At 37.5% G+C, this 72,089-nt stretch overlaps 1 protein-coding gene across 1 annotated transcript; it reads left to right on the forward strand.

The window, feature by feature from the left end:
- The first annotated feature begins 12,964 nt into the window (after positions 1-12,964).
- LOC149822515 (uncharacterized) lies at positions 12,965-54,531 on the forward strand. The gene is made up of 4 exons (XM_089981087.1): positions 12,965-13,080; positions 13,854-14,091; positions 14,184-14,288; positions 53,306-54,531. The coding sequence occupies exons 2-4, from the start codon at positions 13,866-13,868 to the stop codon at positions 54,079-54,081; spliced, it is 1,107 nt and encodes a 368-aa protein (XP_089837213.1). The 5' UTR covers positions 12,965-13,080; positions 13,854-13,865; the 3' UTR covers positions 54,082-54,531.
- Positions 54,532-72,089: the final 17,558 nt, after the last annotated feature.

Here is a 72,089-nt window from a genome sequence, read left to right on the forward strand (position 1 = left end):
CGTTGTAATGTTTGGCCTTTATAAGAACAAATCGTGTTAACTGTTTTTCGATGCCCAGAAGGTGGATAGGTACAAATTGATTTGTTTCAGTATGAAAACAGGTGTTATTTATCATGAATAGTACAACCAGTTGTAAGATTTAGCATTCAGATTTACAAATCGATTTGTTTACATAACGAAACCTTACATAAAACTCACTGAAATGACAGAAGTTTTGGTAATCCGACAGTAGAGGAGAAACACCCAGAAGGTAAATGTAGTTGATGGTGGCAACAATGCTTCCACTGCGCAGACGACTGCAAATGGTGCTTTGGCAACAACAAACGACGATAAAGGGTGCTTCGACGACAGCAGACGACGGCAAAGGGTGCACCGTCAAAGGGTGATCCGGCGGCAACATAGGAGTTAACTGCTTTGGGTGAGAACACAGCGTTTGGACTTTGAAGAATTATGATCATCCTCCCTTTTCTGGATGGAGGATATTTTTATCCTTTTCTCAAATCATCGTTTTATGGTGGGAATGGTGGGAAAGGGTACTTAATTCTTTGCAATCGCACCGGACTCTAACGCTAAGTGATGCCGACACACATGGGGATACGAGCCCCACGTGCCTATATATGTGGCACTCATTCAAACCCCCAAACATGCACCTGCATGTTCGGGGGGGGGGGGGCATATAACCTGCTTCGTAATAATACAGGTGCTATCTGACAATCTCAACAACATTTTCAGGTTATCAGAAAAAATTAAAAGGATATAACTAGTGCATTTGAAGTTACTTTTACTCATTTGGATACATACCTGAATCTGACTTTAAGGTGTTGGTACAAGGTCTAGATCTGCGTTTGACCAAACATACTATAGAAAAAACCATACCTGGTCATATAAGGTTTACACAAACCAGTCTAGGCCCATACTCTGTAAAATCATATTTTGATGTCTTCTACATTGAAAAAGTGTGGATTTTAATCAGAACTTGAATCAAACCCGAGTCTACTATGGAATTTATGGAGACATACCCAACTCCATTTACTAGTCGAATATTATAGGTCTGACCCAAATTTTTAATTGGATCACCTTTTATAATAAGGCATGAATATATCAGATATGGTATAGGTTAGGATTGAATCATATCCGACCCATTGACACCCCCATTTGAAATTGCTTGGAGCTGTCCAAAATGAAAAAAAAAAGGTTAAATAGTTCACCTTTTCTCAAAAGTGAAAGAGAAGCCTTCTATTGAACAATTAAAAAATTAGTATACTAGAAAAGATCTTAATATTTTAGTGAAAATAAAGTAACAAAAATACTATTTGGATTTTTTCTTGGTCTTGATTATGCTGTCTTAATATTTGGAATTTGGATTACCCTCAAAGAGAGAGAGTTTTGGGCATGATGTTGCCCTCTAGATTAATTCCTAATTAGATCCTAACAGCTGGGTTCCACCCCCGTCCAAGTTGGATTCCTTTCCAATAAGCAGAAATGGCCTTCACCCATGTTTGATAGACAGGTGCATGTTTTCAACCATAGTCATAGATCCTGTTATCGAGATTTTTTTGGCAAAGAAAAGTCTTCAGGCTAAGAACGAAGAATCCTTTAATGGTACAAGTTATTTGTGGAGAGCCTAAATTTAGCCTAGGCCTAATTATGAATTATGAAGACTCAATGATTGAAGACCCATATCCATTGCCCTCGACTACTTGATGTGGATCCAATTATTAAAGACCCATATCCATTGCCACGTGCACTTGATGTGGATCCAATTATTAAAGACCCAGATCCATTTCCACGAGCACTTGATGCGGATCTAATTGTTGAAGACCCAAATCCAAATCAATTGGCCCAAGTCCTTGAACTTGTGAGACCCAACCAGGAGGCACCATCTCAGTATATTATTAAAGAACAAGTGGGGCCCATGCTTGGGACATCCCCTCCAGAAATAGAACAAGGTACCTCAGTGGGACCCACCTCTTTGGCGTCATAAACCAATCCTAAATACTCTAAGAAAGTCATGTAGCCCTCTTGAAGGTTCTCTCTAAAAATAGTCTAGGATCGTCCAAGTAAGAGAACTATTTTTGGTGTAAAAATTTCATCTTTATGAAGCCTTCTTGGCTTATATATAGAGGCACTTGTATTTGGCTGAAAATATGAATAAAAATCTGGAATTGCAACTCTCTCAAATTCGTCCCTCTCTAGCTAGCTTGTGTCCCTCTCTCTCTCTCTTGACTCGATTCTCTCTCTCTCTCTCTTCTAACAAGTTCCTACCTCCTTGACTCATTTATCTCTCTAAGGGATAGTCCCTTCTCTCAAGTGGGTGCCTAAATTTGTAGTGGATCTGATTCACTTAGTGGACCAAGGTGCAGCCAAGGCCTGCATCGATTCAACGTGGTTAACTCCATCACTTCAACAATCTCGACTTTTTCAAGCCCAACTCGCAGAACCTTGACCTTCCCTAGCTTAGTCATCACTTTAGCAAACCTTTACCTACTTATTCCAACCTTTGTAAGTCATTAAACTCATTCCCTTAGCCAATTTCAAGTTGAAACTTCACCTAAACTTATTATGCCTAAAACCAGTTTTTTAGATTTTGTTAGACTTTGCATCATCGCTCATCTAAAACAATAGAGCTTCTGAGTCTAAAATTTTGACTCAACCTACTTTAGGATATTTAGATTCAACTCACATAAATTCACAATTTATTGGTTTCTCAATTCTGAGAATCTGATGTTTCAATCTGGGTCTCCCTGAACCAAAACACGGTCGAACCTGCATTAACCCTAATTCTACTCTCAACTTTCTGAATTTAGTTCTCTCAAAATATTAGTCCTCTAACCCTCAAATTTGGTCAGAAGATAGTACTAGGTGTCTAGATTAATTTCTTAATTTTTAAAATTTTTCTGTAATATTGTTTGGGCGTACTAAATTTTGTATCAAAACCCGTCAGAAAAACAAAACCTTATCTACTTGAATTTGACTTTGACCGAACCCTTAACCTAACCAAGCCCACCTAAACCCCCTAAACCTATCCTTAAACCAGTCAAACATCATTTTTATACTAAGAGGACTAGAGCATGGGAGAGCACCTTCTCCCAATTCCAAAAGTTAACCTACCTATATGTGATAAGGAATAGCAATGGCAAACAAAACTCAGTATCCTAGGCATGTTGGTGAAGCATGTGAAAAGATTACGATAGTGATGATAAATGATAAGACTCACTCAAAAACGATAGTAGAGAAACCTGCTTTTCGCTCACACACTTTCATGAGTGCAAGGTTTTATTATATATATTGAGTTATGCAGAGATTACACATAGCTAACACACGATCCTCAAATGTCGACATTTAAGGGATGAGACTATATCATGATAGAATATCGACATTTGAGGAGTCTGTTGGATAAAACTACATCACGATAGATACACAATGCTCAAATGTTGATATTTGAGGGATAACACTATATCACAACATAATATTGACATTTGAGGAATCGGTTGCACCATCTTAGGAACGACAACTGGACTTGATGAGTTGGCCTTCAATAGAGGAGATTGTTGCTATATTTGTGGAATCTCCAACTACATTAAAGGAGTCAATACCGCGATGTCATCTTGGAGGATTTTCACATGCCATTATCGGTTGAGGGTTGGTAACGCTTGGCTTATCACGCCCCCGCAAGCTTAGCGGTGGTGCACGCACATTGAGCTTGTGATGAAGATCGATGAATTGCACAAGCAGTAGCGGTTTGGTGAGTTCATCGGCTAGTTGATCATGAGAAGAAATAAACTGAACTTGGAGGTGGCCCTTGCGAACGTGATCACGAACAAAATGAAAGTCAATTTCAACGTGCTTGGTCCAAGCATGAAAAACATGATTGGCAGCGAGGTAAAGTGCCCCAAGATTATCACACCATATTACAAGGGGTGCATTGGGAGGAAACCTGAGTTCACATAGGAGAGAATATAACCAAAGGATGCTAGGAATTTGTATTAAGCCTTGGTACTAGAACGAGCTATGGTCTTCTGCTTGCGGGATGACCAGGAGATCACATTGGGTCCAAAAACAACAACAAAGCCAATAGTAGACTTATGATCATCTGGATTGCCAGCCTAATTTGCATCTGAGTTGGCACTAAGTCGAAGAGAGGACGAGGATTGAAGGTGTAGGCCATGATGCAAAGTCTTCATTAAGTAGCATAAGATTCTTTTGAGAGTCGTCCAGTGAGCATTTGTCGGTTGATGCATATATTGATATACCTTGTTGACCGCAAAGGCGATGTCGGGATGAGTAAGAGAGAGGTATTGTAGGCCACCAATGATGCTGCGATAGAGTGTAGGATCTTGAAAAAGTGGCAAGTTATCTTTGAAGATCTTGGAGGAGGAGCTCATAGGGGTAGAAACGGGTTTGGCATCAGCCATGTGGGCCCACTGGAGTAAAGTTAGTGTATATAGTCGCTAGGAGAGGGTCACGCCCGCAGGAGAATAGAACATTTCAATGCCAAGAAAATAACTCAGTCGCCTGAGACCCTTGATAGAGAAAGCCACACTAAGACACAAAATAAGGCAAGAGATTTCGACTGATGAGTTGTTTGTGATGACGATGTTATCCACATATACTAAAATCTAAATGATAAGACTGCCCTGCTAAAAAATAAAAAGTGAAGCATCTGATTGAGAGATAATAAAACCATGAGAAACCAAGTAGGAGCTGAGGCATTGGTACTAGGCTCGCGGAGCCTGCTTGAGACCATAGATAGCATGGTTAAGTTTACAAACATGATGAGGAAACTAGGGATGCACGAAGCCAGTCGGTTGGCTCATATACACATTTTCATCCAATAACCCATTAAGAAAGGCATTGTTGAAATCCAGTTAATGAATATGTCACTTGAAGGAGACTACAATGGATAGAACTACGTGAATGGTGGTTGGGAGGCTATGTGGCACTTCTCATCAACACCAAATTGACTGACATTATCTATATCCAATAGTTCAATCTTTGTTTGTCTCGTCCATCTTCACATTAAATATGACTCAGGTATTTCTTGTATCTTCTCATGATTAAGTGCCTTTAATGCATAACAACATAAAATACCTTTGAATTCATATATTTTGCACGTACATTCAACAATTTTATTGTCAACATTATACGCAACATGTGCTTATTACCTTTTTGGATGCTCTTCGCCCTCCCATACAATATGGTATTTGTGCATATTCTCAGTTTGCATGTGTCGTTCTATGTTGTAATTCATGACCTGTATAACATCCTTCTTAATCCATTCAAATACAGATAGTGTATACAGATCTGCAGATCACATCAATATTTTCATGCCCAAAGTTACAAGGCATGTATTAAAGCATTTCACATCTTGTTCAAGCTCATTCTATCTAAGACTGTCTACAAATAATTCATATTGTTCCATGAAGTGAAACATTGTTAAACATAAATACAGGGTTTTCTTCAGTATGACATGCATAGATTCAGCTCTTTGTGTGTTTATCATACATGCACAAAAGTATTGTCTTTCATATGCCAATATCCACTTCTCTTTTTCAGTATATAAATTTTGTAACCACACACAGTCTTCAAGGTCGTATATTTGAATCATTTCCTCCCAATCAGACATAAAGGTGACCTCGTCTGGGCTCTCAAGTACACACCTTATAAACTTTTTATCAAACCCTGTATTCTGATTAAATATGTCTCCTATGTTCTTTGCTATATTTTGAAAGATATGCCACAAACATAGGCGATGATGTGCATTTTTTCATACATGAGACATTGCAACCACAATTGCATGATCACTATTTATAAGTACAGCTTTAGGTTGTTTTCCATTCATTGCCTGTGTAAATATTCTGAACAACCACTCAAAGCTTTCCTTAGTCTGGTCATACAAAAAAGTGTCGCCTAATATACACATCTGTGAGTGATGGTTCACTCTGACAAACTGCGCAAATGGCCATTGTTCAGTATTAATCTTCATTACTGTATAAAAAATAAGCACATCATTGAAGCATTCATAATCTACTCTTGACTTTGAATCTGCCCAAAACATATTCACAACATATACATCTTCATTCAGTTGCATTGCACTAAAGAAACCAGGGTCAATGCTTGATTTCTTCTGTAAGTAATCAACCAAAGAATATATTTCTCTATTCTTCATGTTATTTGTCATCTTCTTTCGCAAGTGGTTTCTTAGATCCATATGTGTGAATGGCACATTCTCGCAACCACCATCTATGTGCGGGCACAAATTGTATGTCTTCCTTGGTGCAATATCGATGCTATAAGCTATTTCAGCAATTGTATCATGCACATCAGTTACTTTACGATGTGACCTTAACATAGGAGTCATAAATGAAGCTGCTATATCATGGTTATGATCACTGATTAAAGTACGAACTACATATTTCCCATTCGAAAGTCTTCTTAGCATCATTCTTACTGAACATCCACATCTTGAATCTGGCTTGCTCTTTGTTGGATTTTCACTTGACTTCTTCCAACCTTCCTTAGAACAAACATATGTCTTTCTCACTACGACACCCTGTGCATTTTTTTACCAAGAATACCTTCTAACACTGAAGCCAAGTTTTAAGGCATAATCATTGTAAAATTTATATGCAACTTTCTTATTATTAAACTGCATTCCTTCTACGGGAATAGAGTCAAGTGTACTATCATGTACATTCTCATTGTCTGCACCTTTATCAAGTGTACTGTCATGACCGTCTACCTTATTATTGAATTGCATTTCTTTTGCTCGAACATTCAAGTCAAGAGTGAATCCAATGCCTGAACCCTTCTTATCATGTGCATCATTAGTGCACATGTTCACTTCTTCAGGTGCATCATTAATACAAATGTTCACTTCTCCATAACTTTCCAATGATTGAGATAGATCATCTTCATTGCAACCAGATGATAAGCTCACTACTGTCATAAGCAAGATATCAATTTGTGTTAGCCAGTGCATACGTTTACTATGATTTATTCAAGATGCATATAACAACGGATACTGATAAGGTTATGCAAGTCAAAGAAACGATTGAATGAATCACAGTATAAAAGCAATAATGATTTGTTATTTGCTTATATTATGCATTTAGTTGTTATTTATCATACTAATAAAAGAAACGATTTGTCATATATGTGTGTTGACGATAGTGATTTAATTATATCTACGACGTTGTGAAGCGATTTCAATAGAAATCGCTAAATGAGCAGCGATTTCAATACGAAAATTGCCACCACAAGGACACGACAATGTATTTTTGCACGCACACATTTTAAAATTCTTTCTACAAATATCTTATAAATCGATACTAGAAAACACATAATATCTTACAAATCGATATACATATCACATAATATATTACAAATCGATACAATAATTCAAGATAATAGCTTACAAATCGACACTACAAAACATATAATATCTTACAAATCGATATATATCATAAAATATATTACAAATCGATAAAAAAATTTAGCATAATAGTTTACAAATCGATATTAACAAACAAAACAATATCTTACAAATCGGTAGTATGTTACTACAACTGCGATTTGCGTTACATTGCATATACTGAGTAAATAGACGATACCAGATGGGGTAGAGGCCCTTCTTCACATTTGTAAACAAGCATTCTTGTCAACAGGTCCCAGCGTCTTACAAATATCTATAATTTTCAAACCGTCGAAAAGACAAGATCCACCTGCAATAGCAAAACAACGCCTTAATGACACTCACAACGACATATGTTCTTCAACAATAGCATGATGACATGGAAAGGTACTCACGACACCTTAATGACACTTTTTGGAATATTTGTGCATCATTGCTTTTTTTCATACTACCTAACGAAAACGAAGAAGAAGAAAAGACTGTAAAAAGAGATGGCCGACAAATGTCCCTATGACGCCCACCAATGATCAAACCAGTCGATCAATTTATAGTTATATCCATGAGGTAGGAACGAACCCGGGAATGTTTTGTAACACATGGCAAGAATGAGAAGGCGGCAATGTGTTGTAACACAAGCTAAAAACCAAGGCGGGAACCTGGACTCGAGATGACGACAAAGGGTGCTCCGGCAGCAGCAGACAATGGTAATGGGTGCATCGTCAAAGGGAGCTCCTATTACAACAGATGGTGCAAACTGAATGTTTGGACTTTGAAAAGTTAACATCATCCTCGACTTTTTGGATGGAGGACATTTATGTCTTTTCTCGAACTGTCATTTTCCTTTTTTGGATAGAGGACATTTTTGTCCTTTTCTCGAACCGTCGTTTCATGGCGAGAATGGCAGAAAAGGGTACTTAAGTCTTTGCAACCACACCGGACTCCGCTTCTAAGTGATGTCGACACACACGGGAATACGAGCCCATGTGCTTATATATGTGGTGCTCATTCAGACCCCCAAACACGCACTGTAGCAAACACACATTGGGGATGCACGAAGCCAGCCAGTTGGCTCATATACACATTTTTATCTAGAAACCCATTAAGAAAGACATTGTTGAAATCTAGTTGATGAATATGCCACTTGAAAGAGACTACAATAAATAAAACTACGCGAATGGTGGTTGGCTTAACGACAGGACTGTAGGTTTCGAAGAAATCAACACCTTTGGCAACAAGATGAGCCTTATAACAAGCAATAAAATCATTAACATGCCTTTTGATACGATAGACCCACTTAGAGCCTACTACATTCAATTGTGCTTGTGGTGGAACAAGACGCCAGGTGCGATTTTACAAGAGAGTTGCATATTCATCTTCCATAGCAGAATGCCAATGTAGATGCTTTATAGCTTGGTTGTAGCTGGTGGGCTCGGGCTCAAGAAGGTGTGCACTAAAGGCCCAGGGAGCAATAGGGTACAAAGACGTAGAGAAAGACTTGGGTTTAAGTGAGCCTATCATTGAGCGTGTGACCATGGGATGAACATGATCAGTAAGACGGGCAATGGGCTGGGCAGAGACGAACAATACTATCACTAGAGAATCGGCCACAGGGTCAGGAGAAGCGAAATCAACTAGGTTGAAATCTGATGGACAGGTCGCAGGGAGAGAGGAGAGATCAAGCGGGTCAGAAGTGAATGAAGAAAGTGGGGAATCAGAAGAGAGTGAGGGATTGACTAACACCACTATGGGGGAAACACCCCAGTGAGAAAGACTAGATGGAGAGACGGGAGAAGAAAGATTGGGAGGGGCAAATTGAGACTCATCAAAGATCACATGATGCGAGATAAAAATACGAGAGGTAGATGGATGAAGACAAATATAACCCTTATGACGAGGAGGATAACAAAAAAAGATGCAGGATTTTGTCTTCAGATGAAACTTGGTGGAGTTGTAGGGGGTGACAAGAGGATATCATACACATCAAAAACCATGAAGGTGATGATATTTAGGGAACCAGTTTAGGAGATATTCAAAGGGTGTTCGACGATGAAGTACTTGAGTGGGTAAATGGTTGATAAGATAGACCACAATGCGAAAGACATTAGTTCAGAAGAATAGGGTAGGGATGCATGGCTTAAGAGATTAAGACCTGTTTCCACAACATGCCGTTGCTTTTGCTCAACCAATCTGTTTTATTTAGGCATGTGAGGACAGGAGAAGCGATGAAAAATACCATTCCTTTGTAGATATGTTTCAAACTCTCTACTTGTGAACTCGCCACCATTGTCAGATTAAAAGGATTTGATGGAAAACCCAACTTGACTTTCGACAATAGATTTGAAACCTTTGAAATAGTCAAATACTTGAGATTTGGTTGTTAAGGAAAAGAGACATGAAAATCGGGTAAAATCATCCATAATTAACAAGTAGAAGCAAAACCCTCCATGTGAGCCAATCAGAGTGGGGCCCCAGACATCGACATGTAAGAGTTCAAGAGGTTGTGAGCTCTCCGACAGAGAATAACCAAATGAAAGTTTTTTTGCTTTTTCAACAAGACAGTGTTCACAAACTGAAGTGGTTTTATTATTGAAAGAAATAACATTATTGGATTTAAAAAAAGAGATAATCTTCTTATTTGCATACCCGAGACATTGATGCCACAGATCAAACGATGCTGAAGGTCTTGCATATGCTGCCATCATCGAGGTTTCACTCACCTTAATTGGGTAGAGTCCCGTGTTGGTTTTTTGTCCCTAAAGAAGAATCTTGCTTATCTACTGATCCTTTACAAGAAATTCAAAAGGAGTGAATCAAAAAATACAATCATTATTCTTCATGAACTTTCCCACAGATAATAGATTTTTTGCAATTTTGGGCACGTGAAGAACATTCTTTAAATCAAACATAGAGCCTTGAGATGATAAAACCAAATTACCAATCTGAGATATAGATAACGTCTTACCATTCTCGATCATAATGTAATCGTTGCCCTGATAGGGGGATTTGTTTGCAAGTTGTTGGTCATCCATAGTTAGATGATTGGTGGCACCAATATCAGGATACCAATGGTCATTTGTTGCTTGGTGTAAGGACATGGCAAAAGAAGCTTTGGGAATATCTCAACAGTTTTTCGCAACATGACCGTGTTTACCACAATACTGACAGGTGATCGGGCCCCGTTGATGTTGAGGGTTATTGAATGGTGGATTAAAGTTAACAGAGGGACCCCTACCTCGACCACGATTTGAGTTCCAACAACCCTTATAGGAATCACGCGACCTCTTCCCCGAGAGACCTTAAAGGCAGTTTAAGAAGTCTCTTGATTTTATGATTGTTTAGGATGAAGCATAATAACTCCCCTTTCTTAATTAATCAGAAGATCATACAGGTTAACAAACGACAGGTGGCTCCGGTGGTGATGGAGGTGACAAAGCTCTCATACTCGATGGGGAGTCCGTTAAGAGTGATTTGCACAAGTCAGTGTCGTCAATGAGACTATTTGTAGCAACAAGGGAATCAACCAAAAACTTAATTTTGTTTAGATATGTGTCAATGTCCATGCTTTCTTTCTTAATAAAGGTAAGATCCTTCTTTAAAAGCGTGATTATCAGCGGTGATTGAGATCCATGGAATTTTTCTAGCATGACTCAGGCTTCTCGTGCAATTTTGGTTCTCATGATTTGGCTAAGTACAGACTCATAAACTAAGGCAAGTTGATCAGACTTACGCCAGACATAGAAATGAGGATTAACCTCTTATTTTTTGCCTTCTGAGAGGATGAACTCAGAGGGTTCAGAAGAAGAGACATCTACAAATCTGAGAAGATCTTGACTCAACATTATTGACTCAAGTTGAGATCGCCAAAGAAGGTAGTTTTCTCTGTTCAACTTGATTGATATAAGACTTGCTATAACATTCCATTGGGTTGCAGCAATGTTGGGAGTCATTAAAGCACTTGAATGAGCTTGAGGCTCATGATACCATGAAAAGATTACGATAGTGACGATAAACGATAAGACTCACTCAATAATGACAATGGAGAAACCTACTTTTCACTCACACACTTTCGTGAGTGCAAGGTTTTATTATTTATATTTAGTTATACAAAGATTACACACAATCCTCAAATGTCGACATTTAAGGGATGACACTATATCACGATAAAATATCGACATTTGAGGAGTCGGTTGGATAATGCTATATCACGATATATACATGATCCTCAAATGTCGATATTTGAGGGATAACACTATATCATGACAAAATATCGACATTTGAGGAATCAGTTGTACCATCTTAGGAACGACAGTTGGACTTGATGAGTTGACCTTCAATAGAGGAGATTACTGCTACATTTGTGGAATCTCCAATTATATTGAAGGGGTCGATAGTGCGATGTCATCCTGAAGGATCTTCACGTGTCATTATCAGTTGAGGGTTGGTAACACTTGGCTTATCAACATGCATAGGTGCAAAATCAACTCGTTGTTTGTGGGTCATAGGCGTTCAACAAACAAAGGAGGTTGATGCAAATGTTTTGAGTGTGGTAACAAGGACTTATCCCCGTGCTCAACTGAATTCATAAATTTTTTTTTTTTTTGCAAACAGTTTGGGTTGGTCAAATATTTGACTGAAATCCATACTCTCTACATTCCCACTTGAATATCCAATGTCTCAAACCCACATATGGGATCTCACATATTTAAGGATCTAAGGCAAAGAAACTAAGGGTGTCAACGGGTTGAGTTTGGTTCAGACCTAGGTGAAACCAGACTTGGACCAGATTTTTGGGTATGCTATCAGGTCAAGACCCAGGTTTAATCGGGTCTACTATAAGAGAAACTATACCGGACCCGATGAGAACTACATGAGCTAGACCCAGATCATACTCGGTAAAATAATATTTTTTTATCATTTTTACATTAAAAATTTGTGGGTCTTAATTGAAACTCCGGTCAGAACCAAGTCTGGTATAAATTTTCACAATCTATACTTGGGTCCATGTATTAATTGAACCTTAGAGTATGAGCCCGGGTCTTGATCGGGACTTCTTATTTGTCACCGTACCCAAGTTTGGTCTGGGTCGGGTCCTGATAAACCCGACTCGTTGACCCCTATAGATACACTGAATCAAATTTCCCAAAACCGCATCAGAAGTTTATGTTTCAAATAGAGATTCGTGAATATCTGACCATTAAGAGAGTTGACCGCAAGAGATATGCATATCTCTAACGTTACGATCTCAAATCATCCGATCATGGTGCATTTTGAATACCTCGGATCTCGCATCTCTAGAGACACATGTTTCTCTAAAACTTTACACTTCCTACAAATTTATGATTTGAAAAAATGAAAGGTCTCCAAGTGATTCCCCCCACTGTTGCTTTTTTTTTTTTCAAAGGGACCACAGCGTGCGCGCACGCCACGCTCACCTCTTCACCACAGCCCCCTCTCTCTCTCTCTCCACCCCCCCTCCCTCTCTGTCTCTCTTGGCACGTGGCAGTACCTTTCGAAATCCCGCGAACGAAGCCGCCAATTCCCAAAAGTTGGGTCTCTCTCTCCATTTCTCTTTTTCTCATACAATGCCTTACCTACTGTTACAAAGGGAACGCCATTACCATCATCGCCACCATTTCCTTCCTCTCAAGTGGGTCAAAAATTGGTGGGTGAGTCCTTTCTCTGCCCTCATTTCCTCCTACCCCAACTTATCACTTGTGCCTTGTGCTTCCATTTCATTTTGTTGGTTTTAATGTACTTCCTGCTTTGGTTGTTCTGTATCCTTTTTGGGGATTCATTGAATGCTATTTTTCTTTTAATTCCTATAATGGGTTTTATTTATTTTTTCGTTCTTGGTGCTCGCATCGTCTGATTATCGGCTTGTGGGTTTTACTCCTATTGTTGGCGTTCGGTGTGAAATGAATGTGACCACCATTGTGGTTTTGTTGTTTCCGGTGGTGATATCACCTGATTTTCCGTAATGACCATCTGGGGTTTTCTTGGTTGATTGCTTCTCATTGGCGTCTGTGCTACTTTCTTCATTTTGCTCATTTTTTTCAGTTGATGAGATGAAGTTTCTCAACTATTTCCCTTCTTTTGGAGGGGATGATTGTAGCTGTAGTTTTAATGCTTTTTCTATGTACTAAAAGCTTTAGCTCAAATTGCCCACATAATATTGAGCATTTTATGTGCGGATACAGTTTTTGTTGAAGATTTTGGGTACTGGGTATGTTAATGAGAGGTAGGTACTTGTATCCGTTCAATTTGCATCTGCAATTTATTGTGATGTTCCATTTTCTTTTTTTTTTGGCGTAGGACTACCATAACGATATTTTCAGGCACACTGTGGGTGTTCTATTTTTCATCTGTTGATTGCTGTGATAATGTAGTTTTATGTTGTTCGTGAACATATCTGATATGATCGAGTCTTTTTTCTGGGTAGATCAATAGCTAGATGGTTGAGCTTTTTGTGCAACGAGTTCTGGGTCCTGCTGAGATGAACTCCAAATCGGATTGGAAGTTTTCAAAAACACAGAAAACTACTGTTGTGCACGGAGGGCCGAACTGGGTTCTTATAGCCGGTGGTGCTTTGTTGAGCACTTTGACGATTAGGCTCGGGTACAAGTTAAGAAACATTTTTGTGGATAAACAAACAGCTGACACTAGTAACACGTCAAAAGGTCTGCTTGATTTGGACTTTTTAGGTCCTTGTCTTTGTGCCCATTGCTTTTCTGTTGTTAGTGTTGTGTTAACTTTTGATGTTCTGCACTAGGGCATGGAAAAAGCAGCAACAAAAGGAGGCCCATAGCTTGCACGTTGCATTCCAATGTATACTGTTTTACACACAATGAAGATGAATGTTGCCATTGTCTCTCAGGTTCGATTGCGATATGTGATCATTGTGTTTTAGCATTTTAGCCATGTCCACTAGTAGTTCATATCATGTGCTTCATCAATAACAAAATTTCCACTGTGCTTGGGACCAGGATTCATAGTGATTTGTTTGTTGATATTGCATGTACTTGCTTGGAAATCTTATATGTACATGAGGGAAAAAAAATAGTATGGTTGTATGATGTACAGAATCTCAACATCATGCATTTCAAAGTATTGTGGCATATATGTCTTACAAAACAAATTTAATGAATGTATTGAGATGAAGATAAGAAAATCCATCCTTTATGATAAGAGTGCTATTCGCCAACCAGTGATAGCAGGTTCAACTTAACTGCCACTTCGTTCAAGGGGCAAAAGGGTGGAAGTGAAATTCATTTAAAATAAAGTGGCTGACATTCATAAAGGGATATTGCAAAGTTTACTGGAGATGATATGCTTATGATGTTTGTCAATTTTACATTCTGTTGCAATATTCTTTGACAGGGATTAATCTTTATCTTATATACAACTACTTTATAAAACCCTAGTAAGGTTTACTTCAATTAAATATGGAAATCCAATAGTACTTGTGTTAAAGAGAACTGTTGGCGGTTACAGCTATATCTCCTCTCCTTTATTCTTCTTTGATCTTTCTCTTCAATGTGTTATTTTTCAGTATTTTGACCTCTCTCCAAAAAGATATAGCGTTCTAAATGCAACTAAATAGTTGTAGCCTCTCGTTGTTCATAGATCATCTTCATCTTATGAAAATACATACCATTTGCAACCTTGCAGCACTAACATTATTGTAATTCAAGGTTTTTGTATTAATTTCCTCAAAGCTTGACCTTTCAAAGTGCAATTTTTTTGTCACATCTCTTGATTGCAAAAGATATTATGGACTTGAGCAGACCTATCTTGAGATAGTGTTTCATTTGTGTTCAATATTCAAGCAAAGAACTGTTTCAAATTTACAAGTAGATGCTTGAGATCTCAGCCTTGTTGTTTCCTTGGTTTATGCTTGTTCTACTATTGACAAAAATGAGGAATAGATCCACTAATGCAGTCTATAAGATGTTGCCTTCAAATGATGAGACAATCTGACACATGTAAAATGAAGTTAAGAGTCATGCTTGATGAAGATGGTATGAGATTGAGTTTGGAGAATGAAGTTTACAAACAATGGATGGAAAACTTGAGGTCTTTCCAAGAAAAGCATCTAAATTAACCACATGTAGTAAACAACAGTAAATATTTTTTTGAAAAAAAAAAGAGAATATGAAGTAGGGGGGAATAATAGGAAAAAAAATTTAAACCATAGTTACTGAAAGCTTTTAAGAACCCTTGGAAACACACTTCCTTGGTGCTTCAGAAACGTGAATCCACCTACTTCATGCCTCTGAAAATTTATGAGAAGCTGGCTTCTGAGAATGAAAATCTTACTAAATACTCCATGCTCCACAAGTTAAAGCACTTCTTAAACACTCGCTTCTTTATTTCACTCTTGGTGCATCTCTCCTCATGCCCACTTTTATGGTAACTATGGCTTAAACAATTAGCTTCCTTGTTTATTTTGAGAGAGAGAGAGAGAGAGAGAGAGAGAGAGAGAGAGAGAGAGAGAGAGAGAGAGAGAGAGAGAGAGAGAGAGAGGACTGGTTTTATAGGGCTAGAAGGTTGAAAATGAAGAAAGAAAGTGGGTTGGATGGGTAAACATCAACTTATACCCTATGTCACACGGACTCTTCTAATAGGGCACCCGCATCGCACCCGCACCCAGGCGGGTGCGACACTTGGATACAACTTCCTTTGTGTTAGGTGAAGTCAACCACACTGAGGTCAATTTCTATCCAAAAGTAGATTCAGTTAACCTTAATCAAGTCCATTTTTATCTATATTATATATATACATAAATGCACACAAATACACATAGTGTTAACTTAAAACTGTTAATATATATCCTCCCCACACCCCCGCACCCAAGTTTTTTTAAAGTGCCATATCGCCGCATCCGCATCCGCATCCGCACCCGCACCCGCACCTATGTGACATAGCTTATACCTTAACATGAGTTTTACTTCCTTGAAATTCATTCTTGTTCTAATACCATAAGAAACGTGGAAGAGTATTAGAAAGGAAATGAGATAGGTGGTGCCCCAGGATATTCAAACTAGTGTTGTAAGTATCGTACGATATGGTACGATGCATATCATTACTTTGGGGAAAAATGATACGATACACATCCGTATCTCGATACGGGTGGTATTGTATCCGGTGTATCATACCATATCGTACGGTACAATACGATACTTTTTTTTTGAATCGTATTTCATAAACTTAGTTATTTTGTTAATGTTTATGTAATATGAAAGTATGAGTCTTGTGACATTGTTCTTGTGAGATATGCATGCAATATTATATATGATTCAATATTAATTGATGTTTGATGATGTCTTATTATAGCTCATAGAGACATAAATATGATTTTATGGTTGTATTTTGTGCAATTCATAATTTTTCATATGTAATGTTTTTTTTAGAATTATTATTATTTTTTTTATTTTCTTGATTTTTTAGATTTTTGAAAATTTTTTATTAAAAATTTATGATACAATACAATATGATACGATACAGTGTTACTTTAGGCTCGACTTATACGGGTAACGATATGATACTTACAACCTTGATTCAAGCAATTTAGCCTAACGTTGTTAAAAACACTCCTCAAGGTGCAAAAAGCGTGCCTCACCCCAAGGAGAAGACCCTTGTTCCTTGAGGCGTGTGTAAATTACGTATATGCCGTAAGGTGTACGCCTTATACGCTATGAGGCGTACGCCTTATATGCTATGAGGCGTACGCCTTATACGCTATGAGGCATACACCTTATACGCTATGAGGCGTGCCTCAACTTGAGATGTACGCTATTTCAGTATCTGATCAAATGGGTGTCAAATCCCTCATTTGACCCAAAATAAGGGGAAAAGAGAGGGAGGCCTTGACCCTAATTAGGGTTGGGGCCTCCCTCTTTTTTCTCTTGTCTCTCACTCTCCTTGCTCTCCCTCTCGTTGTCTCTCTCGTCTCTCATCTCTTGTCTCCCTCTCTCTCTGCCGAAAGAAAGAAGAAGAAGACGAAGGCACAAGTACTCTCTCGTCTCTCTCTTTCTGTTTGTATCTCATCTCTCTCTCTCTCTCTCTGTCTCATCTCTCTCGATGTTGCTTGGTCTATTATGTGTGTGCATACAAAAATGTGTGTGCCAATGCTTTTGATTTTGTGTTAGGTGAAGGGAAATGGATTTTAGGGCTTTAAATTAGGGGTTTGTTAATATTCTTGCATTCCTTTGTGTTTGTTAATTTTTTGGCATTATATTGCGTATATACATGCAAAAATGTGTTGGCTGACCTTTTGATATACTGGTAGGTGAAGATAAATAGAGTTTAGGGCTTTTAATTAGGGGCTTTTGTGTGTTTGTTAATATTCTTGCATTATTTTGTGTGGTTGTTAATTTTTTGGTATTTTATTGCGTATATACATGCAAAAATGTGTTGGCTGACCCTTTTGATATAGTGTTTGGTGAAGATAAATGGATTTGACATTTCTTTTATTTATTTGTATTTTTAGATATTTTTTTTTTAAGTTTTCAATTTTTTTTAGGCTTACACTTTACGCCTCAATTCTTTTCACAACATTGGTTTAGCCTTAGTTGAAAAAAAATGCAGACATTGAAGTTCCATTTTCACAAGTAAATGAATATTAAATAACCCCAAATAATCTTGTATTAAAGTGGGGCTTTCGATTGACAACATCATGGATATCTCATGGTTACATTTGATATTGGTGTTATCATGCTGGTATGGCATAAGTAGCTCACTCCTTATGGTGCTTGTTGTTATCTTATGAATAAGAGCTTTTCAAACGGCCTTGGACAGTGGGAGGGTGTCCTTAGTAGATGAAGAAAAAACAATGTGCGACTTTCGAACTACGTAGGGAAGCGACCATTTTAAATGGGAAGCGCGCTTCCCATTTATGGGGAAGCACACTTCCCATTTATGGGGAAGCACACTTTCCATTATTGGGAAGCTCGCTTCCCAATACCAGGAAGTGAGTTTTCTTTCTTTTTTGGTCTTGGAGCTTTTAACAAATTTTTTTGCCCAATATCAGGAAAACTCGAATCCTAGGTTGCATCCCTCTTCATTTCCTCTTCGCTTATGGTTCACTTTCAAGACGATTTTCGGTTCGCTTCCAAGTCTTTTCGCTTCCTAAATTTTAGAAATGCTTCGCTTCCCGCTTTCATATCCTAAATCGCCGCTTCCCGCTCTCGCTTCCTCGACAGACAACTCTAGAAAAAAACTGTGAGGGACATGATCTTGGAGCTTAAGAGGTGTGAAGAATCCCTATGGCACGAGACATCTAGAAGCAAATGGATTCACGAAGGTAACCAGAACGCCTCCTTTCTTGCTAAGCTCCATAGCAATGTCATGTAGAACAACATCAAATTTCTTAGAAGAGAGTGGCAACAAAGTTCGTGAGGTGGAGCACATCATGGAGGAAGCTACCTGTTTTTATCAAAAACTATTCTATCGAGAGGAGGTGGATGATGGGGACTTCGGGGGTCGGCCCAACCCGAAAGTCAGCACTGAAGACAACTTGAGCCTAGCGGCTCTTGTGGTGGCTGAGGAAGTTAAGCAGGCAGTGTTCAAGCTCAAGCGGGATAGTGCACCCAGCCTTGACGACTTCTCAGGTATTTTTTTTTATACTTATTGGGATATTATTGGCAGCGATGTGTGTAAAGCGGTGATTAATTTTTTTGAGTCGAGTAAGATGCTCAATAAAATTAATGCCACCAACATCATTTTGATTCCCAAGACCCCTGAATCCTCTAAGCTTACTGATTTTAGGCCTATAAGTTTGTATAAATATATTTATAAGGTCATCTTAAAGGTGATTGTCAATAGTATGAGGCCTATTTTACATACCATTATTTCCTGCAATCGGAGAGCTTTCCTCAAGGGCCATAATATTCAAGAAAGCATCCTGATTGCTCATGAGGTGGTTGATATTATGTCTAACAACAAAGTGCCCACCTTCCTGTTCAAAACCGATTTGGTCAAGGCATATGACAGAGTCAGTTGGGATTTTTTGGAGAAATCACTATTAATTTGTGTTTAATGAGGTTTGGGTACAACGGATAATGACATGTATTAGAACTCCAAAATTTGCAATGATGATTAATGGTATTCCTGGGACGGAGTTTGTCAGCTCTAAGGGTATAAGACAGGGGATCCACTATCCCCTTGCCTTTTTTCGGTGGTGTTGGAACGCCTAACCAGAAGACTCCATATAGAAAAGGTGAAAGCAACTATTATTCCTTGTAGTGTGCGTACATTTTACTGGAGTCATACTCTGTAATCTGTATGCAGATGATGCTTTACTTTTTCTTAAAGATAAAGGAAATTCTATTGTCAACTTTCGAATTATGAAGGATTTTGAAGCTAAATCAAGTTTATTGGTGAGTGGAGAAGTCTATATTGATTCCTTTCCAAGTGCATCTTGATAGTGGCCCAGGTGACCAGTTTTTGCCAGTGGAGGGTGGACAAATTGCCTATCAAATATTTAGGCCTTCAGGCGTCTCAAGAAAGGGATGTGTAACACATTGATAATCAAGTCTTAGAAACAATTGAAAGGATGGAATGAACATTTGTTGTCTATGGCAGGGCGTGTAATGCTTATTAAAGCAGTGCTTACTTCCTTTCCCACTTATTGGTGTTAAAATACTGTATATATATACCTGACTGATATATGTATATTTATACAATATATGTATATCAGGGGTATTTTGGTCATTTTATAAGATGTATTTAATACAGTCCATTATGGACTGAAAAGTCCTTTTATCTTTTATTTTTTTTATATAAAGTGTAATATGACTGTTGGGAGACGGTCCAATGAGTCGTTGGACTGCATCCTGTTAGAACTTGAGTTTTCACCAAACCTGATCTGCAATAGGAGGAAAAAAGTGAGAAGAAAAAGGTAGAAAGAAGAAGACGCTGAGTCGTTTTGGGGCTGCACAGGTTCACATTTTTCATAATACATACGTGACCTGATTCTTCATATTTATGTTTTAGGTTACAAAGTAATTTGATTATGGACATGACTGTCCTACAACAAACATAATATTCCAAGCGTGCCTTAGTAAGCACGTCAATCACGCAATCCCAGTTTGGGTCTGGATCAGACCCAAACTGGTCCAGCCCATTTCACGACACTTAATACCCTCCCTCAAGTTGTGCATGGTCTTTTACCATGGACAACTTGTTCTTCAAGAACCAGAATCTGTTTTTCGTCAAACCCTTTGTAAATAAATCTGCCACCTGGTCTTCTGTAGGGATGAAATGAGGCTCAATCTCTTTGTCTTCAACCTTCTGTCGAATGAAGTGCTGATCTATGTCAATATGTTTTGTCTTACTGTGGAAAATAGGATTAAAAGATATTTTAATGGCACTTTGATTATCAACAATAAGATAGATTTCGAGATCCGCTCCTTCAATTCATTCAATAAATGCCTTGTCCAAGTTGCTTCAGCAGTTGCAACAACCATTGATCGATATTCAACCTTAGTACTTGATCTAACTATTGCCTTTTGTTTTCTACTGCTCTAGGATACTAAGTTTTCCCCAAGAAAGACGCAATACCCGAAAACCGACCTCCTTTCATCAGGATCTCCTGCCCAGTCCGCATCACTATAGACCGTGACATCATGCATGCCTCCTTTTTTTCAACTTTTCTTATATACCAACCCATCTCCAATGGTACCTTTTAAATACCTCAACACTCTCTTGACTGCATCCATGTGTCCTGTTTGAGGGTCATGCATGAACTGCGATACTTGATTAACAAAATAAACAATGTCAGGGCGAGTAAAGGTAAGATATTGAAGCATACCGACTACACTTCGATATCTTGTAGGATCTGGGTACAAATCTCCATCCTGTGAACTAAGCTTTTGATGTAAGACACTCGGTGTAGACAAAGGCTTGCAATCTTGCATACCAAATTTCTTCAACAAATCTAGTGTGTATTTATGTTGTGTCAATGTCAGGCAACCATCCTTCCTGTCTACCTCGACTCCAAGGAAATAACGCAAATCTCTTAAGTCTTTCATCTTAAACCTTTGACTTAAGAGTCTCTTTATTTCTTCAATGTGGCTCATCTAGTTCCCCGTAACAATAATATCATCAACATATATCAACAACAGGGTGGTGATGCCTTTACTCTTGAATATAAACAATGAGTGGTCCAAGAGAGATCGACAGAACCCATGTTTCTGTATTTCTAAGGAGAAACTTTCAAATCACGCGCGTGAGGCCTGCTTCAAACCATATATGGCTCTTTTTAGTCTGCATACATGTGTGCTTGGGTCTCCCTCAGCATATCCTGGAGGTTTTTCCATGTAAACTTCTTCCTTCAAGTCTCTATGAAAGAATGTATTTTTGACATCTAACTGACTTAATGTCCATTCATGTTTGACAACTAAAGACAATATAATTCTTATTGTCCCCATTTTGACCACGACACTAAAAGTCTCATCATAATCCTGGCCATATTCTTGTGTAAACCCCTTTGCAACAAGTCTTGCTTTGTATCATTCTATGGTGCCATCAAGTTTGTACTTAATTTTATAAACCCACTTGGAATCAATAACATTTTTGTTAGGAGGTCTGGAAACAATTTCCGACGTCTGACATTCATGAAGCACTTCCACTTCTTCATTCATGGCCTCAATCCATTTGTTTGATTTCACGGCTTGATAAAACCCCACAGGTTCATCATGTTTATCAACTTGAGATAAAAAGCGTTGAAGATCCATAGAAAAATTGTTGTAGTTGACCCACCTGTCAATAGGGTGTCTGATTCTATTTGAACTCCTCAGGTTTCCAACAGGCACATAAGTGTCCTCTTCAATGTGAGGAACAGGAGGAAAACCTTTTTCTCTTCGCACATACACATACCCTTTAAATTTATCAATAGGATAAGGTTGTGGATCTGCCCCTTCTTCAACATATGAAGCTCCACTAGACTGAGGTAAGTATGCTTGGCCTGAGTCAATGTCATCTTGGTCAGCCGATTGTGTTTCCTAAGTACACTGAGGTGAGCAATCACCATAAACACTTGCAAATAATTCTGCACTCATCCATGGGTGATAAACCTCTTCTGTGGGAATTCTTGGACATGTATTAAACGATACATCTCCAAGATTATTCTCATCAAACACAACATTCTTGAAAATTTTAACACGTTTAGTCATAAGGTCATAACACCGCTAACCTTTGTAATCATCGGCATATCCCACGAATCTACACTTGAAAGCCTTTGGTTGGAATTTATTCCTGAGAGAATCATCAATATGAACATAGGAAGTGCATCCAAACCAGAGTTACCGGAAGCGCCTAGGTAAGTGGGGAAGCGCGCTTCTCCGAAGCATGCTTTGGAAGCACGGAACGTCGCGCTTCTGAAACGCGCGGGGAAGCACCCTTTTTAAATGGGAAGCGCGCTTCCCTTCTATGGGAAGCACACTTCCCATCACACTTCTATTTTTTCAAAATTTTTTGTATTTTTTTTTTATTTTTTTTCGCTTCCCCCTCACTTCCTAGGTCGCTTCCTGTTCGCTTTCGAGACGATTCCCGATTCACTCCTAAGTGGTCCCACGCTTCCCGCTTCCTAAAATTTTGAAATTACCTCGCTTCCTGCTCCCGCTTCCCGTATCGCTTCCTGATCCCACTTCCTCAACTGGCAACCATGATCCAAACACACGCAGATCATCATAATCAGGCTGAATGCCGAAAAGAGAAAAATATGGTGAACTATTTTGTAAAACTGTCATAGGCAGACGATTTATAATATAGACTGCTGAATGGAATGCTTCTGTTCACAGATTAATGGAAAGATTACTATCATGCATCATGCTCATGGCCGTTTCAACAATATGCCTATGCTTTCTCTCAACAATGCCATTTTGTTGTGGCGTATGTGGACAAGACACTCTACGCTTTATTCCATTACTTTGGAGAAAATCAATAAAATCCTTCGATGTATACTCATCACCTCCATCATAATGAAAATGCAGAATATTGGTAGAGAAATGGTTTTGAACAAAGGCATGAAAGTTGCGAAATATGTGAAAAGTTTCAGACTTATGCTTCATAAAGAATATCCAAGTATAACGAGAATAACTGTCAATAAAGATGAGATGATATCTTCTGCCAGAAGAAGAACAGACGGGCGCAAGACCCCAAACATCTGAATAAACAATTTCAAAAGGTCTTGAAGTTCTTTTATTTCTAGAATCAAAAGGAAGAACATGACTCTTACACATTTGACAACTGGAGCACTTTTTATTATTTTCCTCGAGAGTTAAACTTGATTTAGGAATTAATTTACTTGATACAAGTTTCTCAAGAAAAGAATAATTGCAGTCACCAAGACGATCATGCCAAAGACTTGGCTTATTACATTTAGAAAGGCTAAAAACAGACTCATGACCTGACATAGATAACACAGACTGAAAAGACTTAGACTTCAATAAAGGCTTCAAGACGGAACTAGTATGCGCAAATAGATCTTCCTTGAAGATGTACATATTTCCTTTTCGCTCCCCTTCAGTGAATGTCTCCCTCGTTTGAAGATCCTTGACATACATAAAAGAGGGAGTGAATTCAACATAAGAATGTGTATCATCAACAAGTTTGGACATAGAAATAATGTTTTTTTCTATGTTAGGAGCATGAATGACATTTGACAAATTAAGAGATGATTTTGACAAAGTAATGATTGCATCACCAATGTGAGAAATATGATGGTGAGATCCATCTCCAGTAACAATACTATTTTTACCAAAGTAAGGAACCGAGCTCGAGAGCTTACCAACATCCCCCGTAACATGGGTCACTGCTCCTGAATCAACATACCATAATCCTTGATCATTCTACTTCAAGTGCAACCCAGACAATGCTGTCTGCAAAAGTTGTTTCACCTCTCCATCAGTTTTGGTAACATTATCTTCCTTCTTGCTCTCAGTGTTTTGCAACTTTCCTTTATTTTGAGGATTAAACCAGCAATTTGCCTTAATATGTCATTTTTTATTGCACAGGTAACATGTCGGAACAACTCTTTAATTTTGGTTCTTCGCATTGGAGTTGAACGACATATTGGGTGTGGGAAGCAAACCTGGACCTGCAAATCTACCATGACCTCTTCCTCCTCTGAAGCTATTTCCTCCACGACCACGACTGAAGGAGAACCCAGTAGCTAAAACATCTTGGGAATCAGATTGAGCACTAGAATCTTCAGCAATGCCTTTCAACGACATTTTGTATTGTAGAAGTTTTGCCCGAAGGTCCTCAAATGTGGGAAGCATGGGCAAGCACAACAATGATGTCACCAATACATGATAATCTGGGCCCAAACCATTTAATGTTTGTTGCACTTTATCCTTGTTCGACACTTCACATCCAATAATGGCAAGTTGATCTATGTCTGGGTCAACCTGTTCCACAATTCCATCACTATGCAGTCGTCAGGAATAGCGACTAGTACTTCTTGAGACAAGGTAGATGTGATGTAGGCAATTAATGCCTGATCTTTTCTCATCCAAGAGACATAATTCAAGTTTCGAACAAGCTTAGTCGATGCAACCCCTTCTGCGTCTATTTCTTCCTTTACGATGAACTCTCGTGGGGTTAGAATTGATCCATCCAGATGACCAAAGAGATCTTGGCTCCTGATAAAATGAACTATCTGTCTTTTCCAAGTCACAAAATTGGAATTATTTAATTTCTTAGAGACAAGTTGGCTAAGGAAGTTTGATGACAAACCGGACTCGGTTGAAGAAGGATCCATGATTATGAGATACTTGAAAATAAAGTGGAAAATACTCTAGGAAAGGAGCAATCAAATGACTAATCAAACTTCAAAATAATGTGACTGTTTAAATTCAGTCCAGAAGTGAACTGGTTATAACAGAATTTAGATCTGCTGTCTTTTTTTTTTTTTGAATAGATATCAGATCACGTGAATATTAAAATTATCAATTCAATGTTCATGAATCAAGCCACCTGAACATGCCGTGTTCGATTAGCATTAATAGACTAAAAAAAAATTGTTATACCAAGATCACGATGTGTTTTCAGATTAATCAAGGATCAGTTTTCAGATGAGAGAATAAGAAAACAGATTCTAGGATAAAAAATCACGAGTTTTGCTTGGAATATAGTAGCGATTCAAGAAGGTGGGTCACGATGAGAATTTAAACAAAGAATTCACGAGTTTCAAGATGTGAATGCAATAGGTAACAAACTTTTAAGAAGAAAAGACGTGTTTCAGATGAAAATACGAAAGTACTTTCAAGATAGGATGGAGACGGGAAGAAGAAATTGTATTTTTTTGGAGAAAATACGATAACACAGATTACAGAAGAGAAGAAAGATCAAGAAACAGAGAGAAGAATATTTTCTTGACCGAAGGCAGATATTCTCTATGGTCATACCTTTTGGAAGCAATACCGAGCCCTAGATCCAACCTTGCTCTGATACCATGTTAGAACTTGAGTTTTCACCAAACCTGATCTGCAATAGGAGGAAAAAAGTGAGAAGAAAAGGTAGAAGAAGAAGAAGACGCCGAGTCGTTTTGGGGCTGCACAGGTTCACGTTTTTCATAATACATACGTGACCTGATTCTTCATATTTATGTATTAGGTTACAAAGTAATTTGATTATGGACATGACTGTCCTACAACAAACATAATATTCCAATCTTGCCCTAGTAAGCACGTCAATCACGCAATCCCAGTTTGGGTCTGGATCAGACCCAAATTGGTCCAGCCCATTTCACGACACTTAATACCTCCCTCACTACAAGTGAGGCTCTATAAATAGAGCCTCACTCTCCCCTTGTAATACATGCTTTTAAGAAACATTTGTGTGAACTATATAAAATCCCTTTTATTTTATGTTTTTTTAGGCTTTGTGCCTTTGTGTTATTGTGAAGTTCATCTTTTTTATCTCTGTTATGAGAGTGTGATCGGTCCATTAGAGACCACGTTATTGTTGTGCACTTGTGTAGCCCTTTGTTGGCTTGGCTCTTGAAGAAGTGAAAGCTATCTTGGGATTATTCTACTTGTGGTGGTGCTCTTAACTCTTAGCCCTCTTCTAATTCCTCTACTCAAAAATTCTTGTAATCATTGTGGGAGAAAGAGATTCTACCTCCATCATCTCCTATAAGCTCAATGAAAACAATTATTTAATGTGGGTGACGACAATGGAGAATCACATCAAGGGTAAAAAATTATGTGGTTTTGTTAGTGGTACCACTAATGAACCGTAACTCAAATTGACAAGAATATAAAGAGATCAAGTCAAAGCTTTGTTTGAAGAAGAAAAGGAGAAAGCTTTGCAAGAATATTAAAACAAGTTTGAGGATTGGGAAGCTAGCAATGCTCAAATTCTTTCATGGTTTATGAATACCATGTAGTTAAAATCACCACCAACATCATCAATTTTAAAAAGACATGTGATGCATGGATTTTTCTAAAGAGTACCTTCATCCAAAAAGATATGGCTAGGCTATATTATCTTCAAGACAAGGAGATAAAAGTGTAACAGACTTTTATGATATTTTATCTCCTATTTGGGATGAACTAGCCATGTTAGAACCAAAATGGGAAGGTTCGGCTATTGAAATAAAAAGATCTCAAATAGAAAGATAAAATCTTTTTTCTTTCCTTTATGGCTTTCGGTCAGAATTTGAGAAAGTTAGGTTCTCCTTGCTTCATAGGACCTCGACTCTTTCTATAAGTCAAATTTGTCAAGAGGAAACAAGACTTAGAATGCACAAGTCTAATGATGAGGTCCTTGTCATGGCAAGACCCATAAATTTTGTAAAAACATATAAACCACCTCACTTTGAAAAGAAATTCAATGAGAAAGGATATAATGGAGGAAAATACAAAAGAGGATACAAAGGTAAAATCATTTGTCATCATTGTAAGGAACCGAGGCATATAAGACCAGATTGTCCCAAATTTAAGAAAGTGGCCGCCTTAAGTGAAAAACCTCAAAAATCAAAGAAAGGGGGCAACTTCAATGATTTGACCATTGCTCAAATAGCAGAGGCAGTCTCACAAATTCTTAAAGCCACTCCCTCTACATCCGGTTCCGCCATCTCCTCCTCTTCTCCTCCAATTAAGTCTTCTTGGATTTTGGATTCGGGTGCTTCTTTTCACATGACTCATAATGAGTCTCTATTATTCGATTGTACTAATTAATATTTTTCATGTGTATCAACCGCTGATGGTTTAAAAGTTAAAAGTATAGGAAACCTCAATAATATCTCAAAAAATTTCTTTGTTCAAAAAGTGAGGGTTATTCCAAAATTGAATTTAAATCTTTTTTCAGTTTCTCAAATTTCCGACTATGGATGTAAAGTATTCTTCTCATCTAAGGCTTGTTGGGTGCAGGATCTCTAGTCAGGGAAACTGATTGGGCAAGGCTATAGAAGAGGAAATCTTTATTATATGGATTCCTTATGTTTACCTAAAAACTCCTTTTGTAATCATGTCAAAGACATTAATTTAGCTCTTTGGCATAAAAGATTAGGACACCCAAGTATATCCAAATTATCTCATTTTTTGTTCTTGAAATTTTTTTGTAAAGATAAAATTTTTGTATGTGAAGATTATATACTTGAAAAAATGCAAATGACACCTTTTGGATGTAGAACTTCCATGTCTAATGAAAATTTTGAATTAGTGCATTTGGATGTATGGGTCCCGCTCACGTTATGTCAAAAGGTGGTTATTCATATTATGTTACATTCATAGATGATTTTATTAGACATACTTGGATTTACTTCCTCAAACTCAAACTCAAATCCGAAGTCTTTTCGTGTTTTAAAAACTTTCATAATCTTGTTAAAAATCAATTTGAAACAAATATTTAAGTCTTTCGCTCTGACTTCGGGGGCGAGTCTCTTTCAAATGAATTTCAATTATATCTAAAAACTCGTAGAATTGTACACTAAAAGTCTTGTCCTAGGACCCCTCAACAAAATGACATTTCCGAAAGAAAACATCGTCACATTATTGAAACTAATAGGATCTTATTTATTTCAAAAGAAATTCCAATTTTTTTTTGGGCCGAAGCCGCCCTAACCACAGTATATCTAATCAATAGAATGCTTTCTCAAACATTGAAAAAAAATCTCCTATTGAAAAACTTTTTAAAATTCCTCCAGAATAAAATGTGTTTTTCTTGGATATGCCAAAAATAAAAAAGGCTATTGATGTTATGATCAAACAAATGATAAGCTTTATGTTTCTAGAAATGTTACTTCTTGAAAATGAAAATGGATTTGATTTTGAAAAACCTAAGGAAGAATCCGAGTATGCCTTATTATTTGATTTGTTACCTAAATCAAATAATGAAATTGTTGATAATGACATTGATAATTTCGAGTCTCTTAATGACTCGAGTGAAGAAAGAGAATTATCTCATAATCTTCTACAATACTCTAGACGAGATAATGAGGAGCATCTTTGTGCGTTTTAAAGATATAATCAATCAACAAATGATAAAAAAACTAATGTTAAAATATCTGAACGAATACATCGGCCTCCAAATAGATTTGTCTCTTATGAACCCTTTTTACCAAACTATAGAGCTTGTCTTATAGCCATTCATTCATATATCGAACCATCTAACTACAATGAAGCTATAAACATCTAATAATGGGTTGAAGCCATGAAAATAGAATTATATGCATTACTCAAGGCTCATACTTAGGTTATTCAACCTCTCCCCAAAGGAAAGAAAACAATAGGGTGTAGATGTGTTTTTAAAATCAAAACAAAAAATGACGGGTCCCTAGAAAGATATAAAGCAAGATTAGTTGTGAAAGGATACTTAGGAATATAAAATAGATTATGAGGAAACATTTGTCCTAGTAGTTCGTATGACCACAGTTAGGGTTCTAGTTGCAGTAGCATCCATTAGAAAATGACCTATATATCAGTTAGATGTTAAGAATGCATTCTTAAATGAAAACTTAAATGAAAAAGTGTACATGGATCCTCCTCCTGGTTTGACTATTGAAAATAGTATGGTTTTTCATCTTCAAAAAGCTTTATATGGGCTTAAACAAACTCCTAAAGCATGGTCTGATTAGTTTAGTAGTGTTCAAGAAGAGAAGAGATGCCCCGAACCCTAGGTAGAGAGAGAGAGAGAAAGGGAGAGAGAGAGAGAAAAGAGAGAGAGAGAGAGAGAGAGAGAGAGAGAGAGAGAGAGAGAGAGAGAGAGAGAGACGGCTGCAAAGAATAGAACTCGTTAACTTGGTATTAGGGCTTCTCTCTATATTAAATAGAGAGGCTAAAAAGAATAATTACATTTAAGCCTACTATAAAATCAAAAATTCAAATAGCCTCTAATATAAAAAGACTTAACTTAAAACCACCTATTCTCAACACTCCCCCTCAAGCTGGAGCATAGATATCAATCATGCTCAGCTTGTCACAACATTTTAAGAAATTTGGTCTAGCAAGAGGTTTTGTAAACATATCTGCAATTTGGTCTTCAGACTTTAGGTATTTGGTAGTGATATGACCAGCTTGAACCATATCTCTTATATAGTGGCAATCAACCTCAATGTGCTTTGTTCTCTCATGAAATACAGGATTGTTCGCTATATATGTTGCCGCTTTATTATCGCACATCATGGTCATGGGAGAGGAAACTTTCACCTGAAGATCATTAAGAATAGTACAAACCCATATCAATTCAACAGCTGTTTGGGCCATAGCCCGATATTCTGATTCTGCACTCGACCTAGAAACAACATTTTGTTTCTTACTTCTCCAAGAAATCAAGTTGTCTCCCAGAAACACACATAATCCTGTGGTAGATTTTCTATCCACTACAGATCCTGCATAGTCAGCATCAGAATAGGCCACTATCTCCAGAGTTCCACCTTTTCTGAACAATAACCCCTTTCCAGGAGAAGATTTTAGGTATATGAGAATCATAATAACTGCATTCCAGTGTACCTCAGTTGGTTTATCCATAAACTGACTAACTTTGCTTACTGCTAAAGCAATATCTGGCCTTGTCACAGTTACATACAGTAGCTTTCCTACTAGGGAGCGATAGCTTTTGCTATCAATCGGTTTTGACCCTTCTTCAAACAACTAAACTTTATGGTCCATGGGAATATTTGCTGGTTTAGCTCCCAACATTCCCGTTTCCTTTAATAAGTCAAGAACATACTTCCGTTGAGACAAAACCATTCCTTCACGGCTCCTGGCAACTTCTATACCCAGAAAATACCTGAGTGAACCAAGGTCTTTTGTAACAAAGTGTTTTTGAAGATGAGCCTTTGTGGCTTCAATAGCTTTCACATCATCTCCTGTAAGAATGATGTCATCCACATATACCACCATAACAACTATGCCAGAGCTACTTTTCTTGATAAATAGTGTATGATCTGCTGCTGACCTGTTAAAGCCAAAGCATGACATTACTTCAAACAACTTGTGAAACCATGCTCGAGGACTCTGTTTCAAGCCATAAATCGCCTTTCTCAATCTACACACCTTTTGACACTCCCCCTCAACCTCGAAACCAGGAGGTTGGTGCATGTAAACGGTCTCAGATAGATCCCCATATAGAAAGGCATTTTTCACATCTAACTGACACAAGTTCCAACCATGCTGAACAGCTACTGAGAGAACAAGACGAATGGTACCCATCCGTGCAACAAGAGAAAAAGTTTCAAAGAAATCAATACCATATGTCTGAGTATACCCTTTCGCGACTAATCTGGCCTTGTACCTTTCAATAGAACCATCAGATTTGTACTTTATTGTATATACCCATTTACATCCAACAATGTCGGCATCTGCTGGGGAATCAATTAGATCCCATGTATGCTGAGATACTAAAGCATCCATTTCTTCTTGCATAGCCAGCTTCCAGCAATTATCAAGCGCTGCCTGTTGATAGTTCAGAGGAATGGTTTCAGCAGATAAGGCTGAAATAAAAGACTTCATCTGATTTCCAATTCTGGCATCAGAGACAAAATGAGATATGGGATATAAGGTACATTGTCCTGTCCCCTTTCGTAGAGCAATAGGCCTGTTATCATCATCCTTAAGATCACGAGTGTCAGTAGAACTTACCTCAGGAGAAGAAGAAGATGAAGGCTCTTGCGACGGTGGAGCTCTACGCACATATATCAAAGGAGGATTATTAAATCTGGAAGCGGATGAAGTTTGGTTCGGTAATGAGGGCATAGATTCCAAAGGAAAAGGAGGTATAGGTAATAGAAAAGACTCAGCTGGATCAATCTGCAGCGGGGAACCGGTACTGAAGTAATATGGAGTGGATTCCAAGAAAGGTACATCCGCACTGACATACTCTCGGCGAGAAATAGGATCATAACATCGATATCCTTTTTGATTTTTGGGATAACCTATAAATATGCATTTTGTAGCTTGAGCAGCTAATTTATCACGGTCAGGGCCAAGTTTGTGTACAAAACAAACACATCCAAATATTTTTGGTGAGACAGAAAAGAGCGGGGCATTAGGGTTTAGGATATGTAATGGAATTTGATCACCCACAAAAGACAAAGGCATGCAGTTGATCAAATAGCAAGCAGTGGTAATCGTATCTCCCCAATATAACGCAGGAACATTGGATTGAATCATAATAGTCCTGGCAATATCAAGCAGGTGCCGATGTTTTCGCTCAGCCACCCCATTTTGTTGAGATGAATAGGCACAGAAAGTTTGGGGTTGGATGCCATTATCTTGGTAAAATTGTAACAGACCTTTTGATTTAAACTCGAGAGCATTATCAGTGCGAACAATCTTGACAATAGATTCAAACTGAGTTTTTATTTCAAGAATTAATGATTTGATAATACTTGGAACTTCAGATCGTTCTTTTATTAAAAACACCCATGACAACTTAGAGAAATCATCAACAATAACAAGATAGTAACGACACTGAGTCCTAGTAGGAATCTTACTGGGATCCCATACATCTGCATGAAGAAGTTCAAAAACTTTATTACTAGACTGACTCTGACTCGAAGGGAACGAACTTCGATGATGCTTTCCCAACTGACAGGCTTCACACTGAAATGATGTGGTGGAAGGAATTTGAGGAAAAATCGAACGAAGCTTTGACAATGAAGGATGACCAAGACGACGATGCCACTGAACAGGACTAAATGAGTGTTTTACTGCAACATGAACATTACCCATTGGATGATGTAGGTAGTAAACTCCATTTTCTTCATAGCCTCCACCAATCTTCTTCCCCGTCAGCAAATCCTGAAAATTGTTGAGAAACTCTGTTTTGATGTCACATAATATGATACACTGTCGTATTTGATTTTATATGATATGATAATGTGTCCTCTTGAAAAATGTTATATTATGACTGAATATGTTTTGCCATAAATCTAACGAGTATTTGATGCAAGGATATCTCACCCAAAAAGGATGGAGACTTCCTGTTCAAGTACAACTAGTGCAATCATACTCCTTGAAGAAAAAGTTTGATGAGCCATGCATTCCTAAAGATCAACTGAAGAGATCGGCTACCTCAAGATGAAGATTTTTTTCTTCTTTAGAGTCATATGTAACAGAACCTTCAGGAACATGCATATTGCATATTACATACTCATTCATAAAAACTATATCATAAAAGTATACGATAGTTTCAAAAAGCTCTTTTTTGAAAACTAATAATTGTACCTTCTTACAACCCTTTATGAAAAAGGTATTTTGACATGATTTCAAAATGTAATAATTGTACCTTACATCATATACAAGACAACATGAAAAGAAATGTAGGAAAAAGACAAAACATGAAATCGGCTACATAAAGAAAAACAAATATAATATGTTTTTGAAAAGACTCTAGTTACCTTCTTTAAAGAAATGATTTCAAATATGGGTAAAAGACAAAACATGAAAATCGGCTACACAAAGAAAACAAATATAATAAAGTTTTTGAAAAGACTCTAGTTACCTTCTTTAAAAAAATGATTTCAAATATGGGTAAAAGACAAAACATGAAAATCGGCTACACAAAGAAAACAAATATAATAAAGTTTTTGAAATGACTCTAGTTACCTTTTTTCTAAACCCATAGAATGTCGACTTACTTGAAGTCATCATTCTCTTTGTATAGCATTAAATACCTCCTGTAAGAAATCCTTGTTAAATATCCTTCTCAAGAATGTCGACTTTCTTGTAGTCCTCATTCTCTCTGAAGACTTTGAAATACACAACATAAAGAAAACACTTGACATGACTATGTACAAATAAATATCTCAAAGCACTCATTGTACTTACACTCATTTAAAGTAAAGAAGTACTTATGTACTTCAAATCATTAATTAGGATAAAGACAAAACTACAATCCAACGTTCAATGTACTATTGTAAGAAATAGACTTTTTACATAAATATGTATTACCTAAAATATTACAACGACTAGTTTACCCCATACTTTACTTTTATGGAAAAAGGCTTTCTCGAATTTCTCTAAAGATGTTTTTTGAAATGACATAACATTTCACATCTCAAAAAGGCTACGATTTCAAAAAGTAACGACTACTTTTTTAAAAGCTATATAAACACACTCAAATAAACTATTCAATATGGAGTGGAATGGACATGTGAGCTTACAACGAGAAAAATTCCTATTCGATATTTGAAAAGAGAGCCTTGAAAGAGAAAAAGAAAAGAAAAGAAAAAAGAAAAAGTCAAGTCCAGCTCTTTGCAAAGAGTATCCTCTGAGTGACAAACAGAACATTTTGAGAATCCTTCATTCGTGCATTCATATCATTCTGAAGGTTCTATAGGAAGTATTGTAACTCTGTTATTCACTGTTTTCCTTCTTTTTTGAAAGAAGTAGACCTCTGTGAAAGAGGGTGTTGTCCTTCTCTGTTGAGAGAAGAAGACCTCTGTGGAAGAGGGTGTGCCCCTTCTCTGTTGAGAGAAGAAAACCTATGAGGAAGAGGGTGTTGTACTATTTATCCGGTGACTCGGATGTTATAGTGGAAAGCTAAGTGGTTTGCTTGGGGACTGGATGTAGGTCTGGGTATTGACCGAACCAGTATAAATTCTGTGTTTTATGTGTTGTGCCTTATTGCCTGATTATTTTATTTTATCGATCTTTATCGTATTTCACTATTCACCCCCCCTCTAGTGGAATTTCATTTGGTATTAGAGCAGGTTTGCTGGTTACGACATAACAAGTCTTCCAGCACAAATGACATCTACCTCTTATGCTCGTGATATTGAAGGTCAACACGCATCTTGTCCTCCTTTCTTCAATGGCTCCAACTATGGATACTGGAAGTGCAGAATGGCTATATTTCTCAAATCCATAGATTTTGCTGTATGGAAAATTGTTGAGCATCCATACACATCTCCATCCGCAGACTATAACTTATGGTCTGATGAAGAAAAGAAAATGGCAAACCTAAATGCAAAGGCTATGAATGCCTTATATTGTGCCATTGATCAGAACGAATTCAATAGAATATCTATATGTGAATCTACATATCATATTTGGCATTCTTTGGAGGTTATTCATGAAGGAACCAACAAAGTAAAAGAAGCCAAAATCTCATCTCTTGTCAGAAAATATGAGTTGTTCAAAATGAACAAAGATGAACCCATCACAGAGATGTTTACCAGATTCACCAACATCACCAACGATCTGAAATCTCTGGGTGTAACATATTCCCAGACAGAAAGGGTGAAGAAAATCTTGAGATCTCTCACAACTGATTGGGAGAAAAAGACTACAGCTATTGAAGAAGCTCAAGATTTATCTAAGCTTACTCTGGACGACTTAATAGGCAATCTTATGGCCTATGAAGTCCACATGAAAGAAAGAAGGGAAGAAGAACAACCAATAAAGAAAACTCTAGCCTTCCCAGCTCTATCTGAGAATGAAGACTCAGATAAAGAATCTGAAATTGCGCTACTAACCAGAAAATTCCAGCGCTTCATGAGAAGGAACCGACTTCCAAACAAGCACAAGGAAAGAAAAGATCCTAAGGAAGATCCCATGTGCTATCAGTGTAATAAGCCAGGTCACTTGAGGCGTGACTGTCCCCTTCTCAAAAGAAAGTCCAAGACCGAGGAACCAAAGAAGAGGTTCTTCAAGAAAAAGGCTCTGCATGCTCAATGGGATGACTCAGAACCATCCACCAGTGAAGAGTCAAGTGATGATGAAGCCGAAACTGCAAACATGTGCTTCATGGCAAACGAAAGCTCTGTAAGTGAAATTTCTGATTTTTCCTTTGAAGAACTTCTAGATGCTTTTCAAGAACTATTTGAAGAATCTAAAAATTAAGCTTCAAAAATAAAACTTTAAAATCTGAAAATTTAGAGCTTTCCCAGAAAAATGAAAAACTCAGTAGTGAAAACTCTGAGTTGAAAAAGAAAAATCTTCTTATTACTTCTGAAATCTTATCTACTAGTTTCAAGACTAAAAATCTGCAAGTAGAAATTTCAGAATTAAAAAGTAAAACTGAAAACATTATGAAAACGGTTTTCAAGTTTACCAAAGGAAAAGAGAACTTGGATAAACTCCTATCTTCTCAAAAAGTCTCATTCTACAAGAATGGTATTGGCTACTCTCATTTCAACAAGCCTTCTTGTATGAATCAAAAGACCACTTTTGTGAAAAGTTCGTCTGAACCAAATAAGGAGTATTATAATGTTAATTTTTTTAACTCCTCTAAGGTTGTAGACAAACCCAAATCCAAATGGATATGGGTTCCAAGGTCTAACAAAAAGGGACCCGATTGGGTACCAAAAAGAAATTTTACTTGATGATTTGCAGGCTCCAAATAAGAACAGATGGATTCTAGACAGTGGATGTTCAAAACACATGACTGGACATTCAGACCTCTTTGCTGTTCTTCATAAAAAGGAAGGAGGAACCGTCACCTTTGGAGATAACAACAAAGGTTTGATAATAGGTATTGGTAATATTGAAAATATAGATAAACCTCTTATCAAAGACGTTCTCCTGGTTAAAGGCTTAAAACATAACCTTCTAAGTATTAGTCACCTGTGTGATACAGGTTATAATGTTAGCTTTAATCATAATGCTTGTCTTATAGCAGACACCGACGAAAATATTATCTTAAAAGGTATAAGAAAAAATAATATATATGAACTATACCTAGAAAACATCACAGAACATTGCCTCATAGCTAATAATGACTCTCAACATCTATGGCACATGAGAATGGGTCATGTCAATTCTAAATACATGTCTAAATTAGCTAAAGATAAGTTAGTACGTGGGTTACCCAAAATATCTTTCAAAAAGGATTATTTTTGTGATGCATGTCAATTAGGAAAACTGTCAAAATCATCTTTCAAATAAAAAAATATCATTTCAAGCAAAAGACCTTTAGAGCTTCTCCACCTGGATCTTTTTGGTCCTTCTAGGATAGCTAGTCATAATCACAATAAATACGTTTTTGTCATTGTAGATGACTACTCAAGATTTACTTGGGTGATATTTTTGAAAAACAAAAGTGATACGTTTTGCCAATTTGAAATTTTATGTAAAAAATTACAAAATGAAAAATCTTGTTCTATTGTTAAAATCCGTAGTGACCATGGAGGAGAATTTGAAAATGAGTTTTTTGAAAATTTTTGTAACTTGCATGGTATTTCTCATAACTTTGCCTTTCCTAGAGCTGCACCTCAAAATGGTGTAATAGAAAGAAAGAATAGAACCCTTCAGGAATCTGCTAGAACTATGCTCCAACACAATAATCTTGCTAAATCTTTTTGGGCAGAAGCTGTTAATACTGCATGCTACATAACAAATAGAGTTCTCATTAGACCCTTATTAAATAAAACTCCCTATGAACTATTCTATGACAGAACTCCAAGAATAGACTATTTCAAAGTCTTTGGTTGTAAATGCTTTATCCTAAACACAAAAGATAGCCTTGATAAATTTGATGCTAAATTTATTGAAGGCATATTTTTAGGATATTCAAGTCATAGTAAAGCATACAGGGTTTTCAATAAGTGTTCTAAGTCTATTGAAGAATCTATGCATGTTAGTTTCTGTGAATCTATTGATCAATCTGTTCATAAGCAAACTAACGATGATGATGTTGAAAGTACAAATTTATTTTTAGATAACACAGCTAAGTTTAATGAAGATGATCATCAATGAACATTTGTCGATATCAAAGATCATCCTCAAAAGCAGATTTTGGGAGAACTGACAAAGGGAGTTCAAACTAGAGCTCAGCTAGAACGGATTGCAAATATGGCATTCATTTATCAACTTGAACCAAAGAAGATTGATGAAGCCATCATCGATGAGTTTTGGATGCTAGCCATGACTGAAGAACTGAATCAATTCCAAAGGAATGAAGTTTGAGATCTTGTACCAAGACCAAAGGACCATCCAATCATTGGGACAAGATGGATCTTCAGAAACAAGCTAGATGAAACAGGTAATGTTATAAGAAATAAGGCAAGACTAGTAGCTCAAGGATACAACCAGGAGGAAGGTATTGATTTTGATGAAACATTTGCTCCTGTTGCTAGACTTGAATCTATTAGAATGTTTTTAGCATATGCAAGCTATATGGATTTCAAATTATATCAAATGGATGTTAAAAGTGCTTTTCTAAATGGTTTTATAAATGAAGAAGTTTATGTAAAACAACCTCCAGGATTTGAAAATGAACAATACCCAGATCATGTTTTCAAACTCAAACGTGCTTTGTATGGTTTAAAACAAGCACCTCGTGCTTGGTATGATAGACTTAAAACTTTTTTGTTAAAAACTGGTTGTTCTGTAGGCAAAACAGACTCTACATTATTTGTAAAAATAGTGAATAATCATACCCTAATTGTTCAAATATATGTAGACGATATTATCTTTGGATCTTCTAACAACACTCTTTGTGAAGAATTTTCTAAGTCCATGCAGAAAGAATTTGAAATGAGTATGATGGGAGAACTCACCTACTTTCTTGGACTGCATATTAAGCAAACCAAGGATGGAGTTTTCATCAATCAATCTAAGTATGCTCGTGAACTTCTGAAGAGGTTCAACATGAACTCAACTACTTCAAAATCTACTCCTATGAGCACTAATACTGTTTTGGACAAAGATGAAGATGGTAAGTCTGTTGATACAAAGGTATACCGAGGTATGATAGGATCACTTCTCTATTTAACTGCTAGCCGTCCAGATATTATGTTCAGTGTTTGCTTGTGTGCTAGATTTCAGTCAAATCCAAAAGAATCACATCTTAAGGCTGTAAAAAGAATAATGAGATATTTAAAAGACACAGTTGATTTTGGATTATTCTATTCAAAATCCTCTACATTTGATTTAATCTCATACAACGATGCTGACTTTGCTGGAAGTAAATCTGACAGAAAAAGCACAAGTGGAACATGTCATATGCTAGGGCACTCTCTTGTATCATGGTTCAGTAAGAAACAAAATTGTGTATCCTTATCAACTACTGAAGCCGAATATATTGCTGCTAGCCTAGCCTGTACACAAGTTATCTGGATGAAACAAACCTTAAAAGATTTTGGTTTAAATTTTGAAAATACAACTATCTTCTGTGATAATACTAGTGTTATAAACTTATCTAAGAATCCTATTCTACACTCACGAACTAAGCACATTCAAATAAGACACCACTTCTTAAGAGAACAAGTCTTAAACAAAATAATTAAACTGAAATTCATACCCACTAATCAACAGTTAGCAGACATTTTCACTAAACCATTGAAACATGAAGACTTTACACGAATTAGAAGAGAACTAGGAATATGCAAACTAAGTGACTTATAAATTAATCACACTTATTATAATACTTCTTATAAGTTTTGTTAAAATCTTATTTTAAAAGTTTTTTTTTTTCTTATCGATTTTTGTTAGTCAAACTAGATTTCCCTATTCACGTACACTTTAAAACTCTTATAAGACACATTCTTTATGTCTTTCAACTTGTCATCTTTTCAAGTACACATCCATTATGACTTCTTGTCATATCTCCTTTCACTCATATCCATAAAAACTAATTATATTAAAAGCTATCATAACATTGTTCACATCACTCATCTCATAACTCCTTTATTATTTTTGTCCTTTTGTGAAAACTTCTCTTACGTTAAATTGATTCACCTTCAACATGAAAACATATTAGTTTATGAGAACTCTTGCTTTTCGAATTATTAGTTAAAATCGAATGTTTATTTTGGTTCTTTTACCTTTCTCTAAAAGATCTAGTTGCTATGTTCTCACGTAAATTTTTACTATATCATTTAATATATCATAGATTACATACACTCTATTATATCTCACGTAAAACTTTACTATATCATCTGTTATATCATAGCCTAAAAAGAACTATCTATTATCATCTCTTCATGCTTTACATCTCTTACAAAAAAAGTATTTGTACTCCACCCATTAGTACGTTTTGTATCTTTTTTTTATCTCTCTCTCTCTCTATATATATATATATTATACGAAGCTCCTTTTCATCTCTGACCATCACTCTCTCATCTTATATCTCCCTCAAATAGAGACTCATTAAAACCGTGTCCTTTATTTTTATTCTCTTAAGTACCTTTAGTACTTTCTCTCTCTTATACAATTTGATTCTCCATTCTTGTCAAACCGAGTTAATGACTCCTTTAAAACTTAACTCTATTATCTATGAACTTCCTCAAATCGAGTTTCTTTAAAAATGTGTTTATCAAATAAACAATAATTCATATCAATCATAACTTTATGTCTTCTATCAATCATGATTTTTTATTACTTCTTATCCTACTCGAAAATCCATATATGTCATCTCACTTTTCTCTATGACTACTCTCACTCATTCCACGCATATCCATAATTTTTTTTTTAAGCAATTATTACTCTTCATTCATAAGTATTTTTTTGTCTCATCACTATTCATAGTCAAAGTGTATCCCTCTCATCTTTACGTATACTCATAAAACAATACAAATGTGAAGATACATTAATCATGACATTTTTTTAAGGCATTCTTTTCTTTGAAAAATGTCATATCTTTCAAACCACATATCCGTATCACCTTTCTTTATGTCTAGTCATTCTTTTTCCACACATATCAAAATATATACTTATTAAATAACAAATTATTGCCTCTCACTCTCTTATCTTTGTTTGTCTTATTCCAAAATCACTCTTCACGAATTTGGAATGCTTCCACATCAAGTAATATCATGTAGAAAAAGTTATTTGTTTTATTAGGCCATTATTTTCTTCACTCTCTTCAATATGTCACTCCATACTCCATTCATAACATTTCTCACTACTCGATACACTCTCCCATAGTATATTTGTTCAAATCTATGTCCTTCTTAACTTACATACCAATATGATACACTATCTTCCACCATTGATTTGATTTGTCATTCACAAGCCCCTTAACTTACAACTCACGAATTTCTTTATTCAAACTACAATCCAGAAATCATTCACTTCCTTTGTCATTCAATTATTGTCACAATTATTTTCTCTCTTCTATTTAACCGTTTGGTTCATTCCTCACCAATACCACTCGTAGCTCACTATCTTCATACATACTTTCAAACTCCTTCTCTCTCAACTTCCTTTTGCAATGGCTTCCTCTTCAACCTCTGCAATCACTGCTGCAGATCTTAGGTATCCAAGTCTTTTTCATGACTACAACTTACTTTGTTCTCGACCCATTCATGAAGGAAAATTAGTTCACTATGAAGACTTCATGCTATTTGACCTAGACAACTATCTCCCCGAACTCAAACATCTACTAGGATCTTCATCCCAAGCTACCTATTATCCTGAACTAGTTCGACTATTCTATATAAAATTTTCTTCTGATCATGAACGAACCACCATCACCACCAAAGTACGTGGACGTCTGATGTTCTTTTATGCCTCCTCATTAGGTCGTATTCTAAACCTACCTTCCACCGGCACAGACCTCAACAACATAGTATCAATTGAACGATCGGTACTTCGAAAAATTCTTCTCTGCACCAACTGCTACCAACTTCCCTGGCACATGAAGAATCTCCAACCTCATGCTCAATTGCTTGCCCAGATTCTTCTCCACAATATCTATCCCAAGCCTCCACGCAAGGGATTAGTACCACGAAAAATCTCTCTCCTTCTCTACGCAATTTTTTCTTCTACTCCGATAAACTGGTCCAACATTCTTTTCGACCTTTTTATTCGTTATAAAAAATTCAAGCCTCTTCTTTTTGGGTGTTTTATAACTCCCATTCTAAAATACTTCAAAGTATCCCTTCACAACGAAGTTATCCTCCATCCTTCTCAGGTCCTCGATGCTACTACCTTCAATCTCAGGTCCCTGCACCTTCTCGGCTCTGATGAAGACGATCCAACATCCAACTTTGATTACTTCTCTGCAATGATGGATGTCCAGCGCTCTCAGGATCGTATCCTTCACAATCAAGCCTTGTTGCAGCAGACTCGTCAAGCTCAACAGCAAGATCTAGACGCCTCTACACATCAACCTACTCAACCTTCGGAATAAACTTATTTTACTGCAATATTTATTATTGGTCTGTAATAACTCTCTTACTCTGATCCCTTCCTTTTTGTCTATGACAAAGGGGGAGAAAACCTGTCTTCATTATTGGAGAAATACTCTCTTTAAACATTTTTCAATATTTTATCATATTATTATTTCTATGCATAATGTCTTTTTGACAGGAAGAGCATATTTTGTTATCATAAAAAAGGGGGAGAATGTTGAGAAACTCTGTTTTGATGTCACATAATATGATACACTGTCGTATTTGATTTTATATGATATGATAATGTGTTCTCTTGAAAAATGTTATATTATGACTGAATATGTTTTGCCATAAATCTAACGAGTATTTGATGCAAGGATATCTCACCCAAAAAGGATGGAGACTTCTTGTTCAAGTACAACTAGTGCAATCATACTCCTTGAAGAAAAAGCTTGATGAGCCATGCATTCCTAAAGATCAACTGAAGAGATCGGCTACCTCAAGATGAAGATTTTTTTCTTCTTTAGAGTCATATGTAACAGAACCTTCAGGAACATGCATATTGCATATTGCATATTGCATACTCATTCATAAAAACTATATCATAAAAGTATACGATAGTTTCAAAAAGCTCTTTTTTGAAAACTAATAATTGTACCTTCTTACAACCCTTTATGAAAAAGGTATTTTGACATGATTTCAAAATGTAATAATTGTACCTTACATCATATACAAGACAACATGAAAAGAAATGTAGGAAAAAGACAAAACATGAAATCGGCTACATAAAGAAAAACAAATATAATATGTTTTTGAAAAGACTCTAGTTACCTTCTTTAAAGAAATGATTTCAAATATGGGTAAAAGACAAAACATGAAAATCGGCTACACAAAGAAAACAAATATAATAAAGTTTTTGAAAAGACTGTAGTTACCTTCTTTAAAGAAATGATTTCAAATATGGGTAAAAGACAAAACATGAAAATCGGCTACACAAAGAAAACAAATATAATAAAGTTTTTGAAATGACTTTAGTTACCTTTTTTCTAAACCCATAGAATGTCGACTTACTTGAAGTCATCATTCTCTTTGTATAGCATTAAATACCTCCTGTAAGAAATCCTTGTTAAATATTCTTCTCAAGAATGTCGACTTTCTTGTAGTCCTCATTCTCTCTGAAGACTTTGAAATACACAACATAAAGAAAACACTTGACATGACTATGTACAAATAAATATCTCAAAGCACTCATTGTACTTACACTCATTTAAAGTAAAGAAGTACTTATGTACTTCAAATCATTAATTAGGATAAAGACAAAACTACAATCCAACGTTCAATGTACTATTGTAAGAAATAGACTTTTTACATAAATATGTATTACCTAAAATATTACAACGACTAGTTTACCCCATACTTTACTTTTATGGAAAAAGGCTTTCTCGAATTTCTCTAAAGATGTTTTTTGAAATGACATAACATTTCACATCTCAAAAAGGCTACGATTTCAAAAAGTAACGACTACTTTTTTAAAAGCTATATAAACACACTCAAATAAACTATTCAATATGGAGTGGAATGGACATGTGAGCTTACAACGAGAAAAATTCCTATTCGATATTTGAAAAGAGAGCCTTGAAAGAGAAAAAGAAAAGAAAAGAAAAAAGAAAAAGTCAAGTCCAGCTCTTTGCAAAGAGTATCCTCTGAGTGACAAACAGAACATTTTGAGAATCCTTCATTCGTGCATTCATATCATTCTGAAGGTTCTATAGGAAGTATTGTAACTCTGTTATTCACTGTTTTCCTTCTTTTTTGAAAGAAGTAGACCTCTGTGAAAGAGGGTGTTGTCCTTCTCTGTTGAGAGAAGAAGACCTCTGTGGAAGAGGGTGTGCCCCTTCTCTGTTGAGAGAAGAAAACCTATGAGGAAGAGGGTGTTGTACTATTTATCCGGTGACTCGGATGTTATAGTGGAAAGCTAAGTGGTTTGCTTGGGGACTGGATGTAGGTCTGGGTATTGACCGAACCAGTATAAATTCTGTGTTTTATGTGTTGTGCCTTATTGCCTGATTATTTTATTTTATCGATCTTTATCGTATTTCACTATTCACCCCCCCTCTAGTGGAATTTCAAAAATGACAACCCATCGGATCAAATATTACTCTACAGTTTTGTTCTCTTATAAGGCAACTAACAGAGAGTAAACTTTGAGGAAAGTTTGGAGCATGAAGAACATTTTTTAACTGTAATGAGGAGGATATAGAAATATTTCCCTGACCAACACTCGGGGAGGAACTCCCATTGGCTAATGAGACTCCTCGATGAGCATTAATATCCTTTATATCTGAGAAAACAAGTGAATTTCCACACAAATGTCTGGATGCACCAGAGTCAATAATTCACTTATTGTCAGTCAGATGAAGTTGATTTCCAGTAGAATAGGCAACACCAACTACAGGATGAGTGGAACTCAAAGGACGAAGAGCTATCAACTCATCATATTCAGCACGACTGAGGGTGATACTACTGTTACTTGCAGATATATTATCCTGTACACTGGTGGCCTCGATAGTAGTAACATTTGCTTTAGGAGCATATGACTTTGATGAAGAAGAGGTTGGCCGACCATGCTTATCCCAACAACGATCTTCTAAGTGTCCAGATTTTCCACAGAATGTACATTGAAGCTTTCCTCTGCCTCCCATACCACGTCCACGACCTCGTCCTCTGATATTCTGAGTATTTCCACGCCTATAACCAGATGAGACAACAAGGGCAGATGACTGAGTCACAGGCTGAGATTGTGGAAGAGATATCGCTAGTCTACTCAGACGATTGTATGCATCAACAAGAGTAGGAACATCTGATCTAGTCAACATTTGAACTTTTGCAACAGAAAAATCTGAAGAGAGACCTGTAAGAAAACGAGCAACCATGGTTTGTTCTTGATGATCCTTCTGCTTCGAGCAACACAGAGGCCTGTGAGCATTAAGTCGTTCAAACACAGCTTTGACAGAGGCATAGTACTGGGCTAAGGTCTGTTCTCCCTGCTGCAAATTATATATCTCCTGTTCGACTTGCAGGACACGACTCACATTCGTTTCTTGTGAGTATGTATCACGAAGATTGTCCCACATCAGTTTGGCTGTATTATAGTAGATCAATCCATCTGCAATATGGGGTTCAATACTATTCATGATCCATGACATAACTATGTCATTATCTTCATCCCAAGTAACATATTTTCCCAATTTTTCAGTGGGTCCATCTTCCAACAAAATATGTTTTCGACGATGTTAAGATACCGACATCATAAACGTTCTGGACCATTTGACATAGTTGGTTTCATTCAACCTTACAGAAGAGCCGTACAAAAAAGGATTGGCAAATGCTTTATATTCTCCAATATGTTTCAATTTGGAATCACATTTTGAAGTTTCAGCCATACTAAAAATATATTTCTGTTTCAGCAGAGATAAAAAGTCTGGACAAATTTCAAGCAACCCAGCAGCTGTTCACAAAAAGAAACCACGACAGTAAGGAACAACAGACCACAAAAAGAGTATTTTTCCAGCACCGCAGGGAATCAAGCCTGCGATTTCCACGATAGTAGTGGACAACAGCCCACACACATGAATCTTGAACAGCAGCCCACACACATGACAATCACGCATCAGCCAGAACCAACGACCAACATCTATACTCAACACAGACTCCCTCGACAAAAAAACTTTCACATAAACATGATAATTTTCAACACAGCAGAGAAAACAAGCTTGCTGTTTCCACTACAGAACTTCTGATGCTGAAACTAATCACGACAACATGAAAAACCAATAACGACAGCATGAAGAATCACGACAGATACTGAAATCATGACAGATGCTGAAGTCACGACAACAGTTGCAATCACGACAGCAAAAAACAAAACAAATAACGACAACATGAAGAATCACGGCAGATGTTGAAATCACGACAGAGGCTGAAATCACGACAGCAGTTGCTGAAATCATATTGACAGATGCTGTAAATCACGACAGCCAAAAACAGGAAGTTCATTTCTTTAAAGGACAAAAGCAATCACGACAGGGACACGATAAACAAATCATGGCAGCAAATCTCGATCACAAATAGTCGTACGAAGTTAGGATCTGTTATCAGCTGCCACACCCAGAAGTCACGACATGTGAAACTCAAGAGAAAAAAAGGGGGTTACGACTGCCAGACCTGAGGGCTCACTCCCACTATGCTCCTTAGGTCTGATAACAGATCTGGGCCAGATCTGTCATCAGATCTCAAAAAAAAATTTAATCCACACCTGGTTCGAGTACTTGATGTTTGGTGCAGATCACGCTCCTGAGATCGTTGCAGATCGATCACGCTCCTGAGATCGCTGGCTTTGATACCATGTTCAAGAAGAGAAGAGATGCCCCGAACCCTAGGTAGAGAGAGAGAGAGAGAGAGAGAGAGAGAGAGAGACGGCTGCAAAGAATAGAACTCGTTAACTTGGTATTAGGGCTTCTCTCTATATTAAATAGAGAGAGGCTAAAAAGAATAATTACATTTAAGCCTACTATAAAATCAAAAATTCAAATAGCCTCTAATATAAAAAGACTTAACTTAAAACCACCTATTCTCAACAAGTAGTATTGTGTTGAATCTTGGATTTAAATCTTGTTACACTGATACCGCCTTTTTTTATAAGATCTACAAGTACCTCACTTATTATTCTCCTTTTATATGTTGATGATATGATCATCACTCTAAATGATCAGAAGAAAATTGAAAAAATTAAAATTATGCTTAAAAAATCTTTTGATATGGTTGACCTTTGTTTTTTGAGATACTTTTTAAGAATTGAAGTAGCTTACTTGCCAAAAGGTTACATTTTGTCGCAAATCAAGTTTGCAATTGATATTGTTGCACGTTCGGGAATCACTGACACTTCGATAATCCTGAAGTGATAAATAAAAAAATGAGAGCTGAAGACAAAGTGTTATTAGATGATCTAACTCCTTATAGACAACTTATCGGATCATTAATGTACCTATCTATTACCAGGCCAGACATTGCGCATGTTGTACGCACTGCAAGTCAATTTCATCATGCCCTCACATCGGTTCATATAAATGCAGTATTAATAATAGTTCGATACATCAAGAAAACTATATCTAAAGGGTTATTCTTATCATCTTTAAATCTTATTGCTTATTACTGATTTTGACTGGGAAGGAGATCGCAATAACCGTCATTCAACTACAAGTTTTTGTGTGTTTGTAGGTGATTCCCTCATCTCTTGACGATGCAAAAAACAACATAAAGTGTCTTTATCTTTCACGGAAGTTGAGTACAGGGCAATGGCTACAACAACCACCGAGGTCGTGTGGATGAGAGCACTACTTTTAGATATGGGTGTTGATGTTTTAGAACCTTCAAAACTATGTTGCGATAACAAAAATGCCATATATATAGCCAGCAATCACACATTTCATGAGCGAACGAAACATATTGAGATGAATTATCACTATGTTTGCTACGAATATTTGAAGGGAACGATTACTTTGTCATATGTTCAGTCTGAGTTTCAAATTGTAGACTTCTTCACCATAGCTCTCCCTCTACCCAGATTCTTGTGTCTTCTTAGTAAACTTTCAGTGATTTCACCGTAAGTTTGAGGGAGAATGTTAAAATACTGTAAATATATACCTTATTGATATATATATATTTGTACAATATACATATATCAGGGGTATTTTGGTCATTTTATAAGATGTATTTAATACAGTTCATTAGGGACTGAAAAGTTCTTTTATCTTTTATTTTATTTTTTATTTTCTTTATGTAAAGTGTAATATGACAAATGGGAGGCAGCTACAAGTGAGGCTCTATAAATAGAGCCTCACTCCCCCCTTGTGATACATGCTTTTAAGAAGCATTTGTGTGAAGTATATAAAATCCCTTTTATTTTATGTTCTCGTAGGCTTTGTGCTTTTGTGTTATTGTGAAGTTCATTTTTTTTATCTCTGTTATGAGATTGTGATCGGTCCATTAGAGACCACATTATTGTAGTGCACTTGTGTAGTCCTTTGTTGGCATTGTATTCGGACACCCTTGTTTCATTACAATTGGATGATGTGCTTTCAACTCCCTATAGCAATCATCTTGCAGATGGAAAGAATCATATAGGATATGAATGCTTTGAACCTCACCGAGGACATGGCATTGGATAGAAATGATTGGAGGAGAAGGATTCATGTGGAAGACCCAGAATGATTTTCTTTTTTGGTTCATATCGCCGACCCCAATTGTTTTGGGATGAAGGCGTAGTTGTTGTTGTTGTTGGGAGGAGTGATAACAAGAAGCATGCTCACTTGTTAAACTGGCAATCAGTTTGCCTTCCCTATGATGAAAGAGGCTTGGGGATCCGTCACATTGAAGAGATGAATTTGGATATGCTGGCTAAAATTGGGTGTGGTGGCTGCTAAGCTCTCTAACCCCTTGGGCTGATTTGATTAAGCGTAAGCATTAATGGTGTCCGTGAGTTCTTGCTACCCATTGTTTATTTGTCTAATAATCCAGCTAAGGATAATTATGTCTTTGCAGATGGGTGGAGACCTCCTCCTAATGGGTACCTTAAACTGTCTGTTTTTAGCATGATCAAAGGGAAGTGGAGGATTAGGTTCCATGTCACATAGGTGCAGGTGCGGATGCAGCGATGCGGCACTTTAAAAAAAACTTCGGTCCGAGGGTGCAGGGAGGGTGTGTGTGTGTATATATATATATAAATTTTTTAACAGTTTTAACACTAATGAAATAAAAACAATTATCATATCATAAATTCATGCAATAAATCAAATTAACAATCTATAATTGTTATTTCTCATCAATAAAAAATAACACCACACTGGTGCGGAGGTGCATATTAGGGTTAACTGAATCTAATTTTGGACAGAAATAGACCTCAGTGTGGTTGACTTCACCTGACACAAAGGAAGCCGTGTCCAAGTGCCCTGTTATACGAGTCCGTGTTACAAGGATTGGGTTTGCTGCGAGTTATCATTGTGGATCTTTTCTTTGTATGAGATGGATTGTGAGGAGGTTTAATGCAGGAGAAAGCGAGTGGAAATGGTGGAATGCTTGGGGAATTGGAGAGTCAAAGGCTGATTATTGAATCCTCAACGAAGGACATTGTGCGGTTCTTCAATAAAGCTCTAGAGGGTCGTTTGAACTAGATTAGAGTCAAAGAACATATTGTTATTTTTTTTGCAGATAAGCAGCACTATCTTTGTAAATGGATCCCTAAAGAGTAATATTGTTCCATTCAATCTTACAAAGTTAGGGGGTCCTAGATTGTGATATGGTCTGGAAGGATAAACCCCCAGACTGGTTTCCTTCCTGTCAAGACATGTAACTTGAAGTACTATGTAACTGGTAAGGGTCTGCCTAACCCTATCTTGATAATCCAAAAAAAACATGAAACTGAGGAACATTTTTAGAGAAAATTTCATCTAATACATAGGGCTGTCAACGGGTCAGGTCAGAGCCGGGTCAGGGTCGACCCAGACCTGCCCATATAATTAATTATCGGGTTTGGGTTTTGTCAGGTCACGAAAATGGAATCCCAAACCCGGACCTGCATAATGTCAGATTTTTTTATTAAAAATACATATAAAATACTCGGGTTGGGTACCTGACAAAAATCATGACCCACCCTGGCCTGAATATTAATCGGGTCGGGTTCAGGTCGACCCAAATATTATTTGGGACAGCATTTTGCATGCCCATACCCGGTAATTCGGGTTTGGGTCAGGTACCCGGTACAAACCTGACTGTTGACAGCCCTACTAATACATATATGGTGGTTTATATGAATTGAATGGCATGAATTCATTGAAGTCATCCTTTAACTTGAATGCTCTCGTCTTTCCTAAATTCTGTTTTGGTGGCAACTGATTACCAGGTTGATCTTCAACCTTAATTTTGAACCTCTCAATGTGATTAGTATATGTTATAGTCATGGAGTGGGACTGCCTGCCAGAGTTTTAGTGTTTGTCTCCAATTAATAGTAAAAAAATCCACTAGTGTAAATGGGTTGTAACATATAATGATGTATGATGCAGCACAGCAGAATATACATGAAGTGACATGGTACAAGTTACTTTCTAATTTATTTTTCGTTTTTATTTTATTGGGGGTTGGGGGATTAGAGGAGGGAGGGAGAGATGATGGTGCCTATGTCATATTTACTGTGGTGAATTTCTTATATTATACAATTTTGTATAGTTCTCACGGTATTAATCTTTCCATGACATACCAAAAAACTTCTCTTATGATTCATAACTCGAAATTCATATAGAAATGTTGAGAATTTCTTAAAGCTGAAGTTTTTTTTTTCTTTTATTGGACATAAACTGAGCCACTTTTCACACACTCTAATGTATTTAGTGAACATAAACACAGATTACAGATGTTTAATAAAAGTTTGTTTTTTATTCCCGTTTCTATAGGAATGACATATGGTGTCTCAAATTTTAAATCCTGAGGAAGGGCATGGGTATGCTGCGATTATTCAGGATACATGCAAAGAAAGAAGATATTACAAGGGCCACGTAATGCGGGAAGATTGTTTCTTTGTTATAGGTTTTCTGAGACCATACTTTTTTGCACTGGTCATAGATGAGACAGTCTCATATGGACTAAAGATGAGGCCAATAGTGCATATTGTTTCTAAACAACATTCCACTATTTTTTTGGGATAACTAGGGAAAATCGCCTCACTCACTCATGAGCCCGTTGGTGTAGAAGCCTCCTTTGGTCACTAAGGTCTAGGGAGTGCACCGAGCTTCATGCATCCATGTGTTTCAAACTTGTGACGTCCCTTCAGCTTTGTGATGTTCATGAGTCGACCTTACCAGATGAGTGGAGCTCTTGTGGGCGACATCCCACTAATTAATCAAACTGAAGTGGGAGCAAATGAAAACCCTGAAGTTTGGAAAACTTCGTAGTAACAAAGCCAAATTTTAGAAGGATGAAAACCAAATAGATAAATTGAAAGTTTAGTAGATGTTAGATTAGTGAAGATAGGACTGTAACAAGAGGGGAAATGGTTCCTTGATTTGGTTGTGGGGTTCTAAAATAAGACCCCGTTGTTTGTTGTCATGCATAAAGATATGGTTTTTCTCCTATATTTCAAAAATTATCTATAATTTTTACAATTGGCAGCATGACATAGTGGACTTTGGACTAGATTAGATAACGAGATGGCGGGTTTAAATGGCATCATTAATGTGATTCATGTGGATTTGAGAAGTAGGGTTGCCCTACTGGGTCATAAGTTTTATCTGATTAATTGGAGTAGGACCTAAGGATGGCCATTGCTCAATGATGCTGATTATGATGATGACTGCATGAATATGTTTTCATACTTTCTACCACTGATAGTTCTCGACTTGGAGTGCTTTCTTCATTTACTTGTAGGTAGGGATGTAAACGGGTCGGATTTGGGTTGGAAGTGGGTATTACCAAATCTGACTAATTGGAGTTGGACTCAGATTCGGACTTGAATAAGAGATGACTATAACTGAATCCAAGTCCAACCGAGAATGAAGGAACCAAATCCAACCCCAAATCTGATTAAATTGATTAGGTCTGATCCACGGTTAGTGTTTATGAATAATATCTGTCCACCAATTTGCATGTCTGTTGAAGCCGTCAGCTAGTTGGTTGCGAGTGTCTAAAGATGCTGTGCCTATGAGGTCCTCTGTTTGATCCTCACGTGTGCCTTTTTTTCCCTGAAAAATCATAAGATGTGAGATCCATTCCAATCAGATCTTGGTATGAAGCCAAGGGCATGTTTGTTTTGGTCATAGGTGAGAAAGTAGAAGCTGAGAGAGTAGAAGCTGAGAACTACTTTCACAAGTTTCAAGGCAAAAAGAGGCAAAAACAATCACAGCTGATAATCACAATCACAACTACTTTTTCATGTTCCACTAACCTTTACAAAGTATGGTGATTGTAATTTACAATCACCAGATCCAAAATTCACAGGGCATTGAAAACATGCCCCAAGTCTGAATATGAATCCGAATCCAAATCTGACCAGGTTCTACCATGCAAAACCAAATCTTATTGAATAACTTTTTTTTAACCAAACCTGACCAAAATCCTAGCAGTTGACATCCCTATTTAGTTGTAGTGCTAAATTTGGCAAGATTTGAGAGTTATTTCCTAACCTACCATTCTGATTTTTTATTGATAATCAAAAGTACCGCATGCCCCTAAAATGTGGACGGTCATGATCAATTCGGTAAATAGCATGCTTCAGATAGAACAATTTTGATATTTTAGACCCACTATTTGGAGCCTTAGACTGTCACGTTGGACTATTAATTTTGCACTCTCTAAAAGGTTATTTATTGATATTTAAATTACTTCATCCAAAGCGTATCAGCTAGTAAACTTTGATCAACATCTCTTCCAGTGAGCTCTCTAAAAGGTTTGACTAACCATGTTTTATAGACGTTAAACTTCTCAGCCATTCACAACCTAGGTCATATTGCCAACTCACAAACCTATTTATGCATATTTACTATTTTGTCTTCTAGGGGACGTTGTTGCTTATTTATGTTTAGTTTGGACTCAGAGGAATGTGCTCTTAGTTTGTGTTCTGATTTGTAGTTTCTTTGGAAAGTTCATGCCTTTGATCACCTTGCAAGATAAATGCAGTTATCAATTTTATTGAAGAAAATGTTTAAAAGCATGATTTAAATGAAGACTTGTACATTCTGCGTTATGTTGGAATTGGAGCATAATCTCATGGGTATCTGTTCTCAATCCATAACAGTGTTCAATTAAGCTGCCTGGTAACCATAAGTTTTATTTTTCGTTCAAACTTGGGCTAGTGTGGTTTTATTTACCGAGCTTTCAGGTTGGTTATCGTGGTTGAGCATTTAACTGTTTGGAGGGAAACAATGGATTGTCATTGGCAGATGAATGGTAGCAAAATTTTTGTCTGTCAAAAGATGGTGAGAACAATTCAAATGAAAAGGACAGCTTCCAAAACTGGTGAAAATTCTCTTTTGGGTATCATCGCAGAAATTTGTATCTGTACTGCTTATTTGGTGAACGATTTGATTTTGATATCTCCTTTAATGGGACTGGAGTTTTGACTACCAGACATGCACTAGGATAAAGTCACCTCTCTTAGTTGGTGGCTTGATCCGACTTTTTTGAACTCTTTAAGTATTCATTGTGAATTTGCTAGGACTTTTCCAGTGAATAAACTCCAAATTCCTTATTCCTCCAAGCCCTGAACTGAGTTTATAGCAACTATGTTGGTGAGCTTGGAACGGCAGAGCTTGAGATATGAAATTGTTGTTATGCAGGTGTGCCTGAAGGTTTTGTGGAGGTGAAGCATGCTCCCAATGGAGCATTGTCTAGAGAAACTGATCTACGGCAGCTAGCAGTTGTCACAAGTGTGCCAGCAGAGGCTTCTGAACCAGAAAAGGAAACAGTTGCCACTTGGTCAGCCTCTCCTGAGAGGTTCGAGCTCCCGAGAAGGACATTGTACCAATCCAATGGCTCCGACTCTCCTTGCGTGTCAGAATCCGGCTCTGACCTATTCAGCAAGCATGAAGTCATACACAAGCTGAGGCAGCAGCTCAAGAGAAGGGATGAAATGATACTTGAGATGCAAGCCCAGATAACCGAACAACAGAAGTTGGTGAGTGAGTGCATGACGCACACTCTCCACCTACAATCACAGCTTGACTCTGCTAACAGAGACTTGTTTGAAGCAGAGAGGGAGATCCAGCGGTTGAGGAAGGTTATAGCAGACCATTGTGCATCAGGGTACACAAAGTCACCTGATGATCAAGTGGTGTGTGGAAATGGGCAAGTGCAGAATGGTTATGTCAATGGTGTGGTGGGGAAACTGGAGGTGAGAGGTTGGGGAGCTTCTGGCATGCCTATGATGAATGGGGAAAGAGAAGCTGATGGGGAGAGAGTGGAGATGTTGAAGAAGGAGGTGGCAGAATTGAGGGAAGTTATTGAGGGGAAGGATTATCTTTTGCAGAGCTACAAGGAGCAAAAACTGGAGCTATGTTCCAAGGTGACGGAGTTGCGGTTGAGATTGGATTCCCAGCTACCAAATATCTTGTGAGGCTGGTGTTTCTGTTTGGGCTATGGTTCCACACTGGAAAAAGTGGTTTTCTTATCTTCTTCCATCCAAATGATGTTTCTGCATGTGCTATGTTAGGAAGCGCTTGAGAGAGAGAGGGAGAGTTGCAAAACTTGAATGAGGATTGCAAGGTTTTTTTTGCCATCTTGGTGAATTTTGGTTTTTCATCTTTATGCCTATGCATGCACTGTTGGATATTGGAGCGGATCTTATCCAACCTTGATGTGACCCATATTGACATGGTCATCAAGGGACATACATGGGAGAGGCTCTTGGGTTTTGGGGGTTACAAGACAGTTATGATAATTGGTCAGATATGCCTATTATGGGTTCATGTTATGAACCTCTTTCGTATCTTCCTATAAATAGGAGACCCACTGTAGTTTGTTGAGGAGTACTTACATGTTATCAATTTTTATGGACATTCTTCCATATCTTCCTATAAATAGGAGACCTACAGTAGTGTGATGAGGAGTACTTGATATAATCTCTTATCGTTTATGGGGTTTAAGGGTCTTGCTCACTTTTTGTCATTCTAACCTGGGTTTATTGAGGGCGCCGATTGATTGAGAACGTCGATCACCCACTCTCACCAAAGCTTTGTTTGAATCGTTCACGATTCATTTTAAGTCAACATTGAGTTATGGGCATACATTACACATCTGTTGATCATTCTAGGTGTGGGTGCATCGGCGTTCATGCGACACTCGTAAAAAAGTTCATCGGAGTTTTTTCTTCTCCCTCATCGGACTCTTGTTTGATTTTTGAAAGTTGACGATGAAAGGAGAGGTGTTGGTTGGGAACACACTGCCTATAGGTCGACAACAGTAGTTGCCCCTTCCCTTGCGAAGGATGACAGTGGTTGTCACCGATGAACAAGGTCGCTAGAATTTGATCTAAGTCGGGGTTTTAGAGCCCATGCCACCAACAACCCATCACCACAACCATCAGGAGGTCGGGTCAGGCTATGTCGGGTGATGGTTGGCCACTTGAGGCCGATTGTGCCAATGACCATTGAGGCCAGTCGCCCTTGGTGGCCGCATCTAGCCCCAGGCTGGCTATTCGTTGTTGGTGGGTGATCGTGGACAACAGTGACAGGCCACCAACGGTGGAGGCCGACTGCAAGTGACGATCAATGTCGGTTGGCAGAAGGCTACCTAGAGAAACCAAAGGGTTTCAGTTTTAGGGCCAGAGCTTGGCTGCTGTCACTTGCGGTTGGTTGTGGTCGACGATGTCTGGCCACCTAAGGTCGGATGTTGCCGACGGTGGATGTGGCTAGCCCCAGTGGTAGATATAGTTTGAGGGAACATGGAACATCCACTATTCTCTGACGAATGTTTTTTTTTTTTCATTGCAGTTGTCAACGTACGGTTGAGGCCAATGACGATTGGTCATCGTTGACAACAGGGGTCAACCATTGGTGGCGGTTGTTGGTGGGGGAGGATGCTGAGGGGAGGGGTTGTAACCCTCTGTAAAAAAAAACTTGTTTCTAGTTCGGAAGGGGTTAGGTTTCCATTGTAGCAACTATAGTGAATCCTGACCAGGGTGGGGACCCAATCTGATCCCAGAACCATTTTCGTGGTTCTAGGTGGATTGGGTCTACGCTAGTCTCGGGGGAGACCCGATCTGGGCCTGAAAACCCATTTGAGGGTTTTTGGGAGGATCGGGTTTGCACCTTACAAGATAGGGTCTACACCCGACCCGACGGGACCTGATCCAGACCTGAACCCATTAGCGGGTTTTGGATGGATCAGGTTTGCACCTGACTTGGTTGGACCCTATCTTGAAACCCGAACCTAGCATTTGGGTTTCAAGTGTATCGAGTCTGAGCTTGACTCGGTGAGACCCAGATCAAGATCCATTATTGTTTCAGGGTGGGCCGGGTTAGTACATTGGGTCGAATTAGGTCCTGAACCAGACCAACCAGACCCATCCAGAATAGAACTGGTTCTGGGACCGGTTTTGGGGGTTCTAAATTGGTTCAGGGCATTTTGAACCGATCAAATGGTTTTTTGGACCGGTTCGAGGCTTTCTAGGACCACTTCAAGGGTTTTTCTAACCAGTTCAGGGCTTTTAGTGATCGATTCAAGGCTTTTAGTGATCGGTTCAGGGCTTTTATGAACCTGTTTAGGTTGTTTTAAGACTTCAATTTCGGATATGATTCATAAATGCATGTCTTTTTTCATTAATCTTCATATTGTTTTTGAGTTATCCGTGATTATTTAAGCATGAGATTATAAATGAATTCACAATTTTTTGTGTTGTGACATGCTTTACATATACTTACGGTAAAATATCTCGATCAACTCACTCTTGAAATCACTAAAGTTATCCGAGTTGTGTTGATTGAGGGTTTTTTTGACCGTGTTGAAAGCGATGTTCGGTATTACGATTGCATGTGATTTTATGAAACAATAATTCTATCCAAAGGTTGGTCATTGTGTTTCAAATTCACACAGGGTGTAATAGTATGTGTCTACATCAGTCCATGAAGCATGATTATACCCAAAGGTAAAATGTCAAATGGTCTCTAGTTACATAATCTACTAGTTTCATCAATTGAAGTCAATTCATTGAGAATTGAGAAAGTGAATCAATTCTAAATGATATTGGTTTTTTCAAAGTAGAACGATAATAACTCTATTATGCTTGCCTTAGAAAAGATGAATAATAAATGGTCTCAAGTTTGCATTTTTTCAATATAAATCTTGTATAAACAAAAATTTAGTGATTTCTTTCGTTCTTGTAATACCAAGTTTCTTGATCGTTGACAATTCATATCTCTATTTTAGACGAATCTAATTTTTTGGATTAGAAAAAAATAATGTTATTCACTTTGGAATACATGAACTTAGATTAAGTGTTAAGAATTGATGAACCTTCTGCTCTTACATCATAAAATACAACCGATCAAAAAGTTGCCTTTGAGAAGTAGGGGTGCTCAAACAGGCTTAGCATATTGCTTTTGCAATCTCGAGCGACTAAGAATATTTGAGGCATAATCTCTCACTATAGGACAGTGATTTTTTTTGAGAGCCATTAAAGCTCAATTCGTCAGTTCTAATAAGGCTAAGACCAATACTCTCATGTTCAAATTAGTATCTATAAAATATTCTGGAGATAGCAACATCCGACAACACATTTTAGAAATAGGAAACATTGCATTCAGCTGAATGACATGAAGCTCTCCAATTCTAATTTCTTCTATTGACCTTCACATATTAAACAAGGTTCGAGCGATGTTAAATCACTCAAACCTTTCATTGACCATGTGAAGTAAAGCTCTTAGGACAATAATGCACATATTAAACAAAGTTCCTACGAAAGTTGTCCAAAAGACTCCTTAAGAGTTATGGGCTGATAGGAAATCTTCCTTGTCATATATGCGCATATGGGGATATCCAGTTGAAGCTAAATTGTATAACCCACATATAAAAGTCTTTGATCTTAAGATAACTAGTGAATTTTTCATCGGTTATTCAGAAAGATTAAAGGGATTTAGATTTTATTATCCATCTCATACACAATAAATAGTGAAAAAAGAAAAAACGAGATTTATTGAAAATACTTCTATTGAGATAGATGCATCTTAAAGTCTTACATTTTTGAGAAATTGTAGGATTCATTTTTCATACCTGCAAAGAAAAATGACCCAGTTTTCTCGATCATTGTCCCTTTGGATGATATTAGAAAAAAATTGATCAATGAACACCAATCTCAAGTAGAATAAGTTGATGAGAATATACAATAACATAATATAGATGTTCAATTTGAATCACTTGTAGCACCTGTATGGAGGTCCACAAGGATCACGGGATCTGCTATCTACCCTGATTATGTGGTGTATTTACAAGAGCCCAACAATTTTATAGATATTGATAATGATATCTTATCCTTTATAGAAGTCATTGATAGTGATAAATTATCACATTAGATCAATGTCATGAAAGAAGAGCTTGTGTCTATGACAAATAATCAAGTGTAAGATTTAATACCTTGACTTGATAGAGTTAGACTTGTTGGTTGTAAATGGGTCTTTAAGACCAAAAAAGACTCTAAAGGGTGAGTGAAAAGGTACAAGGCTAAGCTTGTTGTAAAGAGATTCACTCAAATGGAGGGCATTGATTATAATAAAATATTTTCTCGTATCTCAATTAATGAATAATTGAGAATAATCATGACCCTCATAACTCATTTTGATTTAGAGTTATATCAAATAGATGTGAAAATGACATTCCTAAATAAGGATATGAAATATGAGGTATATATACAACAACCTCTTAGTTTCATCATATATGACTCAAACAATTTAGTTTGCAAATTGAAGGAATCAATTTATAGACTTAAACAATCCTCCCGCCAGTGGTATAAAAGGTTTAATCAAGTGATTTTGAATTTTAGATTCAATAAAAACATTATTGATCAGTGTATATACCTTAAGGCTAGTGGGAGTAAGTTCATAATTTTGGTTTTATATGTTGATGATATTCTTCTTGCAACAAATGATTTGGGTCTGCTACATGAATCAAGAGAATTTTTTCTCATTTTGATATAAAGAACATGGGTGAGGCTGCTCATATCCTTGAAATTGAGATTCGTTATGATAAAACTAACCTTGTACTCGGCCTCTCTCAGAAATCCTATATCCATAAAGTTCTTAAAAGATATAGGATGAAAAATTGCTTTCCTAGTTCAACATTGATAGTAAAGATGGATAAATTGAACCTAAAAGACTATCCTCAGGATGATAATGAAAAAGCTCATATGGCAAGCGTCACATATATTTTGACAATTGAGAGTTTGCAATATGCGCAAACTTGCACGTGACCAGACAACACATTTGCTATTGAGATGCTTGGTAGAGATTAGTCTAGTACAAATATTGCACACTGGAAAGCTGCGCAAAAGGTCATGCCCTATTTGCAATGAACAAATAACTATATGTTGACCTATAGAAAGGTTGACCACCTAGAGGTCGTTGGATACTCCGATGCGAATTTAGGAGGATGTCTCAACAATAAAAAGTCTACTACTGGATATATTTTTTTATTGGTAGATAGTGTCGTCTCATGGATAAGTAGAAAGTAGTTTACAACTACAGCTTCCACCATGGAGGCATAATTTATTGCTCTATACGAGATTTCATCCCAAGCCATATGGATAAGAAACTTAATTACGGGTCTTGGTATTATGTACTCTATTAAGAGACTACTGAAGATTTTTTTTATAGTAAAGTTGTATTATTCTTGAATAACAACAAGAACTTTACCTCATGTCGAAAAATGAAGTTAAAGTACTTTATTATTAAATAAAGAACTGAGAATCATCTAGTGTGTATTGATACAATCGGTATGAAGGAAATGATTGAAGATCCTCTTATTAAAGAGCTAGCACCGAGATTATATTTTCAGCATGTAATGAAGATGTGTCTATTTGATTCATTATAATGTATGACAATACATTATGGTTATATGTGATAACATTTATGAAACTGAATTGATTCTCTATGATTTTGTGCATTATTGATTCTGTGTAATGTGTCTCTTGTTTTGAAGAAAGAATAATAGAATAACAATATTAATAGAACCAATAGAATGGGTTAGAAACTAATCTGTTCATTAAGGTATTCTTAACATGCTAAACACTTAAAATAAATAATATTATAGTACATAAAAATATGATATCTCGTATAGAGGTGTTTATCTCTATAACTAGTATGATTCATTCTTGTAATACAGGATAGCATGTGAACCCACATAAAAATTGAATCAAGATAGGAGATGCTCTTAGGTTTAGAGGTTAATGGCCAATTACGAGGCCTCATAGCTGTCCATATATACACATTATTTTTATTATGATCTCATAGTAATGTGATGAGGATTACCTACATGTTATTGGTCTCCCAACATTTATGGGGTTCAAGGGTCCTACTCACCTCTCTATAGTCTGACTTGGGTTCTTTAAGAGCATAGATTGGCTAAGGAGAATGCCAACCACCGATCTCTAGGAAAGCACTGTATAGATCATCCATGACCGCATCTGATAAGTGATCCTTCCACGATCCATTTTAAATCAACATCCACCTTTTTGGGTGGGTGAGAGAGAGAGAGAGAGAGAGAGAGAGAGAGAGAGAGAGAGAGAGAGAGAGAGAGAGTCCAGTATACTCGGTTAGTGGATGAAAGGAAAAATATCACAAAAACCGATCGTTCAATTCACTGAATGTATGTTTGGGAGCCCTTTTTATTAAGGATATGAACGGGTGAAATGCTATCAGACATCCGACCCAAACTCGACTCCAATTAGTCTGATTTGATTTTGGATTATGTAACCAAATCTGACCGATATCTGTTTTCAACACATATCCAAATCTAATTATATGCATTTAATTGGATTCTTTTCTTCATCAAAATTCGAATCTAACTTTAATTGGCCAATACCTGATTAGCCGAATCAGGTATTGGCTGAATCATATTCTTTTCGTCCTCTGGGCAAGAATCTGGCCAATTATATTAGCTAAGCAGAATTCCAAGCTATTTCTTGTGTTGATCAAATGACACCTGGATTTGAACCGGGAGAAAGGATTTGCAGTCCCTGCGTAAATTTTTTGGAGAGGGTTACTGGATTATGAATCATTGGTTTTTATTGGACTTGCATCTTCCAATCTCATTTTCCTTATCCATCTTTTTTCGCAACTTACTCTTCATCTACTTTGAGATCATTTTCTTAGATTGACACAGTTTCAGAGATGGTGTAGGGCTGCTGTTTCTTGGATGTCAAGGATGATGATGTGTAGAACTATTCCTCTAAACCGTGCTTCATAAAGTTGTTATTTCATCCAGTGTCACAAATGTCATTCTCAACAATTAACGTCAATAAGTTGCAAGGGCTTTTCCCACCTGGCTAAGTGGGTGAGTTTAAGGCATTTAAGTTGGACGTCTCAAGTTCGATACTCAAGGTACATGCCCTTTAAGGTCAAGGTCAATGAAATATGATCCATAGTGGGCAGCAGGGCAGTACTCTAGAGTTTTAAGCCGTGATCAACATGGCATTTTCCGGCTTTTAATGGCATGTCTGAACCATTTCTCCTTCCCATAAAAATGAAAAACATAAGGAAAAAAGTTTTGTTTTTATCGGGATAATCTTGAAGAATCTCAGTTAATTCAGAAAACAAAAATTACAAATAACCCTATACAAAAATGCAGATATAAACGTAAATGGGTGAAATAATTACATCCTCAATAAATAACTGAACTCATATCTTGTTTCTTCCCAAAAGGAAATAAGGCCATGTTTGAAAACTAGGCGTCTAGGAAGTGGGGAGTACCCAGCGCCAAAGTTGTTTGGGATGGATGTAGTTGTAAGAAATGATGGAATTGAGGTGGTATTTGACATCTCCAGTTCCACATTTCATTTCCCACCTAGATGAGGTGGTAGTTTCCAAATACTACACCAGTTTGGCAGTTCCCACATCAGTGACTGGTGTGACGACTTTCCCAGTATTTTTTTTTGAGAGAATGACCTTCCCAGTATTAATTTCAGCTTTTCAGCTGCACAAGTGGAAGTAGTAAATCCCTAGTTGAACTGTTCCCACTTATCTCAAACAACCATGCGGATTTGATAAAACCATAAATTTTTGGAATTCCATAACTGTATCCTTAGCTGCCCCCGACTGTCAGTTTTCAAAGAGGCATAAGAGATGAGTGGTCTTGTATTGAACCAAGTGACCTGGGGTCTCCCTTGTCCTATTGTTTGGGTTATATGGCATATGAAGGAGCTTGTCATATGTCAATCTCAACCCTTGATCTTGAATCTAGTGTGATACTCGTACACCCTTTTCCTCCCATGACCTAAAAGTAGAAAAATGTAAGAAATGCTTTAAAGGTGCATTCTAGAATAGGCGTGACATGGCAGATCTGTTCAGGTTCCGCAATTAGGATTGTCATATGATGGATGCCTTCAAGATCCAAGGGGTTTGGCATTATGGGATGGGGGCCTAGACTAAATCCCATGGGTGCCACCCTCCTGCTTAAGCCAAAGCTTGGTGATTCCCTAGGGTCGAGGGTAAGCCCTTGGAGTTTTATGCTGACATGGACAGAGACCTTAGTACGACAGGCTAGAGAGGCTAAACCAGCATGGCTAGGTCTCTTTGCTGGGGGTAGTTTCTCTAAGTAAAACTCAAAAAAAAAATATTATGATGGAGGCCTTCATGTGGGGTATATTTTGGCTACTATCAGTTGTACCTATAATCTCTCATGATGCAAGTCCTTTTAGCTCAATTTAACCTCATAGATGTGTTTGGTATGCTCCTTGGATCACGCTTTTTGATAAAAAAAAACATGTTTTTCATGTCAACAAAATGTGGTATGTTTACAGCCACAAAAAACATAAAACAAATTAGCTTTAACCTTCCTAGATCTCTTCTTTATCTAATCTCTTTTTTTTTTTGTTTCATACATCTAAAATACCATGGTACTAGGTGTGTCAATGGGTTGGGTTGACCTTGACTCATCTAATTTGTCTCTCTACTTATATGGAATCATAACATGTGCATGACATCCTCAAACTCTGAGATTTGATATATCTGGCTTTATATCAATCCATAGCTCAGAAGGTTGAGATGTCAGTAGCTTTTGAAGAAATATGATTTGAAACATAGGTAGCAATACCAATTGCTTCTCCCCAAAAGCTTAGAGGGAGAAGCTTGCATGATTCATCTTAGCGTGTAACATGTTCATGAGTATTTGGTTCCTCTTCTCGGCAACTCCATTTTACTAAAGTGTATAAGGAATTTTAGTCTAGACAATATGATTTTTTATGCAATATTGTTCAAATGCAATTGATGTATACTCACCACCTCTATTTGATCTAAGAACCTTAATGGATTTTTCAAGTTGTTTCTCCACAAAACTTTTATAATGTATAAATTGATCAAGTGCCTAAGAGTTATGACTGATCAAGTAAAGTCATACCGTGAATAATCATCAATAAAAGTGATAAAATAAGAGTTATCAGAGCTTGTATGAATAGTAAGATTACCACAAATATCAGCTTAGACAATTTGTAACGTATCTTTTCTATGCTTAGCTTTTGAAAAAAGAGCATGAACCATCTTTCCAAAAATGCATAGCTTACAAACAGGATAATGGAAAGAAGAGTTGTCAGGTATCAAGCCCAATGATGAGATCCATTTTATCTTTACAAGACATATGCCCAAATCTTAAGTGTCACAAATATTCATCATCATGTGATATGTCCAAATATAAATCAAAAGAGGGAGCAACAATATAAGGATAAATAATCTTATTCATGACATCATCAATCACATAAAAATAATTAACAATTGAATTAGTAATGACAGATGAATCATTAGTTGACTTATATCGCATATACACACAATCACTAGAAAAAGTGATGATAAATCCAACTGAAGTAAGAAGTTTAATCAAAAGGAGTTTCTTTTTGATGTCCGGGGCATAGAGAGCATTTCTAAATTTAATGTTCATATCCTTTGTCTGCAAGAGATATGTACCAACTCCTAAGACCTCAACTTTAGTGTTATTTCCCATATAACAATAACATTTTGCTGCAGGTAGACATAAAAAGGGTAGGTTGCATATTTTCATTGATAGTTTTTTCAGCAATGGACAAATCATTTACAGTCTTACTGAATTCAGGAATATGATCTCTGATTATTGTATCCTCACTCATTTTCATGCTAAACAATTTCTTGTAAAGATTAACAACTTTAACAATAGTAGCTCTCTCATATTTAACCTTAAGAGCAGTCAAAATTTTCTTACAAGATTTATAATGCTCAAAGGATGGTATAAGACGATCCTTCATCAAATTCAGAATGGTATAAACAACTATATAATAATCTTTATTCCACTTTTTCCACCGAGTGTGAGCATCCCAATTAAGGATTGGAAGTAGATATTTTGTACATAGAAAAATTCTCTTCATTTAACTTATCGTCTTTTGGTAAAATGAGCAAGTTACTACCACCGGATGCCATCAGGTATCTACAACAATTATCTATAGGTTATTAATGCAAGCTCTAAAACCAATATTGAAAAATGCGTCAGGATAACCTATAAATCTTATTTAATTAAATTAGTTAAATTAGATTTTAAACATAGTTAATAATAAAGTTTGTTTTCAATAAATCTGGTTGCATAGTGCAGTTTTTATAAAATATAAAAAATATGTTTTTTACTTTTAAAGAGACCTCCTGATGGTTGATTCATGTGTAACCATGCTCATAATATATCATAATACTACGTAACATAAACTGCTTTTTAATCATGAAAGTAATCCTCATGCACACCGAACAAAAAAGAAAACAATAATTCAACAATATTGTTTGTATGACTTAATTGTCATAGTATATCCTACTTTCATGCAAACAAAAATTGTGAACACAAGCATGGTTGACTGTTAAAAGGACAAAACAGTAAAATAATTTCAATCTGCCATACGATTCTACCACACGTTGCATAACTATTAAACAGTTGGAGGCTAATTCTCATATTAACATGAACATGACATGATAATGTCAACACCATGCTGGTTTTGTAAAACCAGCATGTCATACATGTTAATGGGAACAACTACGTACAGATGGAAGAAAATAATTTTAATTTTTAATGGGTAATATAAAAATGATTATGATGGTATGAATCCAAGCCAACAAAAGACAAATAAAATATTTTGGTAATCATATGCATAACCAAAGCATGTATGATGCTACCCAACATAAATCTGTGCAATCATGTTGCTCACCCGGTGGCACATATAACTGACTAAAGAAAAAAAAAATTATTCGTATTGACGATGTTCAAAACAACAGATCCACATCTAACAATAGAAAATAAATTGCGCAAATATAGCAAGACCTACCTTTCACCTTGCAGCGCTTCACCACAAACGTTGAAGGAAAGAAGAAAAAATAAACACAAGGCAAGAACCAACCTACTTTTACCTCAAGCCACCTTCAAGAATTGAACCAGGCCCAAGGTTTGTGTCCACCCTTGGTTTGGGAGCAAACTAAATGGGTCAGAATTGCACTAGGGTAACTAGATGGATTTTCCAAAGCTCCTCCCAAGATCCCTATTTATAGTGTTGGGACCCCTTCTTCCATTAAGACAGGAGTCCGGTAGGCCTTTTCTTCAACCACATTTTCTTAAACTAAGTCAAATTCTCATTAATTGATTTTAATTAATAAATTAAGATTTCAGGAGTACCAAAAAATAAAATCTAATAATTTTGACTTTTACAGGCATGTCTCTAAAACCATTCATACACTCCCTTTAGGGCACAAGATAAATCTGCCCCTACTTAGTAAAACCTTTTGGCTTTCGGTGAGACTCCCACGCCATCAAACATGTGATTTTTTCTTCCTCTTTTGCAATGTTTGTGGGGAGCTAATCAACTCAAAAACCAAGGGAAAAAGCCACGCATGGGTGACCACACAACTTTTTTCCCAAGATAAGTTTCTCCCTACGAAGAAACTTATCCGTATGTCAAATCCACGCACTACAAGAAAATAGGCTTTCACTGGCACGCTGGAAGATTGACGCCAGAAAAGGTAATCTTTACTGGTGCATGTTTATGCAACGTTAGTGAAAGATATATAATGGTGTGATTTCGAATTGTACTAAAGAGGGTTTCACTAGTGCACCCGATAAACACAACAAAGAAACCCTAAAATCTCTGGCACTGACTATGGTTGTGCCAATAAATCCCTTGAAAGCTTTGGCGAAGCCCTGATCTGCGCCAGTAAATTCCTTAAAAATTTTGCGATAAGAAAAAAATGTTTGTTCTCCCTCTCATTTTTTCATTTCCCCCATTTTCCCCAATCTTTGGCACAAATTGTCCTCTCTCTCTCTCTCTCTCTCTCTCTCTCTCTCTCTCTCTCTCTCTCTCTCTCTCTCTCTCTCTCTCTCCGAGAGGTAGCATTTAGATGTCGGAGGTGGCATTTACAAGCCGGAGGTGCTCTCTCTCTCTCTCTCTCTCTCTCTATATATATATATATATATATATATATATATATATATATATATATATATATATATATATATATATATATACACACATACACACACACACGAGAGGTAGCATTTAGATGTCGGAGGTGGAATTTACATGCTTGAGGTGCTCTCTCTTTCTCTCTCTCAGGAGGGTGGTGTGTGTTCTCCCCCGAAGACGACCGTTAGCTACATCTCGTGTTCGGGGGTCCCAATGAGCGCCACGTATAAGAGCTCATGGAGCTCGTATCCCCGTGTGTGTCAACATCACTTAGCATCGGAATCTGGTGCGGTTACAAAGACTTAAGTATCCATTCCTGTTATGCTCGCCATGAAACGATGGTTCGAGAAAATTACAAAAATATCCTCCATTCAAAAGAAGAGAAACGACGGTTCGAGAAAAGGATAAAAAAGTCCTCCATCCAGAAAGTATGATGTTAACTCTTCAAAGTCCAAACGTTCCGTTTTTGCCCTAAGCAGTAAACTTTTGCGCCATCTGCTGTAACAGGAGCTCCCTTTGACAATGCAAACTTTGACGACATCTCGAGTTGAGGTTCCCGCCTTGTTTTTTAGCTTATTTTACAACACATTGTCGCCTTCTCGTTCCTGTCTTGTGTTACAAAATATTCCCGTGTTCGCGATCAACTGGTTCGATCATTGGTGGGTGTCATAGGCGATTTTTTTGGCCATCTCTTTTTATAGTTTTCTCTTCTTTTTCGTTGTCGTTGGGCATTATGGAAGAAAGCAATGACGCACAAACATTCCAACCAGTGCCATTAAGGCATCGTGAGTACTTTTCCATGTCATTCAGATGCATTATCAGGGGAGACATCCAAATAACCCACTATTCAAAACAACTTTACAAAGAGAATAAGAGTTAGTTTTTTATTGAAGTTTGACATACAACGTGGGTTTAATTGCCTCTTGGATGCAATATCATCCTTGCATTTATTTTTGATGGATTTCTTCTTTTTAAATGTAGTTTAGATAGCCTGTTAAGATGTGGTTCAGATAAAAAAAAGGTGTGATCTGCCATACTATGCCTTGACCCAAAGTAATGTTTGGGATGTGTGTCCTTTGACGTGATATCTGTTGTTAGCTCTTGTATAACGTCAGGCCTGTAAATCTTATATTGAACTGTTAGTTAATTGGCATGAACTTCTGGAAAATATCAGCAACAACCGCCGATAGATAGTGTATAGCACATTTAAGAATGGTGTTGTAATGTACAGACTACTTGTAAAAGGATAATTATAACACACGAATGGGTTGAATACATTTTCATAGCGTATTTTGCTTATGAAAAAAAAAACAAAAACAAAAGATAAAACAATAAACTGAAGTTCTCTCGACGTGTCTCTATGCTGCCTGACCTGAACTTATGCGTAGGAACTAGGGTCGACTCGTCTGCCCCCTTACATTAGGGTACCCAACATTTTTGTTGGGTTCCGTGCGAGGCAGGCTCGGTTGGGGGCCTGTTTGGTCCCAGTCGGTGACCCAGGCCGCTCCTGCCTAACCAGGTTATGGTAGGGGTCTGGCGACGTCACCACCTCCAGCTGTAGGTTGGGGGATGCGAACGTTGCCTACGGCCTGTGGGTGACGTCTAGCTGGAGCAAAACATCGGGTCACCTTCTGCGGTGGCCACTAGGGTGGTGAGGTTTTGGGTCAACTGGTCTTGGCCTGACTTCACACAATTTAAACAATATCGGGTGATCAACATCAACGGGGAAGCGAGCCACAGGGTTGGGACCTGTGGTTGCAATGATGAAAACCATTGGGGGTTTGCCGCTATCGACAGGATCCGATGGCGATAATGCACCGTTGACTTGGGTGCAACCGCAGTGGTGGGGGAAAGCCCTATCGGATTCTTGCTGGCCCTTGCACACGCAGGTGGGATAGGAGAGACGAGAGGTCCAACTCATAGTCCCATGAGAGGTAGCTATAGGAGCATGAGGAAATGTGGACATACTCGGTATTGGTAGTCAACAGGTTTCGTTGTCCGTATAGGTAGGGCATATGAAAAAAACAAAAAACAAACATGGATAGTAGGTAACCCGTGCCATAAGGCAACACTGTTGCGTGGGGTACAGATAAGTACACCCTAGCCTAGAACTTGGTTGTGAATGTGGGTTGCGAGTTGGGCCGAGTTCGGTGAAATTTCACTCTTTGGTGGTGCTTGTAGTACCAGGGCGGTTAAAGGTGTACACTGTTTTTGAACCCAGTGTTGGGTTCAGGATTGTTAGAATCCTCTGTGGTGCGATGACTCGCACAGGAAAATGATTGAGAAATCAAACGTACGCATAAACATGAGAATTCGTGAGGTTCTGGGTATACTTGAGAGACGGTAAATGTTACCGGACCCCTGACATTGCGATATGTTCGCACGTGATTATAACGAAAAGGTTAAATGAATCATAAATATAAAACCTTTTAGATTCTAGGTATACCTGAAAGATGATATATGTTACCGGATTCTCCGGGCTCTAGATATACCTGAAAGATGGTATATGTTAGTGGACCCATGGTCTACCTCGGAGAGGGTAGGTGATATAAGCTTCGTGGACATTTTGGTTTTTTGGTGAGAGCTAGGCGTCTCACCGAGTCCCAGTCCACGAAGTTAGGGGACCAAGACTACCAATGTATCCTAGGCGGTAGATCCAAGTCTTCTGCAGAAGTGTCACAGGGTGCATCCTAATCCTTGTTCTAATTACTGAGAAGTTCTCTCTCGATCACAGACTGTTCCCTTTGGATATCCGTACTGCAAGTCATACAGGTTATTAACTAATAGACCCTCGTATGGTCTCGGTCCGCTATAAAGTCTATGCTTGTGCGTACCCACTGGGTAAGAGTAAGATAAACATTAAAATAATTAACTTGGCTGAGAACTTATTCCTGAGATATTGCGAAATTATTTATATGAAATTTGTAATACTTGTAGAACTAAAATTCTTGCTAATATGATAGATTCACCTATAGTCCAGTTTACTCTTGCACTGCATCATGAATTAGAAAGCATGTTCATTTTCTTAGAATAGTATAAATTACATGCTAGCTATAATTGTAAATGTTACACATATTTGTACACAGGACACTGAACACCACATATAAATATAATGCTTCTTACGCAGACAGGAGAGTCTGACCATTCTGCTTTAAATGTTTTTCAGGTAACGAGTAAATTGGAGCATCGGGGCGTCGTTCTAGATTGGGTCAAGAGATCTCCTTTATTCAGTGTTTTGGTTATGTTGGACTCTGATTAGTGTAGTTTGCTTTTAATTAATGTAATGGGTATTACGTTAGATGAATGGAATTATTTTGCATGTCTCTATGTCTTAATTGTAATGCACACAACTCTTTGTCTTTCTCATTTCCGCAGTTAAAAAACAAATTATCCAAATTTTTACGATAATAAGTTGGGGTGTTACAACTTTGGTATCAGAGCTATACTGAATAATTAGAGATCTTGGCTATTCCAACAACCACGATGACTTTGTAAGTATAGTATAATATGATCTAGTTACTTAGAAAGTAAAATAATAATTTGTATTGCAATTTTTATGGGATTATAAGTCGAGGTTGGTAAGGATTCTGTTGGTCCTATTTAACTGGTTATCCACATAGATGACGTGCTCGAACTGCTGCAATGATATCATGCAAACACTGCAAGGTCTGGTCGAGGTGGTTGGCCAACAGGCCTCGGCTATGCAGCAAATGGGCGCCAATCTGCAGCAGGTGGCCCACGAGAAGAGTTCAAACGGTGGGGCTATGTCCTATAAGAAATTCATGGACATGGACCCTCCTACTTTCTTCGGAAAGACAGATCCAAAAGAGGTCGAGAGTTGGATTCGGGAGATTGAGCGCATCTTCGGCGTATTGAAGGTACCGGAGGAGCGACAAATGGATTTTGAGGATTATCGTCTCAAGGACCATGCCGAAAAGTGGTGGGAGACCACTAGGGCAGTCAAGTTCCAAGACGACCCTGTATCTTGGGTGGAGTTCATGGAAGTCTTCAACACCACCTACTTTCCAAAGCACGAGAGGACGAAGAAGATGCATGAGTTCTTGGATTTGCAGTAGGGTGAAATGTCCTTGGCAGACTACATCACTAAGTTCTATAGTTTAGAACGTTATTGTCCGAACATGTACACTTCAGACAAAGATCGGGCTATAAAGTTTGCTTGAGACTTGAAGACGGGTTCGAGAAATCGTCTATACACTCGAGGGCCCAAGACCCTTGACGAGGCTATCCAGGTAGAATCACTATATTCACTGTGATACAAGTTTTATTTTAAGTTATTAAAGTTAACACATAGAATATCAAGGAACGTTGACTTGTTATCAACTACCCTTGTTATCCAGGTCGCGACACTCCTCAACGATGATTAGAAGGAGGGGCAAAGGTCGCAAAAGAATAGAACTGGGGTTCAGAAACCCGAGTTTAAGAAGAGGTTTGGTGAGAAACATTTCAACCATCAAACCAAGAAACCAAGGCACGACAGAGGCACCACATCCAGGCCAGGGTAGAATCAGAGGTGCCAGAAGTGCAACCGCTTCCACCCCGGTCAATAGTGTCCCTGTGAGACAGGAGGGTGTCTTTACTGCAAAAAAATGGGACACTATATCAAGGAGTGCCAGAAGAAAATGGCCGACGATGGGAGGCACAACACTGGAGGACAACAACCTCAACAACACCATGCACTACCACCATATCGTCAGGCGGCCCTGCAGCGCGTAACAGAACGCATATATGCCACCACACCTGATCAATTGGAGAAGGGGGACTTGGTGCAAGGTACAATATTTATTTTCGGCCAAGCTGCTCTAGTATTGTTTGACTGTGAAACTTCTCATTCTGTTATCTCTTTACATTTTGCAAAACAACTTAGAATCCCCATAGAATCATTGAATCAAGAACTAGTAGTATATAACCCTATAGGATTCAATGAAATTTGTGTGAAGTACATACTAGAAGTACAAGTTGTTTAGGAGAACACAATTTACCTACCAACCTAATCATACTCGATATGATAGATTATGATGTTATATTGGGTATGGATTGACTCTTTGAACACTATGCTACAGTTCTCTGTAGAGAAGAGAAGGTAATTCTGTCTCGATCAGATATGTCAGAGGTTGAATTTTGACTAGCAAGGCCTAAAATAAAGAAAAGGGTTATTTCGACCCTCAAGGCCCAGAGGTATCTCCATCGGGGAAGTATGACTTTCCTAATCAATATGATCAGAGGAGAAATAAAGCTGTCTCTGATTGAGGATCTGGAAATCATCCGCGATTTTGCCGATGTATTATCAAAAGAACTTTCTGGACTTCCTCCTCAGAGGAAAGTCGAGTTTGGGATCAAATTAATGCCGGGTACAAAGCCAATATCAAGAGCACCCTATCGAATGACACCAACAGAGTTTAAGAAACTAAAAAAGCAGTTGCAGGAGCCGATGGAGTGCAGTTTTGTGCGATCGAGCATATCTCCGTGGGGAGCGCTGGTTCTATTCGTGAAAAAGAAAGACGAGTCTATGAGGCTATGCATAGACTACATATTATTGAACCAAGCGACCGTGAAAGAACAAGTATCCTCTACCCCGTATCGAGGATCTATTTAACTAGTTGAAAAGAGCAAAGGTCTTCTCTAAGATCGATTTGAGGTCAAGATATCACTACAAAAAAATAGTTGATTAGCGACGGAATTTAGCGACGGAGTTATATCGTCGCTACTTAGCGACGGATTAACGAGAGAAATGAATCCGTCGCTATATTTGTAGAATTTTACGAAACTAGCGACAGATTATATTCCCTCGCAAAATCCGTCGCTACTTAGCGACGGATTGTGCGAGAGAATATTTTGTCGCAATAAATACGGCAGTTAGCGACGGAATTGCGACGGCTAAAATTCCGTCGCAACATAGCGACGGCCTAGGCGACGAAATATTTTCTGTCGCCTTTTTTGTTTTT

This window comes from Nuphar pumila, chromosome 11 (genome assembly GCF_984573655.1).
Source record: "Nuphar pumila chromosome 11, dmNupPumi1.hap1.1, whole genome shotgun sequence".
NCBI lineage: Eukaryota > Viridiplantae > Streptophyta > Magnoliopsida > Nymphaeales > Nymphaeaceae > Nuphar > Nuphar pumila.

Excerpts from the sequence above, each read along its gene's own strand:
- LOC149822515 (XM_089981087.1), top strand. The coding sequence starts at position 13,866 with ATGGTTGAGCTTTTTGTGCAACGAGTTCTGGGTCCTGCTGAGATGAAC. Across the intron at positions 14,092-14,183 it reads CACTAGTAACACGTCAAAAG|GGCATGGAAAAAGCAGCAAC; the intron begins GTCTGCTTGATT and ends GTTCTGCACTAG. Across the intron at positions 14,289-53,305 it reads ATGTTGCCATTGTCTCTCAG|GTGTGCCTGAAGGTTTTGTG; the intron begins GTTCGATTGCGA and ends GTTGTTATGCAG.